The sequence below is a fragment of the Gordionus sp. m RMFG-2023 genome, chromosome 4, assembly GCF_954871325.1.
Source record: "Gordionus sp. m RMFG-2023 chromosome 4, tfGorSpeb1-WG-v2, whole genome shotgun sequence".
Taxonomy (NCBI): Eukaryota; Metazoa; Nematomorpha; class Gordioida; order Chordodea; family Parachordodidae; genus Gordionus; species Gordionus sp. m RMFG-2023.
In genome coordinates this window covers 16318147-16390235 of record NC_088778.1, presented here as the reverse complement: position 1 = coordinate 16390235, position 72089 = coordinate 16318147, and the positions used below count along the sequence as shown (strand labels likewise).

At 27.0% G+C, this 72089-nt stretch overlaps 2 protein-coding genes across 4 annotated transcripts; both read right to left on the bottom strand.

The window, feature by feature from the left end:
- Positions 1 to 12489: 12489 nt before the first annotated feature.
- On the bottom strand, positions 12490 to 14643 carry LOC135928672 (zinc finger MYM-type protein 1-like). Its single transcript, XM_065465128.1, has 5 exons — positions 14567 to 14643; positions 14445 to 14519; positions 14315 to 14398; positions 13127 to 13645; positions 12490 to 13064 (listed from the first exon to the last, which is right to left on the bottom strand). The coding sequence occupies exons 1-5, from the start codon at positions 14607 to 14609 to the stop codon at positions 12490 to 12492; spliced, it is 1296 nt and encodes a 431-aa protein (XP_065321200.1). The 5' UTR covers positions 14610 to 14643.
- An 11491-nt stretch (positions 14644 to 26134) lies between these two features.
- On the bottom strand, positions 26135 to 69742 carry LOC135929003 (presenilin-1-like). Of its 3 annotated transcripts, none has more exons than XM_065465491.1 (10): positions 69519 to 69742; positions 39209 to 39740; positions 29341 to 29482; positions 29176 to 29243; positions 28504 to 28724; positions 28232 to 28327; positions 27673 to 27774; positions 27359 to 27544; positions 26586 to 26698; positions 26135 to 26463 (listed from the first exon to the last, which is right to left on the bottom strand). In XM_065465491.1, the coding sequence occupies exons 2-10, from the start codon at positions 39709 to 39711 to the stop codon at positions 26308 to 26310; spliced, it is 1587 nt and encodes a 528-aa protein (XP_065321563.1). In that variant the 5' UTR covers positions 39712 to 39740; positions 69519 to 69742; the 3' UTR covers positions 26135 to 26307. The 3 variants fall into 3 exon arrangements, with proteins under 3 accessions (XP_065321563.1, XP_065321562.1, XP_065321561.1); XM_065465490.1 differs by lacking the exon at positions 69519 to 69742 and adding an exon at positions 51844 to 51872; XM_065465489.1 differs by lacking the exon at positions 69519 to 69742 and adding an exon at positions 50142 to 50214.
- Between the last annotated feature and the right edge of the window lie 2347 nt (positions 69743 to 72089).

Here is a 72089-nt window from a genome sequence, read left to right as displayed (position 1 = left end):
GCTTGTGCTCTTTAATCTCAGGAACTTAAACTTTCTTCTTACTTTCATTCCTAATTTTCGTTAAATTTATAACTATTTTTTTATTTTTCTCAAAATGTATGGCTATATAAAGAGAGAAATCGCTGGTAGGAAATTGTTTTGACTATGAATTATATAGGTTATTAGATTTTTAAAAAATAACCATTAAAGTTGAATACCTTATTCGTTAAAATAATACCTTTTTAAAATAATAATAACGATATTATTTGGAAATAAACGTTTTACTTAATATCACCAACACCAGGTTTTGGTTCTGGCTTGCAGGTCTGATTAAATTTAGAAAACTGTTTACCATTAAAATGGCTAAATATCTTATGAATCTCCAAGGAGCGGAAATTCAATTTTTATACCCCCCCCCCTCCCTTTGTCAATATATTTGATCTTTGGGCGGTGCAACTTTTTTAAAGTTTCATACAAATAAATGTGAATTCCCTTTTTAAAATAAAATTAAAAAATTTTTACCTGTCGAAGGTCTTTAACAGTAAAATCATAAATAACAATTTATAATATGAAAAAATAAAAACTTAAATGCCATAAATATTAGTTTGTGTGCCAAAATAAAATTTAAGGTTATATCGAATATAATAAATATAAAATAAAATAAAATAACAAAACTTAATTTTGACATATATAAAAGAAAAGTATAGGTTAATGTTAGTTAGGCAGTGTTAAACCAATCGGGATTTTATTTATACTTTATTAGGATTGAGACTAGAGATCTGCAAATCCCGACCCGTGCTTGGCCTATTTTTTTAAAAATAATTATACAGGCCTAATATTTTATTTAAAAATCGGAAGGGGCCTGATCGGGTATATATTTTTAAATATGATATCACTCAATTTTTTTGAACAAATTGATACATTTTTAAATTCTTGCAAGAAACAAGGCGCCAATATTTTTTATTTGTAGATTATTTTTTCACAAATTAAAATTAAATTTTTTTATATTTTATTAAATTCGAGCCGGGCCGAGCTGACAAATAATTTTTTTCAGGTCTGGCATATCGGGACAAATAAAAAAATATTGTTCAGGATCGAGCCGGGCAAACTTTAAAAAAAATTTTAAACCAGGTAGGATTTGAAAAAATTAGGCCCGATGCAGAGGCTGCCATGAAGCCAACTTGGTGGCTCCGTCTAATTATATATAGTAAGGCGACCGAATTCTATCACTTAATACATTAAAAGAAATGAAATTTATTGTATTTTAAAAATTGGTAGTATTTAGCATTAACCAAAAGTATACGCGAAACTATTGCTGTAAATATTTTCAAATACAATTTCAAAAGAAAAATTTCAGAAATTTCTAATCCTTTGTTTAGGTAGGAAATTAAAAAAATGGGCCACTACGCAATTTTGCAGCTGTTGAATGGAAATTAAATTATATAATTAAAAATATATTATAAGATATGTCAATCAATTTTGATTTGTGTGTATTTTTTTTATATCAAGCATTCATGATTATTTGTTTCTTGGGAATTGAAAAATAAAACTACTCATATTTGGGAAAGAAATTTTTTATATTTTTCTACACTCACATTTTGCAAAAACAATGTTTTTTTATTGATATGTGTCAGGCGCGTAAGCAGGAATTTGGTCTGGGGGGGGATAATAAATTTTTTTAAGAAATAATATTGTTATTTAAAAATATCAATCATAAATTTATTAGGATTTCTAATACACAATTTTAAATTATATGAATTATAAAAAAATTATATATATAAACCGGCACATAAAAAACTATAAAATAAATGTGAATTAAAAAATATAAAGTGAATATAACCACCATATGAATCACTAAATGACCCAAAATAGAAATTTGAATTTTTTGAGCCTTTAAAATTTATAAAAGTAAAAAAATTTAATGTTGGAAATATAAATATTAATACACAAAAAGTTTCTTAGGAATAATTGTATTTTGTATTATATTTACAATGTAAAATCCAATCTTCGTTGGGATTAGAGGTGGGCGCGGGCCGTGAAATTACGCGTGACCCATCGTGTAACGGTGGGTCATGGCGTGAGTGTGAATAAATTTTAAATTATTAGGCGTGACTGGGCTTGACGGGCCTTCCCAAAATTTTTCCCGGGCGTGATCGGGCGTGAACATAAATTTCCAGTGAATCACGGAAATTCTAATTTTTTAGTTTTTTTATAAATATAAATATAAATTTGCAATTTTATAATTATAATTCATATTTTCTAATTTAATTTAGTTCTTTTTTAAAAAAGAAAAAATTTTGAAAACAATATTCTGCATTTTATAAACAACATCTGGTGTCACGCTTCTAGTTCTTTTCTTTTTATGATTAGGTCGAGATTTTTTACTTAAACTTTAAAATTTTTTCTCAATAATACTAGATCCTAATTTCAAAAGCCCTAAGTTATTAATAGATGAAGAAAAGCAAGATATTTACAAAACAATCTTAAAAATGTGAAATGATATAAAATTAGATGATTTATATGCATAAATCAATGCCAACTGTCATTTATAACTTTCCTAATTCATCCTAAATTCATAAAAAACCTTATACTCTAAATGGAACATATTTTTAGATGATTCTGATGAAGCATCAACATCTACCGATGATAGCTGTGTGAATTTAAAAGATTCATCCCATAAAACAAATAACAATGGCAATATTTTGAAGTTTTGGAAGCTGGAAAATTTATTTCTTATTTTGAGAAAATTAGAGAATAAAATTTTGTCAGCCCTGGCAAATTCGGTTTCTAGTGAAAGGTTATTTTCTGTAGCCAATCGTCTATTAGAGGAAAGGCTTACACAATTGAAATAAAAAAAATCGACATTCTTCTTTTTCTAAGAAAAAATTTAGATCTATAATATGTATTTATTTTTCGTAATTATGGATTATGGAATTAAAGAAATAAATAGATTAAATTCAAAAAAATGTAAAAAATTATAACATTGAAGTTTTAAAAAATTTAAAAACACCGTGAATTTTCGGGCGTGACGGGCGTGAATCAAAATATTGCCTTTCGTGAGCGGGCGGGTCGGGTCTAAAATTTTTTAGTGGTAAAGCATGAATGGGCGTGAATATTTTTTATCGCCACCGTGAGTGGGCGGGCCGTGAATAAAATATTAGGCCCGCGCCCACCTCTAGTTGGGATTGAGCTAATTTTTCAATTACTCATCCTTGCTTGGCGTCAAATGCTTATAAATATTTAAAAGATCCAAACCATTCAATCCACTTTCAGAAGTTATACTTCTTAGGTATGTTTTCAGAAATCTGCAGGCGCGGTTCCCGGGTCGGATCGTATTTTAATTTTTTAAATACACACGGGCAGGGCCCGAAATTTTTAAAAAAAACGGCCGGGCCGGGCATGATTTTTTTTTAAAAAATTATCCGGGCTCGGCTATATATTTTAAAACCAAATATTTGAAATTAGCTATAAATATCAAAAATAAATATAATTTCTGTAAAAAAAAAACCCGGGCCGGGCCGAAAAAAAATTTTGACAAAAAATCTAGGCCGTGCCCTGCAAATTGTATCTCTGCAGGGCTCTGTTATTCTTCTTAAAAAAGAGAATGTTCTCTCATTAGTTTACTAATGGGAAGGGTTGCTAATATATAATATATATAATCATTTTAATACATTGGGAATAAAATCTAAAATGTTTTTGAAATTATACAAAGCCTCCATAGCATTTTTTGGGACTATATCTTATTTAATCTTTTTAACATAGATATTCAGTTAATAAAGGCATCAAACAAATATTATTTTTTTTCTATCACCATCTGAAAAAGAATTGGGAAGGCTTTTGTGGAAGTAATATCTGCAGATTGGTAAGTGCTGCATGATGAATTAAAAACCATTCTTTTATTTGGATTATAGTTTTATAATACTTTTCTACTGATCTTATACTAAAGTTTTGACGATGAGCTTGCCTTGCTGCAAATCGAGTGAGACAAATATTAAACACGTATAGCTCTCCTTTTGACTCAACGATAACATATAAAATTGAAATTCTTCATCAACATTAGCCCTAATTCCTTGAGTTCTAATAAAATGCTCTCCGCTATTCTCATCTTCTTAATCAAGTCAATGTCATTTTTTTGAAAAGTATTACATAAAATAGTTGTATAATTAAATAATACATTCTAATGAGAAAAAAAATTGAAATAATTTTCTTGCTTCTGAGGAAATATTTCTTTCAGGCCATTGTGATATTTCAGTAATAGCATTAATAATCGGTTCTTCTAACTCCATAAAAGCTGTTACTGCTTGATGGCGGAGACTCCATCTCGTTGGACAAGCTTGCACTTTTTTCTCCCTGTTGGACAAGGGGTTTCGGAAAAATTATTATTTGACTAGAAATATGAAAATGGTAGATAAATAATACGCCACTAGAAATTTGAAAATAATAGGTAAATATTACGCCAATGAAAACTTGAAATCGAAATTAATTGATAAATAACTTAATAGATGAATGTGATAAATAAATGTAATAAATATTTATTTATTATGAGATAGGAATAAATATCAAATATAAATTAATATAAACATTAATATTTTTGAAAATCCGGCATCTGCATTTTTTGGCTTGGGGGGGGGGGATTTGTCACCCCCCCCCCCGCTGCCTACGCTAATGATGCGTGTAGTAAAATGCTCGAATATTGTAAGACATTCACGTCTGTATATATTATTGTTTACAAAAATTCGTGAAAATAATGCTTTAATTACTCAAGAAGAGAAAGGCAAGTTAAAACATATAACCGTGAGAAGAATGTTACAGATCTCGAAAAGATGGGAAAATCTAAGGTTATAAATAAATCTTAAAAAAAATTTTTTTTCTTTGTAAAAGATCTTTTAGGAAAATTATAAAAGAAAAATTAAGGTTTTAAGATAGAAGAAATAACAAAGATAAATAAATATTTAAGTTTGAAACATAATCATGAAATGCATGAAAAAAAATCACTTAAAATTACTCAAGATTGAATAAGGAAATAAGAAAAAGATTTTGAAAATTTAGAAAGAAAGCATATTTTAAGGTGATTTAAAAATATAAAGATATTGATAAATGAGAAAAAAGAAAATGAAAGATCTAATACTATAAAGATATTTTTAGCGGTTATTGGGAAGAAAAATAATAAGCAAATCAATAAATGATGAGAATAAGATTTGGAAATTCTAGAAAGAAAACGTGCAAAAATAATTTCTAAAATCAGCATTCAAATTTTATAAGAATTTTGAAATGATGCTGATATAGTACCAGAAAAGAATTTTAAGATTTGATTAAAAATACGTAATTGAAAATATTTAGGAGAATAAGACTAGTGACTGAGACTAATATGCAATGATTTATAACAGATGTTGATGATGAAAATAAAATTTCATTAAAGATTTACGTTTAACTTTTGTTTTAAGGGCTGCATGAGAATAAAACATCCTCATTGATCCTGCATAGAAATTTTGATATAAGATTAAGATTAGAGTAGGGCATAAAATACGCCCAGGTTCATAATATTTAGTATAATATTAGGTTGTTGATCAAAATCACCAGAAAGTTGACCGGCATCTGTCATAGGAATAAAAGGCCGGGATCGATCTCAATTAAAGATTAAATTTTTTTTGTAGATAATCATTAATATTTGAAATCAAATATGCAACATAAATCTGGTAAAAGTCGAAGAGAAAGTTTTGAAATACTAAAAAAGAAAATGGCAGAGAAATTTCTTTTTATTTGTTTTAATGAGACTTTAGACATTATACAGTGGTGTATCTAACTAAGGAATAGGAGGATCTTTGGTATAAATAATGGATAATCTAAATAAATCGGTATTATCTATATCTAAACAGTTTAATTGCACCGACAAAAATTATTATACAATAGAAAAAGACGCATTAGCTGTTAAATTAGCTTAACTAGAATATTTATAGGGTTAGGACGTAAATTCGTGTTGCATACCCTATCACAAGCCTTTAGTATAATTGTTTAAAAAAGTCAATAAGGAATTAATGATTTCACCTAGAAATGGTTGATAGCTACGGATAAATAAGATTCAGAGCAGGTAAATAAAACTGTTTACCGGATAAATTATCAATTTGTTTTAAGGAAATAGGAAACAAAGAATTAGAGTATAGGATTAATAGTTTTGAACAGCTGAATATAAAAGAGGAAATAAATAATATTATAATAAGAGCTTTGAAAATAGATACAAGAGAAAAGTCCATTACCACAGAGTGTAGATTAAATATCCAAACAGAATGAAAATGATACTGAGAATGAGATACTAAAGATTTCTGAAGAGACAAAGAAAACATTGGCTTTGATTTTTATTAATGAAGATGATTTTTTAGTACAAGAGTTGTTAGATAAATTTTTTTAAAAAAGGTATGAGAATTGAAAAGTACGAAAAAGAAGAATTTTGATGTTTCAAATAGTGATAAAGAATTGAGGACAAAGAAAAGAAGGTGAGCTAGAGATATATTTCAGTTGTTTTTAAACAATGTGTGTGATCCCCGAAAGTTATGAATAAAAGAAATATATATTTCAGTTGTTAATGAACAACAGGTACGCTCAAAAAGGGTGGTAAAAGTGATAAATATTTTTGTTGTTTAAACAGAGAGTGTGATCCCCGAAGGGTGAGTAAGAAATATATTTCAGTTGTTTTTGAACAATGGCTTTGAACATGCGCTTATATTATAAAACGAATAATATATTGGTTTTTCTTGAGAATAGTTTTATGTCTAATGGTTCATAAATTTGATGAAATGAATGCGAAATGACATAATTAAAAATGAAGATATTTCTAAGTATAAATTTAGCATTAAGAAATTTATAAAAAGATTTTTAAGTAAAAACATATTTTTATATAGGGTTGACAAAAGATGATGATCAATAGCTAATTGTCGATTAGGCAAATAGTTCAATAAAGATAGGGGTCTTTGCTACATTGAGTGTAAAGAGATTGTAAAATTTGATATATTCATATAATCCATTTTGGTATATTTGGCCTATATAAATCTGATTTTATTTAGACATGAGGTTTAACATATTATTTTAGGTAGAAATTGATATAAGACCTTGAATATTAAGTCAAAACACAATGATTAATTTTAGAATAAAGAAGCAGTAAACAGCCATAGAAGAAACTAAAGAACAATTTTTAATGCTATCGTTAGAAACAACACATGATCGAAAAATTTGTTATCCTTGCAATAGATCGTAACGATTTCTTGTAACGATAACTACTTCTGATCAGGCGCGTACGCAGGAATTTGGTATGGTGGGGGGGATAATAAAATTTTTTAAGAAATATTATTGTTTTTTAAAAATATCAAGCATAAATTTATTAGGACTAATAACTATTTCTAATACACAATTTAAATTAATGTGAATTATAAAAAAATTATATGTAAAGAATCACTTAAATGACCCAAAATAGAAATTTGAATTTTTTGAGCCTTTACACAAAAATTTTAGGGAATAATTCCATTTTGTATGTTATACATTTACAATGTAAAATCCAATCTTCGTTGTGATTGAGCTAATTTTTCAATTATCTCATCCTTGCTTGTCGTCAAATGCCTATGAATATTCAAAAGATCCAAACCTTTCAATCTACTTTCAGATGTTGTACTTCTTGGTATGTTTTTCAGAGACCTGCAGGCCCGGCCCCCGGGCCGGTCAGTATTTTAATTTTTTAAATATACCCAAGCCGGGCCCAAATTTTTTTAAAAAAAACAACCAAGCCAGGCCTAAATTATTTTAAAAAAACACCCAATCCGGACTGTCTTTTTTAAAACAGCCTATATTTGAAATCGTCATTATTAGCTGTAAAAATCAAAAATAAATATAATTTATTTTAAAAAAATCCGGGCCGGGCCTAAAATTTTTTTAAAAAAAGCCGAGTCGGGCCTAAAATTTATTTTTAAAAAAGCCGGGCCGAGCCTGAAATTTTTTATAACCTAAATTATTTAAAAAAAACACCCAATCCGAACTGTATTTTTTAAAACAGCCTATATTTGAAATCGTTATTATTAGCTATAAAAATCAAAAATAAATATAATTTATTTTTAAAAAATCGGGGCCGGGCCTAAAATTTTTTTTAAAAAAAGCCGAGTTGGGCCTAAAAATTTTTTTTAAAAAAACAACCAAGCCAGGCCTAAATTATTTTAAAAAAACACCCAATCCGGACTGTCTTTTTTAAAACAGCCTATATTTGAAATCGTCATTATTAGCTGTAAAAATCAAAAATATAATTTATTTTAAAAAAATCCGGGCCGGGCCTAAAATTTTTTTAAAAAAAGCCGAGTCGGGCCTAAAATTTATTTTTAAAAAGCCTGAAATTTTTTATAACCTAAATTATTTTAAAAAAACACCCAATCCGGACTGTATTTTTTAAAACAGCCTATATTTGAAATCGTTATTATTAGCTATAAAAATCAAAAATAAATATAATTTATTTTTAAAAAATCGGGGCCGGGCCTAAAATTTTTTTTAAAAAAAGCCGAGTTGGGCCTAAAAATTTTTTTTAAAAAAGCCGGGCCGGGCCTGAAATTTTTGTTAAAAAAGCCGGGCCAGGCCTGAAATTTTTTTAAAAAAAACCTAGGCCGGGCTGTAAAAAATCTTTAAAAAAAATCCGGGCCTTGCCCTGCAAATGGTACTTCTCCAGGCCTCTGTTATTCTTCTTAAAAAAGAGAATACTCTCTCATTAGTTTACTAGTGGGAAGAGTTTATAAACCCTTTTAATACATTGGGAATTTAATCTAAAATGTGTTTAAAATAATGCAGAGCATCCATAACATTTCTTGGGACTATATTAACCATAGTTAATCTTATAAACATAGTTAGTAAGGCATCATAAGATACTTTAACATATACATAATAAAAATCTAACAAATTTTTTATTTCTAGCACCATCTGAAAAAGGTTGGGAAGGCTTTTGTGGAAGTTATTTGCAGATTAGTAGGTGCTGCATGATGAATTAAAAATTCATTTATTTGGGTTATAAATGTATCTGATTTAAGATATACTCTTCTACTGATCCTATATTAATGTAAGACAAATATTAAACATGTATAGCTCTGCTTTTGACTCAACAATAAAATATAAAATATGAAATTCTTCATCAACATTAGCCTTAATTTCCTTGAGTTCTGATAAAATGCTTTCCGCTATTCTCATTTTCTTAATCAAGTCAATATGTTTTTGAAAAGTAATACTTAAAATAGTAGTATAATTAAATAATACATTCTAATGAGAAATAAAATTTGGAATAAGCATTGATCCAATAATTTTCTTGCTTCTGAGGAAATATTTCTTTCAGGCCATTGTGATATTTCAGTAATAGCAAATAATTGGCTCTTCTAACTCCTTAAAAGCTGTTACTGCTTGATGGCAGAGACTCTATCTCGTTGGACTTGCAATTTCTTTTTCCCTGTTGGACAAGAAGTTTCAGAAATAATTATTATTTGACTAGAAATTTGAAAATGGTAGATAAATATTACGCCACTAAAAATTTGAAAATAATAAGTATAAATATTACGCCGGAAAACTTAAAATCGAATTTAATTGATAAAATAACTTGGTAGATAAATGTGATAATAAATGTAATTAAATATATATTTAATATGAGATACGAATAAATATTAACAAATATAAATTAATATAAACAATAATATTTTTGAAAAATATATCCGGCATCTGCATTTTTTGGCTTGGGGAGGGGATTTGTCCCCATGCCCCCCCCCCGCTGCGTACGCCAATGCTTCTGATACGATAACGATCTCTATAATCCCAAAAATACATCTAGCTGTCAACAATATATTTATACCCAAATTAACATTTATAGCTGTCCAGTGGAGGATGACTATTTTTATTTTTAATCTCTTTTCTTTTTTTGTTACTTTTTTTTTAAAAAAATTATTTTTTAATTTCTAGAACGTTAATTTATATTTCCTAATATATTTATATAAGGAATATATATCAATACTACTTATTTATTCAGATGAAGATGATTTAACTCTGCCCTGACCTCAGTTACGCTATATTTTAAATTAAAATTTGATTTTAGTAATAACCGATAAAGAAAAAATGATTTTAAAGTACTGTTTGGAAGGAGAAAAAGTTCTCTATTGCTCGATATTAAAATTTATTTTTAAAATTCTATTTAAGGAATTTATATTTATACTATATTTTTAACGGTCAATATTTGGAAAACGGTAATTGTACAAATCGAGTTTCAAACATTACACATCGATCCCATTTTAAAAGCTTAAAAAATGCAAATGTAACGCTACATATTAAAGTCTGATTCTAGCAAAGATAAAAATGAATTTACAGCATCATTTGGGAGGTAAAAAGGCTCTCTATTGCTTGCTAAAAAAAAATTTAGAATTTATTAAAAGATTTTTATGGCGCCAAAGCAGTGGCGTAGCCAGGATTGATCCATGGGGGGGGGTTTGAAAAAAGTTTTGGGGGCTTCGCCCCCAAACCCCCTTATCAACATTTGCCAATATTTTGTGTATTATACCCAGGCCAGCATAAATATTAAAAAATATTAGAATTAAAATTTTTGCCAAATTTATAATTAATAAGCGACTGAAAGCATTATTTTGAAAATGTTATCAATGTTTAGTAAATTGTATATTAATTCAATCTATTCGATGTAAAAAAAATTTGCCTCCCCCCAAACCTTCCAATTTTATGATCAACTCAATATATCTTATTCTATGTCAAAAATAATTATTTTAATTAAATTTTTGCATATAACAATATTTTGCAGAGATTTTATTTATGATTAACTTTATTTATTTAACTATGTATTTATTTTAATAATATATAAAAAAATAAATTTCAAAATATATAAATTTTATACAGATTATTATATTAAAAATTGAATGTAAATAACTATATTTTAAAAAAATAAAATTGCAATAAAATATGTAATTCTTGCTAAAAAAATACAATTTAACAATTTTATTTAGTATAAACCCTTTATTTAACTATGTGTTTATTTTATATACAAAAAATAAATTTCAAAATTAGAAATTTTATACAGATTACTATTTTAAAAATTGATTGTAAATATCTATATTTTAAAAAAATAAAATTACAATAAAATATAAGTAATTCTTGTATGCAATTTAAAAAAATATAATTTAACAGTTATATTTAATACAAATGAGTATATTATATAAATAATTCTTATTGTAGGTGCAATACTATTAATAAATATAGTATAAAAATATCATGACTAAAAATTCATTATAATTAAGTTTTACATATAAAAATTTTATGACTAAGAAAATATTACAATTATATGATTTGAATTTATAAAGAGAGGTCTACTTTTCTCTGAGATTTGGCTAATTCATCTAGAATAATCTCCTTATAAATATTTAATATGGCTAATCCATTTAAACGGTTTTCACCGGTGCTATTTCTTAAATAAGTTTTTAACCTTTTCAAAGTTGAAAAAGACCTTTCATTAGTGCAGGTACTAATCGGTAAAGTAGCTAAAATAAAAAACAATGTTTTGATATTGGGCAGGGAATCTAAAGTGCAATTACACATGGAAAGGGCCTGCAAAGCATTTTTTGGTCTCAAAGAGTACTCTATTCTGCCAAGATTTTTATACCAAAATTCGACATCACAAAGTAACTTATCATACGACCCTAATAAATCATCAGAATAAAACTCTGAGATGTTCTTAATATCCTCTCGCGTTTCAAGTGTAATCAACAATTCAGACTCAACCGGCAAAAGAAAATAAAAGCTTTTTAAAATAAAATTGTGACTTATAAATCTTTCCTTTAATTGAAATAAAAATGTATCAATAAGTGGAATAAAAATGTTAATTTTATAAGAATCCTCAATCGTAGATGCATCAATATTTGAGCGATTGGATTGTCTAGAAACTACTCTAGGTTTAAAAATTTCAATCCCAAACATATTAGCGATCTCCTTTACTTTCTCATATATTTCGTGAAATTTTTCATCCACATTATCTCTGATATTTGTTAATATTTCAACAATATCCTTTCCCCTATTCATAACCTCCCTTAAATCCAAATCAATTTTTTGTAACATTTTGCTAAAATCATATGTATAATTAAATAAAAAATAAACACATTGAATTGAAATTAAAAATTGAGGCTTCGTAATAGCCTGTAAAAGATTTTCCGCATCTGTGGAATCTTTTTTTTGCGTAATATGTATGATTCCAGTGCCGCAAAAATAACCTCATATAACTCGATGAAAACCTTCACCGATTGTTGTCTTTCAATGAATCTTGTGGGACAAAATCTTTTTAATTTTTTTTTTGAATTTTTGAATCAATTTCATCGAACGTTTGGGTAAAAATCTCCCTCTTCTTGGGTGGGGTAAAGAAGTCACAAACCGACGATATTATTTCTAAATTTTGAAAAATATATAAAAATTATATAAAGATATCTATAATACATAATAAAATCTAATAAATTTCAATTAAATCAAAATCTTTTTACGTAAACTGTTCCGGATGTCTCTAATTTCACATGCCTCAGTTATCATCAAATTCAGGCAATGTGAACTGCAGTGAACATAAAGAGCTGTGCTATAAAGCTCTCTAATTCTTGACTGGACCCCTTTAACATGGCCACTCATCGAGGGAGCTCCATCGTACCCTTGGCCTCTCAGTAGATTTAAATTTAAATCCAGGTTTTGAAGTGATTTAATAATTTGATTAGCAATCGTTTCTGACTTAGTGTCAGGTAATTCAATAAATTGAACAAATAGTTCCTTCATTTTATAATTACCTGATTCCATATCAATAAACCTTATTGCTATGGATAGTTGTTCAATATTACCAATATCGGAAGTTTCATCCGCCAAAACACTAAAAAATGGTGATGCTTTGACTTTTGAAGAAACTTCCTTTAATATAAACTGATTGCATATTGATATTATTTCATTTTGAATAGTGGGACTTAGGTAAGTAGCATTTTTAGAGGAGCTTTCAAAAAGCTTTAGGTAGTTGTCATTATTATTACATAAAAATTTCAATAATTCCTTGAAATTTCCTTCATTGTGAGAAGGGGATGTAAGTGTTAGGGGGCCAGGAGATATCCTATGAGCTCTTAACGCCAAGCCTGCCTCCCTAACCAAATGATAACATCAATAATTATAATTATTCTTGATCGATTTTTTGTAACAATATCAAAATTTTTTTTATTCAATACATTGGATATTGATATCTTTTGATTCATTGAGATTTCTTTTAAAGAATCCATTATCTCACAGGAATTAAGATGATATTTATTTTTTTGATGATAATTAAAATTTTCGAGCGCATCTTTCCATCTTGTGTACACTTGACTTACCAATGTTTTGAGTTTTTGTAACCCATTTCCAGCATATCTTGGGGAAAATATGACGCAAACTTTACAAAATGCGCCCTTTTCATCGGCTGAGTAAGCAAGCCACTTATATTTGTTAAGCCAGGATGCTTGAAAGGTTAAATTTCTTTTGCCCAAGGGCAATGGAAATTTATAACATTTGTCAGGTATCCAAATATTTTCAACAGCTAACAATTTTTCATTATCATTTTTAAAATGAAAATTTAAGTAAAGTGAAACATCTTTTTGAGAACGGTGTGGTGTTTCTATATTTTTTTTAGATTTTAAATGATATATTTCAATATGAATTTCAATGTTAAGAGCTGAGCAGCACAAGAAAAAAATCTGGATTATAAAAAATGTATCTCAGATAGATATCAAAGTTTCTTAATAAAAATTTAAAGACAGATACAAGTAGAAGGAAATTACTATAGAATATCATTACCAGTTTTAATTAATATTTTTATATTTGTAGGATGATTTACACTCATGGAAGTGAAGAAGGTAGTAATATTTAAATTATGAAAATAAGTTCCTAAATATTATAAGCTGCCCAAGATTGTATATACAAAAGATTTTAAGAAAATAATTATGTTCTTCACAAATAAATAATAAAAACTGTATTTTATAAACTATTCTAGTTTAATTGGTAATGATAAATCATCTGTATCTAAGATTCATTTTTCCATAACAAATCTGTATCTAGATTATTTTTCTGGAGGGCCTGCCCAACTCTGTTTGTATTGTAGATACAAGTTTTCAATACTGCTTAACTCTGTTTGACTTATAATGTACTACCTTTTGCAAAATAACACAAAAAAATGACTAACTTTAAAATTATAACTAAATATCGTGCATTGCAAAATTTTAATAACTCAAAATGAAAATAGTATAATTTACAAATAAAAAAAATGGAATTAAAATAAATACTATACCATCATTTGATGATTTTCCAGATGATTTTGTAGCTAACTCATCATTGGTTTTCCCATGGAGTGGTAATGGTATGTCTGGTCTTTCTAATTGCAAGATTTAAATAAAAGATATTATAAATAATACCATTACCTTCGTCATCTGAGGATACAACGAAAACCAACTCAACTGATGGCTGATTTTTACTAGCAAGAGCAACATCTATATCTATATATATTTCTAATTCAAATTACACAACTTAAATTTTTATATACCTTTTTCTTTTTGTTGTTGACGAAAAAACTTACAGATATCCATATTTAAAAATTATAAAAAATTAAAATTTACAAACTATCTATATAGTTTAAAAATATATATTTAATAATTAAATTTATAAATATCTAATTTAACTATGCCAAGCCAGAAAATATTTACAAAATATCTTTATTGTTATTTAATAAATTTAACTATGCCAGAAATTATTTACATACAATATATCTTTATTCTTTTATTGTTATTTAATATTTTAGTTCATATAATTTATATATATTTTTAAACGATGTGATCATTTAAAATTAAAACTCCTTTTTTTATAAATATATTTCATTGTGATATTCATATTGTATTATATATAATATATTATCTTATTTCTCTAAATTGAAACCCTTTTTAAATATAATTATTCGCAATAAAAAAATAATAATTTTTTATTTTATAAAAAAAAAAAAAAAAAAATTAAAAAAAAAAAACATTTTTTAAAAAAAACAAACATTTTTTAAAAAAAAAAAATTTTTTTTCCATGGGGGGGGTTTCGACCCCAAAACCCCCCCTTGTCTACGCCACTGCGCCAAAGTTTTAACGGTCAATATCTGAAAAACGGTAATGGTATAAATCAAACTGAAAATGGTATAAATAATTCTCTATAGACTTATTTACAATTTATTTGTAAATTCCGTGAAGTTGGTCATGCACATTTATTATTTTAATATCTCAAAAACGGTGATGGTACAAATTTAACTGAAAACGGTAGAAATGAGGCACAAATTCCTCCAATAGAAAAACCATCAAAAATCTAAAATGCGGGCCCAACTAGGACTTCAAAAAATCATATCTCATAAAGAATATAAAAAAATTCTTCGCCATAAAAATTGACTTGGTATTATAAGTTAAATAAATATGCAATTTTAATTTTGTTATTAACTTGATCACATGTTCTTTTCATCAGATTATTATAATATTTTTTTATTAAAATTAGATATTCATTAAAAAAAATTTAGAAAATTTCTCAATTCACCATATAAATTATTTTATAAGATTCAAAAAACGTCTAATTATTCGTATTCAATTGGTTAAGGCGAATTAAATAATTTACTATGAATTTTGAAAAAAAAAACTTCAGAATTTTTTTTTGAGTTTTTTTTTTAAAAAAAAATTTGTGATTTATCCATTAAAAATATAAAATATTTGGTGATTATAGGTAAAGTTTGATCAAAAATCTTTCTTCTTTAAAAACAATCTTCAAAAATTTACAATTTTTTTCCAATTCTGGGAATATTAAAAATTACTATTTTTATTCGATTCGAATAATTCTTTTTTAAAAATATTATAAAATAACTCGTAAAAAAATATATTGATAAAAATTGTTTTAAAATTTTTTTATTGCCACGTTCAATTTTAAACAAAAAAGATGATTATAATAATCTGATGATAAAAAGCATACAATCAAGTTATTAAAGAAATTAAAATGTAAATTAGGTTTTCTTATTGCTTCATCTTTATAAGACGCGCGATGTTTAATATCAAATTAGTTCCAACTTAGAAAAGTCATTCACAAGCAGTTGATGCATTTCCAGAATTTTAAAATATTTGTATCCTTATTTATTCTCTTAAATTCTGAGAACTTCTCTATTAAAGATGCAATAGGCTTTGATCCTCCTTTCTATCTGATGATAATTTGATTTTTTTTTCTCTATCTAAATGTAAAATTTCAAGATCATCAGTGTTGCTATCATTATTATGATTATCACTATAACCAGTAGGTATTGACGTAGCCTCAAATATTTTAATAATGAAGTTTTGCGTTGCCATAAATCCTTAAGATGGTCTTTAGCCATTTGTTTTTGCTCAATACTCAATAAAACTTGATATCGAGGGTCTAAATATATAGAAGTGTATACAACACTATTTTGCAAATATTGTTTCTCTCGAATTTTCATGTTTTCTAATATTTCGTATAAAAAGGACTTTAAATTTTTCTAAATCTAATTGGCATCTAATCCATATGCCTTAAAATCAAATAAACATAGTTCTGATTGTAATCTTAATATTGTTATTTTTAAAGGAACTAATACACTAGTAAGGTCCTCTATTTGACACCAATCATCTTCCGACAAAATGACTTCACATGCTCCTATAATAAAATCATTACAAAAATCTTTCAAACTTAATAATCGTTCTAGCATCATACAAATCGAAGACCAACGTGTTGTGCATTATCATTTAAATTAAAATATTATTACTTGCACTACAAAATAATTTATTTTCAAAATAATCAACGTATTTCATTAATAAATTTTTAATAAATTTACATAAAATATTATTATCTACACTAGAAAACAATTTATGACATCAATCTCTAAATAAAATGGAAGTCCAGGAAGAAAATTGAAACAAACGCGAAGATAAGATAAGATTCCAAAAAAGTTAATAAAATTAAAAAAAAATATATAATTATTTTTTAAAAAAATATTTTTATTTTTAAAATTTTTATGACACCTAGAACCCTTGGACCCTCCACTTTTAAAAAAGGATCTGGGACCGGGTACAGCCAAAATATGAGGGTTCAGGGTCCAGGTTCACATCCCTGTTTGAAAGTTTATTAAAATTGAGGTATTTTTGTCATATGCCTTTTTGCCCGCTGTCTCTTTGTTCAGTGTCTCTTGGTCCGGGGTTCTATGTTTTCCTTAAATTTATAAAATTAATATTTTATATATTTTCATTTGAGAATTGAAGAAACGAACATCAAACATTTTAAGGGTAATTAGCATGTGTACTAAATTATTATAAATAGGCTGCCCGGGATTGTAATATTCGATTGGGCAAAAAAGGAAGAATAAGAAAGAAATATAACATGGGCCAGGGTCGAGCCTATATTTTTTGGTTACCTCCAGCCCAACCCTGCAGGACTTTATTTTTTTTACACAATTCCCAGGATTTTTCTATTCCCCATTTAGCTATGCCTATGGTATAACGTATGAAAATTGTTAGACTAAATGCTTAGTTTCAAAAATGTGAATGATTTCCAAATTTAATTAAAAAAAATATAACTTTTATTTTACAAAAATGACAGGTTCATCTTATACAGTGTTAATTTGTAAAAACCACAAGACTTCGGTTATTTTATATTAAATTTGTGGTTTTAAAAATATATCACCGGAAACTCTTTCAGGCGCATGAATACTATTTGGAAACCACTTAGAAAATATTAATGTAAACTTAAAGTACAGAAGATCTATAATGGAAGCAGCGTCTTAATTCTGGAAAAAACAGCATGCCTAGATTTACCTTTCACCTTAAAAATATTTTTTATTCCTTACCCAACCAGCCTTAACTACCTAAATAAACTTAAATTTTTACATACTTTATTACATGAGTTATATCTTATTTTTGAAATAAAAATTTATTTTTATTAAGTTGATCAATAAAAATATATTTTTTTAGTGCTATAAATTAATTTAGATGATCAAAACAAATTAAATAAGATGGAGGAGCAATCAATACAATGTTCCACTTTATTTAATTTTTTCTAAATTACTATGCTTCCTGATCTTTTTTTAACTATGATAAAAATCATCAAATTTCTATGTACCTGAAATATAGGGAAATCTTGCAGGTAATAATATCATTCAAATTACTTCGACCCTATCACAACTAACTTCGTGCTGCTCAGTAGCGTCCCTAGGGGAGAACGCAGGGGCTAAAGCCCCCTGAAAAATTTGAATAGCCCCCTGAAGCAAAATTTTTTTTTTAAAATGGAATCTTAACCCCTTGAACTAAAAATAAAATTTTTTGATTGCCCCCTGAACGATTTCTTTTATAATTCTATTAAGTAATATATAGATTTAATTTTATTATTTAAAAATTAATAAGACTGTCATATTTAATAAATGAATACTATTTTACATATTAGATTAGATATATACATATAAATTATATTTTCACTATGTCAGCTTGCAATCAAATTTTGTGTTAAAAGAATATTAATATCACTCACTAAATATTAATTTAGCATTAACAGTTGAAGCTTTATTGACTATTATTATTTAAATTATTATATAATTCTAATTAAATAAAAATAATCATTTATTAATTGAAAACTAAAAAATTTAATATTGTAATTAGCCGAGTTCAAAATGACTAATCAACTGTATATTTATTTTTAAATTTTATTATCATACCTATTCCTAAAAATATTTCCAAGGTCCAAATAAGTATAAGAGATTTCTTTATAAAAAGTAAGTAATTAGGCATATAGTTTATAATCCTCTATTATATACAGTTGTTTATAAAATATTAGATAAAATGGCACTTTTATAGACGTATTTGTCAGTTATATAATATATTACAGTTAATATTATAATGAATTTTACTAATAAATGCTTTTTGATAATAAATATAGTTACAATTTGCATTTAAATATTTAACACCATCTATTTAGTTATAAATAATTTTAAAAATTAAACATTATATTATTCATCCCACAATAGATGTAATAAATTAAATATCATTTCTTCTTTTTTTTACGTGTTTTTAGGAAAGTTATTTTTTTTTCTTTTCGAAAAACAGTTTTGAGTTAAATTTTTAATACAAGTATATTTTTGATATTATTACAAACTAACTATTATTTTAAGATATAATATACCAACTAGAGGTGTTGCGACAATATATAAAATCTTAATTGTTTCATAATATCATTCTGGTCCTTATTTTATAGTTAGAAAATATTTTATCTCTAATATGGCATCCTTGCCTTGTAAATAACTCCAGGCTTCAATATATTTGCATAATTATTTCTTCCAAATATTTTTAGTGTTTCTATTTTATCAATTTATTCAGCATAATAAATTTAGATATTAATCGTGAGTGTCATGGCTATTACTGCAAATTAACCAGCATCTATTATTTGTGTTTCTATGTAATTTAAGATTATTACTACAGCTGATGAGAGCATATGATAGTATATTTTAGATAAACAATAATGGTTAATGTGTAGTCGTTTATATATCATTTAAAATGGAAGATAATCTTTTAGAAATTTAATATCTCACAATAATTTTCTCGATTACTTATCTAGCTTCCATCATGTCATTTAAAAGGAAGCTCTAACCACAATATTGTTTTATGATTTGGATTGGTCGTTTATACCCTCTTCTTCAAGAATTGTTGATTTGGTTTTGGCCTATAATTTTTTCCTTATTAGTCCATTCTATAAAACATTGTCTAAAATGGTAACAAAGAGTTATATTAGTTTGATAACCTTTTGCCAATGTAAGTTGCTAAGAATTATATTATTGCATTATGTGGTTTTTAAAAACTATTATCAATTGAGGCATATGTATGAATTAATAAATCTTTTTTATCACTTAATTCTTTAAACGCAAATTTTTTTTATATCAGCAATTGAAAATATTTTATTATGTAATAAATAGATTTTGTATTAAAAAATATTATTTTAAGTTGTGTATTGTTTTAAGTATTTATATGCCAATTTATTTTGTAAGCACATTGGCGTACGCAGCGAAGGGGAGCAGGGCGACAAATCCCCCCCCCTTCCCCCCAAAGCCAAAAAATGCAGATGCCGGATATATTTTTCAAAAATATTATTGTTTATATTAATTTATATTTGTTAATATTTATTCGTATCTCATATTAAATATATATTATATTACATTTATTATCACATTCATAAGTTATTTTATCAATTAATTTCGATTTCAAGTTTTCCGGCGTAATATTTACTTATTATTTTCAAATTTTTAGTGGCGTTATATTTATCTACCATTTTCAAATTTCTAGTCAAATAATAATTATTTCTGAAACTTCTGGTCCAACAGGGAAAAAGAAATTGCAACCTTGTCCAACGAGATAGAGCCTCTTCCATCAAGCACCAACAGCTATTAAGGAGTTAGAATAGCCAATTATCTATTACTGAAATATTACAATGGCCTGAAAGAAATATTTCCTCAGAAGCAAGAAAATTATTGGATTCAATGCTTATTCCAAATTTTATTTCTCATTAGAATGTATTATTTAATTATACAACTATTTTAAGTATTACTTTTCAAAAACATGACAATGATTTTATTAAGAAGATGAGAATAGCGGAGAGCATTTTATCAGAACTCAAGGAAATTAGGGCTAATGTTGATGAAGAATTTCATATTTTATTGTTGAGTCAAAAGCAGAGCTATACGTGTTAAATATTTGTCTCCCTCGACAGCAAGGCAAGCTCATCGTTAAATTATTAATATAGGATCAGTAGAAGAGTTTATCTTAGATGCAGATACATTTATAACCCAAATAAATGAATTTTTAATATATCATGCAGCACTTACATCTGCAAATATTACTTCCACAAAAGCCTTCAACCTTTTTCAGATGGTGATAGAAAAAAAAATATTTGTTTTTATTATGAAGATGTTAAAGTATCTTATGATGCCTTACTAGCTGAATAACTATGTTTATAAGATTAACTATAGTTGATATAGTCCCAAAAAATGCTATGGTAGCTCTGCATTATTTAAAACACATTTTAGATTAAATTCCCAATGTATTAAAAGGATTTATAAACTCTTCCCATTAGTAAACTAATGAGAGAACACTCTCTTTTTTAAGAAGAATAACAGAGGCCTGCAGAAGTACCATTTGCAGGGCACGGCCCAGATTTTTTTTAAAGATTTTTTACGCTATTTTTAAAAATTTTTTTAGGCCGCTCGGCTTTTTTTTAAAATTTACAGGCTCGGCCCGGCTTTTTTTAAAATAAAATTTTCAGGCCCGGCCTGGATTTTTTAAAAATAAATTATATTTATTTTTGATTTTTATAGCTAATAATAACGATTTCAAATATAGGCTGTTTTAAACAATACAGCCAAGCTTGGGTGTTTTTTTAAGAAAATTTAGGTTCGGCCCAAGTGTTTTTTAAAAAAAATTTTGGGCCCGGCCTTGGTATAATTAAAAAAATTAAAATATTGTCCGGCCCAGGAGCCGGGCCTGCAGGTCTCAAACATACCAAGAAGTACAACATGTGAAAGTAGATTGAAAGGTTTGGATTTTTTGAATTTTCATAGGCATTTGACGACAAGCAAGGATGAAATAATTGAAAAATTAACTCAATTCCAACGAAGATTGGATTTTACATTGTAAATATATAACATACAAAATACAATTATTCCTAAGAAACTTTTTGTGTAAAGGCTCAAAAAATTCAAATTTCTATTTTGGGTCATTTAAGTGATTCTTTACATATATTTTTTTATAATTCACATTAATTTAAAATTGTGTATTAGGAATAGTTATTAGTCCTAATAAATTTATGCTTGATATTTTTAAAAAACAATAATATTTCTCAAAAAAATTAATCCCCCCCCCCCCCCCCCCAGACCAAATTCCTGCGTACGCGCCTGTGTAAGCATAATATAATAAATGACAAAATATGAAAATAAAAATAATTGTTCAGAGTTAACAAATTTATAAAGTATAATATATTAATATAAAACCCGGCCAAAGCGGAACGTAGGCCCGCAAATTGGAGGGTATGGGGGGCGAAGTCCCCCATATTATTTTTTTAGTTGACCCTCCTGAGATTGTAAAGGTTAGCGACGCCCCTGGTGCTGCTCTGGAACATGACTGACCTCTCTTTATCAAAGTTCATAATGTGTTGTTTTTAGACCTGCTAACATTATAATTACTTGATATCCATTCCATCCTTTTTAAAAAATAGTATTATGGCAGACCTTAGGTACACGACTATACTATGCCCTTCAACTTGAATAGTGCAAACATGAATTATAACGGGTTGGATCGAGCAATGCGTACTTAAATAAATTACAATTCGGGTAGGGCAATTAGTTAAAAGAATTCGAGCTAGGCTTTCATAACATTTTCTATTATATAAGATGTCTTTATAATTAAAAAAGTAAAATAAACTATACCCAAAAGTAGGGGTGGGACCAATACCAATATAATATTGGTTTACAATACCAATACCAATATAAACCAATATATATTTAAATATTGGTATTGCTTTTACAACCAATACCAATACCAATTACCTAAATATATTGGTTTTGATATATTGTTTAAATACAATTTTAACCAATACCAATACCAATATTAAAAATAACATAATTATTTGGGTTTATCGTGGATAATTATATCGTGGTATTTTTTTTACTTTCATTATAAAAACTGATTACATCTGTTATTTCTTCCAAATACTACTGTGATATCAATATTTCTGTTATTTATAATTATAGTTTATTTTTATTATGGAAGTAAATTTTTTACATGATATCTCTCAATTTTATCTACTTATTTAGGATATTATAATAAATGAAGACCAAATAGAGTTAATAAATGAAGACCAAATAGAGTTAATAAATGAAGACCAAATAGAGTTAATAAATATAGATGCTGTTGGTACTAAATAGCGATAACGAACAAGAAGAATTATCAATATCTAATAAAAGACGAAATTCAGCAAAAATCTGGGAATTTTATACTACTTGTGATAATAAAGAAATAGGCAATTTGTAATAAATGTAAAAAAAAATATCACTTCCCAATTTTGGAACCTCAGGAATATGGACACATCTTAAATCCATCCACCCAACATTATATAAGAAATGTGAGCAAATAAATATCGGCAGTAAAAAAATTAAGACAATAAAATCAGTTTTACTTAATAATATAAATAATAAAGCTAATTTAAATAATTTAATAATAAACTTTTTCATTCAAAATAATTTAGCCTTTTCAATAGTTGAGGATATCACTTTTAAAAATTTAATAGCATATGTAACCCTTCACTAACATTAGATTCTATAAAAACACTAAAAATAGAAATTATGAAACATTATCATAGTTCTTTTATCAAAAATCTATACTTTCTAACATTACATCTAAATTTTCCTTAACGTCCTCTCCAAATAAAATACCCTTTATGGGCATAACAATTCATTATATTAATAATGATTTTAAATTAAATAATCATTTATTAGATTTTATTCCTTTTAAATCAGCACATAATTCTATTAATATTTTTAATTCTGTATTAAAAGTAAAATTTGAAATTGATTTTTTTTGCATTACATTAGAAAATGCAAGTAATAATTTAGCATTTCTAAAAATTTTAAAACATAAAGATAATTTTGATAATGTGTGCAAATGCTTTTGCCATATTATACATTTGGCGGTCATGACTGCATTGGAACCCTTAAATACAACTTTAAAAAAAATAAGAAATTTTTAAACTTTCTATATCAAAATTAATAAACTCGAAAAAATTTATCTTGAAAAAAATCCACACTTAAAATTTCCTCACCCAATTTTGGATATATCAACACGTTGGAATTCAACATACCAAATGCTTGAAAGAGCAATATTGCTCAAACCCTATTTGACAACATATACCAATCATTTACAAAATACCAATCAAGAAAATTATATTAGTGCCTTAGCCTGGAATAATATAGAAATATACCGAGAATTTCTGGAACCATTTAATTTTGCTACAGAGATGGCCTCATGTGCTACTCCATCAATTTCAACAATTATTCCTTTATATTCCAGTATTTTTGAGCATGTGGAGAGTTATAATAATAATCCACTATTTTAAAGACAGCTTCTTTAGCTGCCTTAACAAAACTTAATAAATACTATAATTTTGACCCAAGATTTAAACTATCAAGTCATTTATTAAAGCATTATAATATGGAAACTCTTATTGGATATCTTACTAATGAATACAATATTTATAAAATAAATGATAACAATTCAGCGGAACTTACAGATGAAGCACAAAATAACAAAAAATTATCCTTTTGTGACAAAATTTATCAGGTGAGACCTCATAATAATAACTTAGAAATAAGTAAATACATAGATGAAGCCACAATTTCCAATGATACAAATCCATTAGATTGGTGGAAATTAAATAAAAATAGATATCCAGTATTATCAAAATTTGCCAGAGATTATCTAGCAATTCCGGCCACCTCATCTAGCTCTGAAAGGGCTTTTTCAGAAGGACGGTATGTTATAACAGACCAACGTTGTTCACTAGATGAGCATACTATACAAGCTTGCCTGTGCCTAAAAAGCTGGATGCGCATGCAAGATTCTTCTTAAATATATTTCCTCTTATATTAAAATTATATCATTCTTTTGCATTATATTTTGTATAAATAGACAGTTATGTTACATTTTTAGTTTACTTATTTTGCTATGTTCTTTGTGATAAATAAAATGGTTCAAAATCAATACGTTTATTATTGTTGATACAAAAAATACATGATTAAATCAAAAATTTTTATATTCACATCACCTAATAAATTCCTAGTTTAAAAAAAGAATTTGAATAGTAAAATTTTGAGAGTTGGTTCTTAGCCCTGATTTTATGGTATCATGATTTTTTTCCCCATGTTTATTTAAAATTAGAAATTAAGGGTTTTATAATCACTATTTCTATTCTTTTAATTAGTAATTTGAATTTAAACCAATACCAATATAAACCAATACCAATACAAGAAACAGAAAATATTGTTTAAACCAATACCAATATTTTAGACCCAATACCAATACAATATTTTGTTAATATTGGGTTTTTACTATTGGTTCCCAGCCCTACCCAAAAGTTAATAATTATTTTTTTTAGTTATTCATTTTTCTTCAATTTTTATATATTCGGGTAACCACAATTTAATACGGACCAATATTTTAACGTTTATTATCCATTTTTTCCAGTTCAAGAAAGTGTTTTTTAAAATTTCACATGGAAAACGTAGATTATTTTTAAATATCATAATATTTAAGTAACTTATTATTGCTTAACCTAAATTAACTTTCTCAGAAAACTGATTTTTTAAACTTCATAAAAAGTGGACCAAAAAAAAATTAAATTTATCTTCAATAATTAAAGTATGTACCATATCCAATCCAAATATAAAAGCAACTTTTTATTAAAAGATAAAATAAATCTAAGTTTTATATTAATATAAAATATTTAAACTTATTATACATTTATAAAAATAAAAAATTAGAAATATTTTCTAAAAAAGTGAATAATTAAGCAATCTCATGAAACTATAAAAAAAGGCCTTCCGGATGGAATTTATAAAATTAATAAAAATAACACTCAAGGGCTTCGGGCAGATTTTTCAGAATATTTTGGGCTGAGCGTTGTGAAAGATACCCCATAAGCTTTTACCCCCAAGAAAAGAGGGACCTATTAAGAAATTTTAGTTAGTAATCAATATGGAGAAGGGAAAATCGATTATGGGAAAAGATATTATAGTTTATTTTTAAAATATTGGTTGGCCCATCATCAAATAAAGGAGGCATTTCTGATTCATCTGTCATTCTTGACGAGCAATCTGCTATAATATAATATATAAGAACATGAATATTATTTGTTATTAAATAAAATATAATTTATAAGAACATGAATATTATTTGTTATTAAATAACATATAAAATATAATAATAGTAAAACAATATAATATATTATATAAATAATAAATTATGTTTAAAACAAATATATAACCCTTTCATAAAAAGGTATAATAATAAGTATAAAATTTAGTGTATGTTTTTTTATGATTCATATTTATACGTTCAAAAAGTTTTTTAAAAACATAAAATAAATTAGTTTGAAGTTGATTCAGGAGTAACATTACATATAGAAAATTAAATATAAAATTATAACATTATTTCACATAAAAAATGATATAATAATTGGTCATATAAATAAGTTATCTTTAGATAATGCGTCGAGGAAAGGAGTGATTATAGTACTGGTTGAAAAATAAAAGATCAACCCGAAAAATATTGATATAGGAAGAGCTGGTAGGGGCATTTTAAAGATGGCTAAAAGTATGAGTGTCAAACAAAGTCCCTTGATTTGTTTTTTTAATTATATAAAAAAAATTAAAAAATATAATTATTTTTGCTTAGATTTCAATATATATTATCATGTTTCTAATCCAATTAATGATATAAAATTCAAGGCGGATTTACTATTAAAATGGCTATAAAGCATGTAATTGTTGTGTTCCAATCTCCATAAGAAGAAGCCTTTCCAACTAAGACACTATAAAAAACCAAATCACCTAATCCTATCTTTACTCCTCCTATTTTGATAACATAATAAAAGAACGATATATTATTTTTAAAAATGCTTAAGTGTAAAATTATATTAATGAAAAATTGTTATCGTTGAGTTCCAATCAAAGAAGGCGGGCTTGCCCCTAGATAATATTTTCTAGCATGCCTGGGTTTTTGAAGAAATTTTTTTTTAATGGGCCTGGGACTAAATTTTTTTTATAATTTAGCTTGTTAAAAATATTGCAATTTTTTTTTCCCAATATCAATAAATTTTAAAATTGAAACAAAATGTTTGCTTAAATACACTGAAATATTGTTTTCATTAAATACAATAATTAAATTTTGGCATATAGGTTGGGCCGGGTATTGGTAATTGAACTTATTATGGGCGTGGGAATTTTTCCACGGGCCTAAAATTTTTCTACTGAGGGTCTGGGCCGTAATCAAAAAAATTAAGGCTCATGGGCTTTTCATTTAATTTTTTTTTAAGATATGTATTTTTAGGCTTATTTTAAGGTGAAGACCTATTTACTTTTTTATGCCCTGAGTCTACCCACGGTCCAGTAAAAATATTATTTTTAGATCTATAACCAGTCCGTTTTTTTTAATGTTAGAAATTTCAAACTCAAAATAGTTATTTTTGTTTTTTAAATTCATTTTATAATTATAATTTAATAAATTTTTACTATCATCTTCGTTCTCTGGATTCCATTTGTTAACAACCTTTTTCTGGAGGGGTCTTCTGACTACTACCGTCTCAACGTTATCATAATTATGATCGACATTTATTAAGTCATTATTATTATCACTAACAGAAGCGACCAATATATCAACCGTAGTGTTTTCTTGGTTATTTAGGGCTGCCTCGACTTCTTCAAATAAGAAATATAATATTTTAACACCGAGTATGATGTATATAGTCAATTGACCAATATATCAACTTTACTAGAAATCTACATGCCATGTTTGCTAATTCCAACAATTAAATTATAATTTAAACCTCCGGTAAATAGCTGATAAGAATTACGAGAACCCGATGTAGATACAAGATTATTTTGAGACGTCTTTCCCTCTTTCGATGTCATCATCCATACCATAGTAGCTTTTCAATTTCAAATTTGGAGAATATATAAGCAATAATAAAAAAGAATTAAACGATAAAGCCATAATATTATTAGTGAGAGTCAGGCTCGGCCTGGGTTGGTTCATTTTAGCCGTGACCCAGATCGGCAGACCGAGGTTTTAAAAGTTGTCGGGATGATATAAGAAAAAAAAGCCCGAATCGAGACATTCTTGTCAAGTGTGGGAAAAACAAACCCAGATCGTGGCCTGCACATCTTTAAATTAAATTTTATATCTATGATGATGTGGATAATAACAAAAATTATTAAATTAAATGCATGTAATTTTCAATTTTAAAAAATCTGGCAATCGATCAGAGAATATATTTTATCTGAAACAAATTATTTAAAATTAATGATGGTAAATTTTTGACTAACACCAGCAAAATTAATAAAAAAAACCATATATTTGATTGTGGTGTAAAATATAATACATACACGAATATATGATTGAAGGAAAATAATCGTTTCTCTCTTGAGCTGTTTCAACTAATGCCCTTAAAGGTCCTTTGGGGCATAATACTGCTACCATATCTACGAATGACATGCCACAAATATATTTAAAAAAATAGAAAAAAAATATACTTTTTTAAAAATCTTCAAATATAATTTTATCAATTTTCTGGGCAAATTTATTTTTCAAACCCCCTGATGTTACAATAGCAAATAATTTTAAGAATGGCAATAAAGAAACAAAATAGATTATATACCCCAAATAGAAAGGAAAGCCAAAAGAACCCAAGTAGTCCAATCGGGTAAGTATTTTATGAGTGTGAGAGCGAATAGAGAGCTATTAATGATGAGATAGGCTTGGTGTAATCTAAGTGGGCCCTTCCAGTGCACTACTAATAGGCCCAGGATGGCGTAGTTGAAAATTACGAGAGACGCTGTCACGTAATCGAGAGGCAAGTTTAGGGTGGAAAATATTTGCCTGTTTTTAATATTAAACAAAATGCACGTGGAATGGTACACGGAAGGAGAAAATCGATAAAAATTTTTTTTAACAGGAGCGATAAAGCACCGCGAATTTCAGCCCGAATTTTTTTAATTTATTTTTAGACCCAGCATAAATTTATTTATTTTTAGACCTAAATCCGGCCAAGTAAAATATGATAAAAAATTATCGATTGCTTCCTATTCTCAGATAAATTCTAATTATCGTTTTACTTAAAATAAAAGGAGCAAATATTTTTTCTTTCTTATTTTTTTAAAAATTTGAGTCCGAGCCCGGCTTCGATTTGATTTGCAGAGCTATGGGATTAAGTGCTGAGTAACAGCTCTAGATTATTTGAATATTATAAATTAAGTTTCAATTAAATTTAAAAAAAAACATAATTAAGGTAAAAATTAGATATTATATATAATTGATATAAATATTATACTCCAAATGAATTCCAAAATAAACAAACATCAGGATTACGGATGCAAACAAAAGCCACCCTGTAATAATCTTTAATAATCATATAAATGAATGTTTAATAAAGCATAAATTATATAATGTCGACAATTCGTATTATTTATATTGAGAATCAATTGAAATATCTTACCTTCATGCATCGATACTTGTAAAGGAACACGAACAAACAAGTCACGGCTATGATAACACTGATAAAAATAGCTGAATTGGCAACCGATTGCCACACTTTGGTTCCTATATCATTCGTCTTTTCGTGAAAAGGTGTGTATATCCTTTGCAAAATATAAATAATTGATCAAAGTTTGTAATACTAATAATAGTTTAAGTAAAATAAATATAAATTTCAATAAGTGGCATGTTACAATCACTAGCTCGAAATCGCTAAAAATGAAAAAAAATATATGAAGGATTTCATATTTATCATCAAAAATCCATAATAAAGTAATATTAATAGATGCAAAAGGAAGTTAATATTTATATATGAATTGAGAAACCTCTAAAAATGGCGAGCCACACCCATTTTTTTGAGCGATTTTAAGCTTATCGTTACTTAATTATATAAAAAAGTTAACAAACTTAATATCATTTTAGCTGTTTTTTTGGGAATTTTATTTAAAAATAATAATTAATAGCAATTAGTAATCTGCATCGGGCCTAATTTTTCAAGCCCGGCCCGAAATTTTTTTTAAAAAAGTTTTGCCGGCCTAGCCCGAAATAGAAATTATTTTTTAAAAAATCGACCCGGCCCGGCCAGAATTTATTTAAATATAGAAATTAATTTTTATAATTACTCAAAATAAAAGACATATGTTATATGTCGTTTAGTTTCAAAAAATAAAATCAAATATTTTTATTTTGCATATAAAATCAAATATTTTTATTTTGCATATAAAATTCAATATAAATTAATAAATTTAGATATATTAAAAAAAATTCCAAGGTCCGATCAGATCTGGCCCGAATTATATTAAATATATTATTATTTAAAATAGAATTAGGCAGGAGTTCGGGTCGGACTCGGGCCTAACTTTGCAGATCTCTAATAGCAATCATAGATCTACAATGCTCGGCTTGATGTCCAGCACATGGGCCGGATAACGAATCTGAAAAAAATATTACTCGGGCCTGGCCGGGATATTTTTCTTCCCATGAATTCTGATATTTCATAGAATTGATCATCCACAAAGTACATGATTTTAATTTAACTACTATTTTATTTTGGTGTTAACAACAATTTTGGTTTAAGCGTTGTATTTAAAAAAAATTAAAAGGGGTCGAGCAAAGATTTGGACGGGGCTAAAAATTTTGCCATTTCCAGACCTCTGATAGCAATCACCGCTTAATCGATTATAAGTTAAAAATAAGACCAATATTATCATAAAAGAGTCATGATATTCATTTCAAATGAAGCTGAGAATGTGCTTGTGATATACTACGCTGGGTTTTGTTATGTTATTGTATATTTTAAGTAAAAGCATAATATTAAGTAGGGAATTTTCCTATTTCAAAAGAAATATATTTCCCATCTTTTCTACCATTTACATTAGTTGAGAGGTTAAATATAGATTTTTAAAATATTAAGCAAAATAGAGTATATGTGGTCTCAACTTTCTTATCTTTTTTGGGGCGAGTAAAGCAAAATTATATAAAATGTCACAAATGACAATATGAGATACATACCCAATCTTATATTCGATGAAGCTTGTGACTTAATATAAGAACTAACTATAGTCCATGTTATCTTTTTTCTTTCTATGTAATTATATTATATTAATAAATTTAATTAATGAATTTAAGAGGGTAATTGACCGTTACCACCTTATAAACAATAACAGATATAACAAAATATTACCTTATTACCATAAAATAAAACTAGGCAGCAAATTCAAGAATCATGACCATGAACTATATTGATAAAATAGGCTTGTAAATATCTATCCATGGGTAATTCCATGCCAAATCGATAACTTTTCGGCCCGACCTTTTTAATTTCGATAAAATTTTGTGCTGAGAGAATATCATTTGAAAGCATCGAATCCAAAATTTTAGCTTCCTAGTACTCATAGTTCCAGAGATATCAATGGTCAAAAGTGCCAAAAATGACTTTTTTCGAAAAATACGATTTTTTGAAACTGAGATAAGTTAAAAAATAATAGTTTTAAACATATATGTTATATGTCATTTTGTAACTTCTATTAAAGGCCTTTTATTAAATATTAAGGATTTTTTGAAATAATATTGTTGCGGTTTTTATTTACGTTATAAATTTTAAACATAAAAATTCCAGGTGTTTCGCTTTCCAAATTTTTTTGAATTTAATATTTTCTTATTCTCTAACCTTATATCTATTCATAAAAAAATTTAAACTTGGGACAGCCATGGGTTTTTTAGTTATTACAATTTAAAAAATCAAAAAATAAATATTTTTTTCAAAAATAGGCGCTCCTTTATAAAATAACGTGTTTTGTTATAATTATTATTTTTTTAAACTTTTTTTCACTTTTAAACATAAATAATAAGATTTTCCAGCATTAATATCATGAAATGAGATAATTTAGCTGCGGTTATCATTTTTTTTTTATAAAAAATTATTTTAATTTTCGAAAAATTATTTTATAAATTTTAAAGATATACATATAATAGATAAATTAAAATTCATGAAAGATATTACCTATTTTCGGTTTTTCATTAAATTTAGTTTTTTGACGCCATGAAAATTTCGTTTTGCGATAAATTATATGTACGCCCAGTAGCCGTTGATGGGCTAACTATTGTTAAAATTTATTTTTTGGTATGAAAAGAATATTTTGTGAAGCTGGATAAACAAAAGAATTTGTTGGTCCTTTAGGGGGAAGAAAATTAATTTTTACTTCATCTCTAATTACATTCACTTCTTGTACAAATCCTAACCACCAATCGTTTTCATATGCACATGTTACATATCCTCTAATCTCATCGATTATCAGATCCTCAATCAAAGGATCTTCACGTGGATATATTGACATTCGCTGCAGTCAAAATAACAGGTGGGTAACGGGGTATTGCAAATTATTCTGCCTATAACATCTGTATAAGTTGTTAATATATCCTCACCATTTTTAGTCAATGTTGCTAATTCACGGCCTAAAATCATAAAGTTTAATATTCTGGTGTATGCTACAAACGCATACACTATGTGTTCCGCTAGCCCCTGCGAATATTCAATTTTTTGGTCTTAAGCTAGCAAATTTCGAAAATCCAATTGTTATGTTTGAATTACTCTCCTTAAAATGATTATATAATTCTTTTAAATTATTAATAACTAACCTTTTTTGAGCGTTCACCGTTCACCCTTTTCAATGATAGATATGCAATCTTTTTTTCCTGGTGGTAATACCCTACTAACTTCATCACTGCAAAAATTTTTTTTAACAATATCAATTGTTTTTTGATTGAGATATTTTGCAGGCTTTCGATTTAGAGTTGAAAGAATCCCCTTTTCTTCTAAAATGATTATGGAATTATATGCCATATGATATGTAGCGTTGAATGTCGTTTTTATTTTATTTGTGCTCCAATTAGGAGGCAGAATGGTCAGCAATTGATATTTTTTATTTTAAGATAAATTGGGATATTGTAATTTCATGTTATTGAGTATATCATTATTATCATTCGTATCCGAATCTGGATTGTTAATTATTATACCTGTAATCGCTTTTGTTATTTTTGCTGCCTTTTTTTTGGATAATTTTTTTCGGTTAGTTTTTTTTATCTTAATAGGAGATATTCCTATTTCATTTAAAGTTATATTGATTTTATCTATTGATGTTGATGCTGTTATTTACATATTCACTATCAGAATTTATATTTTCGATATTTTTTTGTGATAACATTTTACGGCATTTATCACAAATATAATGTCCCGCCTCAATGTTTGGATATTGTGTCATCCATGTCATGACTTTGCGCAGGTTCTTTTTATAATTAAAGTGTTTAGATTCTTTAAAAGGATTTACGCATTTATATTTTTAAATTATAAATAATTTTAAGAAGAAAAATAATTAATATCAAAATATTTGCAAAAGAAAAATTAATTAATATTAGGGCAGGTACATGAAAACTAGCTTTTATCTTTCAACAATTAATTATTATATTTTCTTGTATGAGATATCGGAATCTTAACTATCTTTTTAGGTAATTTAATCATTTATTATAAAAACTAATTTTTACAAGTTATCAATATTGCAATAATAATAAGTAGTGATCTGCATCGAGCCTAATTTTTCAAACCTAGCCCGAAATCTTTTTTAAAAAAGTTTTGCCGGCTCAACCCGAACGCGAAAATTTTTTTAAAAAAATTTACCGACCTGGCCCGAATTTATTTAAATATAGGAATTAATTATTATAATTACTCAAAATAAAAGACATATGTTATATGTCGTTTAGTTTCAATAAATAAAATCAAATATTTTTATTTTACATAAAAAATTCAATATAAAATTGATAAATTTATATATATTTAAAGAAGTTTCCAAGGTCCGACCGGACCCGGCCCGAATTTTTTTTCAAAATATTAGGCCCGGCCAGAACCCGTTTATTTTAAATAGAATTAAGCCCTAAGCCCGTCCGGGCCGTGCCTAACTTTGCAGATCTCTAATAATAAGTAAGCCTATCAAACTATATAATATTTTTTCATAATAGTAATGCTGAAAATCTTTTTATTCATGTTTAAAAGTGAAAAAAAGTTTAAAAAAATAATTATTATAACAAAATACATTATTTTATAAAGGAGCGCCATCTATTTTTGAAAAAAATATTTATTTTTTGATTTTTTAAATCGTAATAACTAAAAAACCCATGGCTGTCCCAACTCCCAAGTTTAATTTTTTTTTATGAATAAATATAAGGTTAGAGAATTAGAAAATATTAAATTCAAAAAAATTTGAAAAGCGAAACACCTGGAATTTTTATGTTTAAAATTTATAACGTAAATAAAAACCGCAACAATATTATTTCAAAAAAATCCTTAATATTTAATAAAAGGCCTTTAATAGAGTTACAAAATGACATATAACTTATATTTATAAAATCTATATTTTTTAACTTATCTCAATTTCAAAAAATCGTATTTTTCGAAAAAAGGTCATTTTTTACACTTTTGACTATTGATATCTCTGGAACTATGAGTACTAGGAAGCTAAAATTTTGGATTCGATGCTCAGCATACAAAATTTTATCGGAATTAAAAAGGTCGGGCCGAAAAGTTATCGATTTGGTATGGAATTACCCCCATGTTGTTTTAATTTGACCAATTTTTTAAAAAATAATAATAAAATATCAATGATACTAAATGTTTAACATTTTTTATTTAAAATTTTAATTAAGATGTTGTAATCAATGTGTAACTTGTATAGACCTTAATTAAAAACAAGATTTAATTTTTATCCAGATATATTTCTTATTTTTTATAAACATAACAAATATTGAACAAAATAGAATTTTTTTGAGAACTATTGATTTTATAAAATATTGATAATAAATTGGCGTATTTGGTCTGACAATTTGATGATTGGTTATTTCAAGGTCATTCCATATCAAATCAATCACTTTACAACCCGACCATCTTAGATTTTTCTAAAATTTGGTATGTAAGTTAATGAAATGTTGTAATTAATGAATCCAAATATTAGCCCCTTAGCTCTACTAGAATCGGAATTATAGAGTCTCAAAGTGGCCTTAATTGGTCATTTTTCTAAAAAAATGAATTTTAAAAATAAGGATAACTTTAATATTAGATGCACTATATATATATCATGGCTCATTTTATAGCCCTAAGTAAACTCTTCCAAGTATTTTAAATAAAATTAATTTTTAATTTATAAATTTTTTTAAATTGCAGTCAAAAATTTGTAATTAATTTTTTTAAATGTTATTATAAATTTTTTTTTCCAAATTTCAGATATTTTGTAAAGAGTACCAAGAAAAAAATTTTCAAAGTGGTAAAAAAAAGGTTAAGTAGGAAAAATGCTTAAAATGAACATACCGCTAGATGGCGTTAATAATTTTAAAAAGCTTAGAACTTAATTTTTGAAAATAAGAGTCAATCTACCTTTTATTTATATAAAATAACATAATATAATTTTTTTTTCTCTTTAGCTTTCACTTTTTCTGGCGGTAAGCTCCTTCAACATCTCTCTCCACTTTATGTTATTCATACAATCTCTTTTATCTAATTTATACTTCTTTATATTGGCTCTAACTTTATGGCCCCATTGGAGTTTTAGCCTTCCTCTTTTACGTTTGCCCATCACTTCCAAACTCTCAACCTTATTTCCTATGTAGTTCATAGCATAATATAATATTGATTGAATAAAATAGCACCGTGGCACAGAAATAACCGCTAGATAGCGCAAATAATTTTAAAAATAGCTAATTATGATTTAAATTTGAATATCATGATATGTAAAAATCTTTCATATAAAAAAACATTTATCAAAGAAGAGATTAGAGTAAGTTGCTGGATGACAGAATTTGTCAAAATCAATGAAGGTGATCCTTTAGATTGCGGGTCTTACAGAGCTATTAAACTCTTTAAACATGCAATGAAAGTATTTGAGAGAGTGTTAGAGAAGCGGTTAAGGGAACAAATTAAAATTGATGAAATGCAGTTTGCTTTTACATCGGGAAAAGGCACGACAGATGCAATTTTTGTGGTGAGACAAATTCAGGAGAAGTATCTTGCGAAGGAAAAGAAACTCTATTATGCGTTTGTTGATTTGGAGAAAGCATTTGATAGGGTGCCGCGTGAGATTACTAGACGGGCCTTGAGAAAATCAGGTGTGGAGGAATGGTTGGTTACCGCAGTGATGGCAATGAATGTTGGAGCACAAACAGCAGTACGGACGGATTATGGTGATAGTGACAGCTTTGAGGTGAAGGTAGGACTTCATCAAGGATCCGTGCTGAGTCCATTATTATTTATCTTAGTAATGGATGTGGTGGCTAGAGAAATGCGTGAAGGACTTCCATGGGAGATATTATATGCAGATGACCTTGTATTAATGGCAAACAGCGAGGGAGAATTGAGGGATAAAGTTAGTAAATGGAAGATGACTATGGAAGCAAAGGGCCTGAAAATGAATGCATCAAAAACAAAGGTGATGATTGGTGGGGAAATCTAAAGATGGAGGAATCCGGTAAGTGGCCTTGTGGTGTATGTGGGAAAGGAGTTGCTAGAAATTCAATTCAATGCACCAGATGCCAGAAATGGGTACATAAAAGATGTAGCAGGGAAAAAGGCAGTTTGATGTTAGAAAGAATGACTTTTATTTGTAGAACATACATGAAAGGGATACATAATAATGATAACCTAAAAAATGGTGGTCTGGATATTGGCAATGGATTAACCCTAGAAAAAGTGGATAAGTTTTGTTATTTAGGTGATATGCTAAAAGCAGATGGTGGTGTAGATTCTGCCGTTGTTGCAAGGATCAGACAAGCTTGGAAGAAGTTCAGAGAGATGTCGTCTATTCTTACAAATAAAAAAGTTTCTCTGGAGTTAAAGGGGAAAGTTTACGTAAGCTGTGTGAGGATTTGTTTATTTATGGCGGTGAAACATGGGCAATGAAAGCGACTCACGAAGCCAAATTAGAAAGAACAGAGATGAGGATGGTTAGATGGATGTGTGGGGTATCTCTGAGAGAGAGAAAAACTAGCAAGGAATTGCGAGCAAGATTAGGTATAGAAATGATTGGTATGGTAATGTGACGAAATAGACTAAGATGGTTTGGGCATGTGGAACGTATGACAAGAGATGACTGGGTAAAGAGATGCACAATGATGGAAGTAGGAGGATCAAGACCTAGAGGAAGACCCAAGATGACGTGGACAAATGTGATAGCGGCGGATATGAGAAGCATAATCTTACAAGTATTGATGCTCAGGACCGTCAAAAATGGAAAAGAAAAATCAGAGGGAAAACTGGCCTACCCGGGTAAACCTGGAAATCGCCATAAAACGGAGAAGAAGAAGAATATTGGCGATTATATCTGTGTTGCATGCCTCTTAACTTTATATAAATATAAAAAGGAGGGCATTTCAATTTACCAGGAAAACAATACCGCTACAACTTCCAATGAATTCTTAAAATCCACCATAGAATAGAAAAATGATACTCCAATTAATAACGATAACGCACAACTCCCTATATCTTGCTTCAAATCCTTAAATTCAACGTTATTAGATATTGGAAATTAAAAAAAGAAATTAAAAGAAAAATATTATCCTAATCTAAAGCTTGCAAGAATTTCATAGGGTTTAAGCAAAATTCTTCAACCAGCGATGGAGATAAATAATAGCAACGCCAGCAATGGAGATAATAGCAACAATTTAATAATTCAAAATATGAAAAATAGTTATGTATGCTCCAATTCGGAGGATTATCAATTCTTATTTAAAACACACTATTATTAAAGACATTACTTCCAAATTGGAGCATACGTAACTATTTTGAATTATCAAATCGTTGCTATTATTTATCTCTATCGCTGGTTGAAGAATTCTCTATACCCTTTGAAATTCTTGTAGGTTTTTGATTAGTGCATTACTTTTCTTTTAATCTCTTTTAATTGGAGATTGTCCAATATCTAATGACGTTGAATTTAAGGATTCGAAGAAAGATATAGGGAGTTGTGCGTTATAGTTATTAATTGGAGTATCATTTTCTACTTCTATGGGGAAGTTGCAGCGGTATTGTTTTCCTAGTAAATTGGAATACCCTCCTTTTTATATTTATATAAAAAGCAGCATGTAACACAGATATAATCTCCAATATTGATTTTGGAAAATTCTGTCATCCAGCGACTTATTGTAATCTCTTCTTTGATAAATGTTTATTTATATTAGAAGGATTTTTACATATCATGATATTCAAATTTAAATAGTAATAATTAATTTTAAAAATCGATAAATTTATTGGGAAAATGAATCAAAAAATCGATAATTAATTTAAATCATAATTAGCTATTTTTTAAAATTACTTGCGCTTTCTAGCGGAAATTTTATTTTGTGCTAAAATGGATTTTATTCAACAAATATTATATTATGGTATATAAATAAAAGGTAGAATGACTTCTATTTTCAAAAATTAAGTTTTAGCTATTTAAAATATTAACGCCATCTAGCGGATTTTTTTCAAAGCATTTTTTCTACTTAATTTTTTTTTTTACTACTCTAAAAATTTTAATAACAAAATATCTGAAATTTGAAAAAAAAATTTATATTAACATTTAAAAATTAATTAACTATAAATTTTTGACCGCAATTTAAAAAAAATTCATAAATTAAAATTTTATTTTATTTTAAATACGTGGAAGAGTTTACTTAGGGCTATAAAATGAGCCATGATAGAGATCTGCAAAAGTAGGCCCGGCCAGAAGCCGGATCGGGCCTTGGAAATTTAATTAAATATATTTAGATTTATCAATTTTATATTGGATTTTTTATGTAAAATAAAAATATTTTATCTTATATGTCTTTTATTTTAAGTAATTATAAAAATTAATTTATGTATTTAAATAAAATCGAGCCGGGCCGGGAACTTTTTTAAAAAAAATTTCGGGCCAAGCCGGACTTGAAAAATTAGGCTCGATGCAGATCACTAATATATAGTGCATATAATATTAAAGTTATCCCTATTTTAAAAAATCATTTTTTTCGAAAAATGACCAAGCAAGGCCACTTTGAGACCCTATATCTCCGGTTTTAGTAAAGTTAATGGGCTAATATTTTGGATTCGTCAATTACAACACTTCATTAACTTACATACCAAATTTTAGCAAAATCTGAGATGGTCGGGTTGTAAAGTGATTGATTTGATATGGGAATGACCTAATTTTTACTTAAAGAGATAGGACAGTTTTTTTAAAAAAATAAAACTAATTTAACCCTGGCAAATGGAAATTGAATACCTGATGTTCTAGAATTAAATATAAAATAAAGGGATGCATTTAAAAAAAAACATGTAATTATCCTGGATTTTGTAATAAGGCAGCCAGGAGAGAGAAATAACGACCAGCAACATGCAATAAACGACGGGCTTAAAGGTTGATATAACGTGTTTCGCGCCGTATTTTAAGTTCAGCTCTTGTTCGTTATCGGCATCATCGATAGGTTCATTTCCATTTAGCGGACCATTTATTTGGTTGATTATGCCTTCAAATTCTTCCCCATTTTCATCTTGAAAATTGGGATTGTCCCCCGTTTGGCCTAGGTGGCCTGAAATGGTATTGCGATCATTGTTGTTGTTGGAATTGAAATTCAGTGAAGCATACGAATCAATTTTGGGTTTATATTTAACTTTCCCCTTAGCAATATTCGTTGTTTGATGTCCACCCGCATCTGTGGTAGACGAAGAATTTCCTGTTGTCATTTTGAGTTGAATTTTGCGTTTTTGGATTCGCGATGGCAGATTATATTCGGTCGTTATGTAAGAATGGATAAATTTGGAGTTGGAAGATGACATAATATGATACTGATTTATATAATATAGATCTAGAAAAGGGTATCCATTAAAAAAAAATTCATATCAAATGTAAATTAAATGTATTCTATTATTTTGTAGTAATATCGGATCGGATCGATGAAAAATTTATGGATCGGCACGGTCCTACCAAAAACTTAAGTCAAGACAAAATATTTAATAGTTCCTGATTTTTGTCCTTGTCCCAAATGAAGGTTTGGCAAGACTTTAAAAAAATCAGTCGGGTCCGATATCAGTTTTCGTTCCGGTATTTTATTTTAATATCGTTCATCGGTCTTGTCTTTGACCTTCACTAGGCTCTATCTAATATATCAAATACCGCCTTAAATTGGTAGTTTAATTTTTCAAAAGGGGGTACATCATTAAATTATTTTTCTGGCATCCTCTTCCTTTGTCTCCTAATATCTTTCCCATTTAAATTAAGAATAAAATAATATTTCATCTATCCTACTACTGATCTTCATACGAAACCTTTGTATTGATTTTTATTTCCAATTATTGAACCAATGTAATAAAAATTGAATATTTTATATGCACAAGAATAAAACTTTAAACTATAGGCAAGGCAAGAAGTATATTGAATTTTTCTGTATTTGATTGAAAATCTTATATCATTGATAATTCAGCAGGTAGTTCTTTTAAATGAAGGTAACAATTACTTGTTAATAAATATTTTTACTTTTAAAATAAAAAGATGCTAGGTGACAATAGATTTATGTCATTTTCCTTAACAAAAAAAGCGTTAAATTAACTTTACCGGCAAGGTTCCAAATCGACCTCAAACTCGTATTTTTTATCGAGTCTTAACCTTTAAATGATTTTTATCCTAATCTGAACCAAAGCTAAAAATGCTTTGAAATGGTTCGAACCTCGTGATTTTATGCTTTTAAAATAATGTGAAAGTTATTACTATTTTTAAAATTCCAATTTAAAGATTGTTTTAAAGATTATTTATTATCAATCAATGAGTCACAATTTTTATAAATTGTTTATATTATTACTAGCTAATAACCCGTCAAGAATGACGGGGTTGAGGGGTAATTAGTTAGTTTGTGTATATGGTACTAAATATGTTTTATATTAAAATTTAGGAGAAAAAGAGATAAAATTGTTGCAATACAACCCGTGAGCATTAAGGATATTAGAAATATCAAAATTTAAATTTGTGATAGAAATCATATTGGGTAAAATTAAAAATATTGATGCTTCACAAATTTTGAATTTTAAATATGGGCTAGACATTGGTCTCAAAATTTTGTTTTGCAGACACAGTTAGGCCTGATCAAAAAATCATGTCCCATGCAACTTTGCCAAAATTTTGACATTTATTTCTATTACAATTTAATAATAATGTCTTAAATTCAATTTTATATTTAGAATAAAATTTAAAATAGAGATGCTTGGAAATTTTTTAATTTTAAATATGGGGTAGACATTGGCCTGAATTTTTTGCAGACATAGCCAGGCCTGATCAAAAAATAAGTCCCATTATTGTAATTTAATAACAATATCTTAAATTTAATTTTATATTTAGAATAAAATTTAAATTTGTGATAGAAATCATATTGGGTAAAATTTAAAATAGATATGCTTGAAAATTTTTCAATTCTAAATATGGATTAGACATTGGCCTAAAAATTTTTTTCTCAAACCTGGCCAACCCATAATAATTTTGTAATTTTTTCCCAAGCCTGGAGATAGGTAAATCTCTAAAAACCATATTGTTGGGAAAATTTTCTCAAGCCCACCAAAGACCATAATAATTTTGTTAGTTGAGAACTGAAATAAAATATATAAAAGTCATAATTCATTTTAAAATAAAATCAGAATATGAAAGTTGCATGGGCTTGGTTTTTTAATCAGGCCTGGCGATTTCTGCAAAAAAAAATTTTCAGGCCAATGTCTAGCCCATATTTAAAATTAAAAAATTTTCAAGCATTTATATTTTATATTTTACCCAATATGATTTCTATCACAAATCTAAATTTTATTCTAAATATAAAATTAAATTTAAGACATTTTTATTAAATTACAATAAAAATAAATGGCAAAATTTAATGAAAGTTGCATGGGACTTGGTTTTTTGATCAGACCTGGCTATGTCTACAAAAAAAAATTTTCAGGCCAATGTATAACCCATATTTAAAATTCAAAAATCTTAAAGCATCTCTATTTTAAATATTATCCAATATGATTTCCATCACAAATTTAAATTTTGATATTTCTAATACAAGCTCACGGTATACATTCAATTTTACCTCTTTTTCTCCTAAATTTTAATATTTATATAAAATTTATTAATAAAGTATATTTAGTACCATACACACAAACTAAATAACTACCCTTCAACCCCGTCAGCTAGTATGGTAATAAACGGCAAAATTTTAAAAATATCAGCTATTAATTAATATAATATATAATTGATATTTTAAATTTAATTATATTCAAGTTGGTGCATGCTTAAAACATACGCCTTTGAAGCGGGGTTTTTGGTTCGACTCTCGTAGAGAGAGCAAAAAAATAATATTACACTATATAGTCTTCTTAAATTTTAAATACATTAGGAAGATACGAAAACGATCATGTTTTGATTATGGAGATTATATATATTAGATTTTGCAACATTTAAATATGTTTAACTTCCTTTTTATATTTAAATTTGAAAAACAATTATCTTAAGAAAGGAAGAAAGATTTAAATTATATGAGTGTGGATTTTTGTGAAAATGAATCAACAGCAGAGATCTTCACCTGAAGATGATTTATTCGACAATTTTTTAAAAAATAAGGATGGTATAAACAAAATCTATTATAACGATCAAATATTATAAATAATTTAGTTGATACTAATGGCAAAAATGGATTCCCGAATTATATAAATTAATTGACTAATGTTATACAGTGTCGGCTATTCAAGTTAGCGTAAAGAGATGTTTTCAACAGTAAAATTTATACTTTTTCTATAAAGATAATTTGACTGAGATGAATCTAAAAAATATTTTTAATGTACAGCTCAATTAGAGATCTGCAATGGGTGGGCATGGTAAATGATTATAAACATTGGGTGGATGAGTGGGCGGTTTAAAAAATTTTTCTAAAGAGGGTGAATATGAAATATTTATCGGTTGAAATAGCAGAACAGACTTTTATATATTTAATTCATTTTTTTATTTCATAATATAGCATATTTTTATAAGTTTAAGTGAAATAAAATAAAGATAATTTTTAAACATTGGGGGCGGGTTAAACAAAATTTTTAGATGAATGGAAGGGCGGGTGTGAATTTTTAAAAAATACTATGGGCAAGAGAGCTTAAACACTGCAAACTCAAAATTCAATACTATTCCTTTAATTAAATAATGTTCAATATTGCATTTAATTAGTGCTGTAAACGTTACTACAAAAAAGAAACGCGTTACCGTTACTCGTTACATCTGAAAAAAGGAATGCGTTATAGTTACCCTTTCAAAAAAGTAACGAGCTACTCTTTACTTAAAAAAATAATATTTATTTTTTTCCGACAATATATAATAAAATAAACCTATACAAAAAGAATATATAAGATCGTTTTATAAAAAAAAATATTAATATATTTAATTATAATAGAAATAAAATTATACAAAAATAATATATTATAAGATAACATCTTTATGTAACAATTTCTTTATTATTTTTAGCAACAATTAATTTCAAAATTTTGATCAGACAAACAAGAGCGCTTAGTGCTAAACACAGCTGCTTAAATAATGGGATCTTATATATAGTATTTTAATAATAAATAAAATCTATAATGAAATTCTCTGTAAAATTTTGTTATTGCCAACTTTTCTGGTGGTAAGCTCCTTCATTATCTCTCTACACTTTATGTTATTCATACAATCTCTTTTATCTAATTTATACTTCTTCATATAGGCTCTAACTTTATGGCCCCATTGATTTTGGCCTTCCTCTTTTACGTTTACCCATCACTTCCAAACTCTCAACTTTATTTCCTATGTAGTTCATAGGCCTTCTCATTGTATGCCCATACCACCTAAGTCTGTTTACCATTATCTTAGTCTTAATGGGCACTACCTTTAAACTTCCTAGCATTCTTGTACTTCGCATCTTATCCTTTCTTGTTACCCCAGCAATCATCCTCAGCATTCTCATCTCCATAGTTTGTAGACTTCTCTCGTCTGATTCTTTGGTTGGCCATGATTCCCGAATTATATAGAATAGTTGTTTGTACAATTTTTCCCTTCAATTTGTGTGGGATTCTTTTGTCAAAGAGCACTCCAGATAAAGATCTCCACTTTAACCACCCTTGATTAATGTTATTCTTTATCTCTTTCTGTATTGTGCCGTTTGTTTGTATAGTGGAGCCAAATATTTGCAGCTTTCAATTGCCGATATCTGCTATTCTTTTATACCAATGCTCTCTGTTTCATCTCCTCCTATCACCATATACTCTGCCTTTTCTCTATTTACTTTTAGTCCGGTCGGTATCAGTATCGGATCGGATTTTGTTATATATATATGAATAAGTATCCCCGGGATGGCCTAGTGGGTTATGATGTAGACTTGGAACAAAAGGTCCCAGGTTCGATCCTGGTAAGGAACGTAAAAATTTTCGGGTTTTTCTTAGATGACTGATGTGTAAAGACATATAGTAAGATGAATTTCGGAGCTTAGAAATGACACCGGTCACCGACAGGCTTGGACAGCCGGGTGCTAAGGATACTTGTCCAATAAACAAAAATGAAGGACACAAATGAAAATATGAATATGAAAGCTAGGACGTTCCCTCCAAGCGACGCGCAGGGTGTAGACCTCCATCCTGCGAAAATTAAATTAAAGGTCAAAGCAAAGAAGACAAGGTTAGCAAGTTTGAATATTGGTACACTTAAAGGTAAGACGAGAGAATTGGCATCAATGTTGAACAAGAGAAAAGTTAATATAGCGTGCATACAAGAGACGAAATGGAAAGGTCAGAAGACTTTAATGATTGGAGATGGGTATTGTACTATAACGGGATTGTTAGCAATAGGAACGGTGTCGGCATCATCCTCAGTCAAATCTAACCTCCTCAGTAGTAGAAGTCAACAGGATCTCTGATAGACTAATGAAGATAAAACTCTGCATTGGTCAATCAATACTACACATAATTTCAGTATATACTCCTCAAACGGGTTGCAAGGAAGATGAGAAAGATGACTTTAGAGCTATCCTTGATGAAGCTCTAATGGTAATCCCTAAGGATGACCTAGTTATAATAGGTGGTGACTTGAGTGCGCATGTGGGAAAAGCAAGAGATAGCTACAAAAGGCATCATGGTGGTTTTGGATATGGAGAAAGAAATGATGAAGGTGAGCATGTACTGAAATTTGCGCAAGCCTTTGACCTTGTCTAAACCAACACCTACTATAAGAAAAAAGGAAAGTCATTTAATAACATATGAAAGTGGTACAAGGAAACCCAAGATAGATTACATGCTTATCTCTCGCAGAGGATTAAAAGATGTAATAGACTGCAAAGTCATCACAGGAGAAGATATTGTCGCGCAACACAAGCTACTAGTCATGGATTTACACATCACAAATAAATCCACTCAAAACAAGATAAAACTTGAACAATGCATCAAATGGGGTAGATTAAAATCAATGACAGATGCCTTTGCAATCAATAACAATAGATTACTCAAAAGTCAGTGAAAAAATGTGGACAGACCTTTCATCCAGGCAGGCAACAAATCATACAAAGAACTATGGTGGTCCTATATAAAATATGGTACAAATCCAAAAACCCAGATGACAAGACAAATTATAAAAAACCCAGGAGAATAGCTAGAAAGGCGGTGGCTAGGGCCAAAGCTATGGCATACGATGACATGTATGAAGAACTACATACCAAAGAAGGGCAAAATAAAATATACAGATTAGCTAAACAGCGAGAAAAGAATTCTAGGGATATAAGCGGAGCTCCGAAAGTAATCAAAAATAAAGATGGAAATTGATAATAAAGGAAAAAGAAATAATGAATAGATGGAAAGAATATTTTCAGGAGCTTCTCAACTTTAATCCCCGCAATAACAGAACAAGAAATTATCACATGTCTCAAGCGTATGAAAAACAACAAAGCTAGGGGTCCAGATGATATTCCAATAGAAAGCCTTAAAGCATTGAGATGATGGAATACATCTCAAAAATTTGTGCAATAAAATACTGGGAAATGAAGAGATCCTCAAAAATGGAGGCAGAGCTATCTAGTTCCTACCTTCGAAAATAAAGGGGATCCACAATTGTCAAAATTACAGGGGCATAAAACTAATGTCACACTGTCTTAAACTCTACGAAAAAATAATAGGAAAAAGGTTAAGAGACATAATCGAAATAGGAGAGACTCAGTTTGGCTTTATGCCTGGAAGATCAACAACTGATGCTATCCACGCAATTAGGCAAATGAGTGAAAAATACAGGGAAAAGAACAAAAAGCTACACATGGTCTTTCTCGATCTAGAAAATGCTTTCGATAGAATCCTGTGAAAACTTATCTAGTGGGCGCTACGCAACAAAAAGGTTCCCAAAAAATATATAAGAATAATACAGGATATGTATTTGGGCCATTCAACAATGGTCCATAGCACAACTGGTACTTCAACAGGCTTCACAATAACCGAGGGAGTTCATCAAGGGTCGGCTCTTAGCCCACTTCTCTTCATAACAGTAATAGATGTATTAGCACAGTCTATACCACAAACAGTCCCATGGAATATGATATTTACAGATGATATTGTGATACTTGCCGAATCCAAGGATGGAATGAAAGAAAGATTAGTGAGCTGGATACTGTAAATAATAGAGGATTATAAACTATATGTCTACTTACTTACTTATTATTATACTTATTTGGACCTTGAAAATATTTTTAGGAATAGGTATGATAATAAAATTTAAAAATAAATATACAATTGATTAGTCATTTTGAACTCTGCTAAATACAATAATAAATTTTTTAGTTTTTAATTAATAAATGATTATATTTATTTAATTAGGGTTATAAAATTATTTAAATAATATAGTCAATTAAGCTTCAACTGTTAATGCTAAATTAATATTTAGTGAGTGATATTGATATTCTATTTTTAACATAAAATTTGATTACTAGCTGACATAGTGAAAATATAATTTATATGTATTAATTAATTAATTTAATCTAATATTTAAAATAGTATTCATTTAATAAATATTTAGATAGTCTTATTAATTTTTAAATAATATAATTAAATCCTTATTTTACTTAATAGAATTATAAAAGGAATCTTTCAGGGGGCAATCTAAAATTTTTAGTTCAAGGGGTTAAGATTCCATTTAAAAATTTTTTTTTGCTTCAGGGGGCTCGAGCTTCTGCGCCCCCCCTCTCCTAGCGACGCCACCGATAATTTTGTCATAAGATATTATATAAAACTAATATATAATCTACGAATCTACATAACATTATTTGATTGACATTGGATATTATATAGTTATATATTTAATGAAACATACACAATTACAACAGTATTATGGTCTCGCCGAAATTACCTCTTTGATTTTTATTTCATTCTAATTAATAATATAAAACATACATCAAACGAGGTTATAAATGGCGACGCATGAAACATAAAATATGAATGCGGTTTACAAACTAAATTATAACTCGTGCGTAATACATGATAGAGAAAATGGAAAAAGGGGGCCAATTTAGTTTAAGAGGATAGTAAATTTTTGATCCCGAATGTCTTATATAAGCACAGGACTTTATTTTAGCCACATCTACCGAAAATTTTCGATTGCACTTACCCGAGATCGGTATTATATAGACATAAGTTATAGCGACTAATAGAAAGTCTAGTGCTATTTTTATTAATTACAATATATAGGCTTTTTCATAGCCTGGATTTTGCTAGGGAGAAAGCATTATTATGTAAGGTTTTGCCCCATAAATTTGATTGGTAGCAGGCCCACCTATTGTAGGCCTTTGACATGTTATATTTTTATAAAAATAATTTTGGTTTTCACTATTTTTTCTAAAAATTTTGAAATATATTAGTTATTTTAAATGATTAATTTTCTTATTTTCCTTTCAAATTCTAGTTTAGTGATATATTAAATATATTATTTATTTATTTTTTAGGGGAGGGGGAGGGGATGCTGGTGTGTTGGGAAGAATGGAAAGCTTAAAATGATATTTAAGAGAATAGACAAATTTCTGAAAGGAAGGTTACCCTTGCTCCTTCTTGCTACGCCTATATACAGAATTTAATATGAATTCTGACTCTAACTTGTCATTTAATGAGGATACCATCCAAATGATTCAGAATGAAATAGAAATTATATCATCCCTTTCTACAAGTATTACCAAAACAACAGAATTAAATGTTAAAATACCTTGAAGCTTCAAAAAGTATTTTGGACTTCACATAGAGAAGGTTGGTAGTACTGGCAATATTAGTGTTGTTACACGACCGATTTGGGTCAATTTTTAAAAAGGGGTCGATTAAAATTTTATCCAAATAATAATATGTAAGCCTGGAGATTTTGCTCATACATGGCAGAAAAGTTTTGACCTCTATTTGATAAATCTCGAGGCTTATATAATATTATTTTGACTAAAATTTTAATACGACCGTTTAACAACACTGAATCTAGGAAAATAATTCTCGGGAAAAAATTTCCCCAGAAAGAAATTCCCCGTTAAATATATTATTTTTAGAAAATTAACAAAATAGGAAAAAAAAACCCCAAATAAAATATTTAAAATTTTTGAGAATTGTTTGATTAAAAATTATAATACCACCCAAATATATTTTATTTATTCTTGACCATAACTTTCCTTTCAACGTTATAAATAATAATAATAATGTCAAGGAACATTGGGAATAACATTTCCGGAGTTGGAAATTTTTAAAATAAAATAAGTTTCTATTTTGAGCTTATAGTCCCTCCTACGTTTTTTTTATGAATTAAATATAAATTATTATATTTATAAAAATAAAAATGAATATTTTTTGGTAGCGTTTAATTATTTGAAAGGTAGTCTGATTATGGTTTTTAACCATTTTTAAAATAAGCCTTTGTAATCAATGATTTGCATCAATACTTTTTGGAAAATTTATAATCAGATACAATTTTTAAAATAAATAATGTTATTTTTGTCCGGGATTCAGAATGATATATACGTACGACAGAATAGTATTCTAATTAGTGATCTGTATCGGGCCTAATTTTTCAAGCCCGCCCAGGCCCGAATTTTTTTAAAAAAAATTTACCGGCCAGGCCTGAGTTTATTAAAATATAGAAATTAATTTTTATAATTACTCAAAATAAAAGATATATGTTGTATGGCGTCTAGTTTCTATTAATAAAATCAAATATTTTATTTTACATAAAAAATTCAATCTAAAATTGATAAATTTAGTTATATATAAAAAAGTTTCCAAGGCCCAACCCGACACGGCCTATTTTTTTAAAAAAATCGGGTTCGGGCATATTTAATGTTGTACATCATTTAAACCTTAGTGGCGTATCGATTGAAAATATCCTCTCCCCATGGTAAATGTACATAAAATCTATTGACATCTAGATGAAAAGTGGATTATGAAAATAACCTCCCTTTTCTAGGAAAAAATTTGCTTTCATTTTTTTTTTCAATTTTAAATTGTAGAGCCTGTTCCATAATTTTCATCTATGATGTCACAAATCTATAATTTTTATGCTATCTACTAAATTATCAAGTATCAAAGCTACCAACCGATTTATCAATTCTCATATTTTAAGATCGCCCTATTTAATCGTTTAAAATTTAAATAGAAATGCTCAAAAAAATCCTCAAACGTAGAGAATAAATACTCAACGTTCAGAAAATACCGAATATAATTTTTTAGAAATATTTTCGTTATTTTAGCGACGGGGTTATTTTTAATAATTTTGAAAAAAATTTAATTTAAAAAATGGGGACTTTATTTCTAAGGATATTTTTCCCGGGTAATAATTTTACTAGGATTTTTTTTACCGGGATAAGTCATCCATAGCCAAGCTATGGGAACATATCTCAATAAGATTATTTTTACATAACTTGTCTTAAATAATTGTACTATATATTAGTTAGATATACATGTAACTAAGTTTTTATTTAGCTAAATATTATATAGAATTATTAATTTAATTAACTAACTTAATAATTAAAATGACTTTAACAACCTTCCCAGATACTGAATATGTTCTTGTCATATTTAAACTTAGTAGAAGCAAAAGATCCAATAAGATTCTTTTAGAGAATGATCATTATAAAAAAGCTTATAAATTTGCCATATCAAAATGACAACCTTTGTGGAATTTACAAAATAAATATGGGCTATCATCCAAACTAATTAAAAATAAATTAAATTATTACTTTATTAAAAATAATGTTGTCCTTACACCAAGTCTTCTCATAGAACGTTTGCTCAGTCTAGGGAGGCTTATTTCTGAAGAGAAACAAGTGCATTTTTTAGTTGAAAATAGTTTGTTAAAGGTAAATAAAAATTTAATAATTCCAAATTTTTATAAAAATTATTGCTAATATATATGATATTTTGATATTTTATTTTGGTGCAAATGTATTCTATTCTTCAGATCTTTTTCAGTTGTAATTATATTTTTATATAAATAAATTGAATATTTTCTTTTAAATACCTTTGATTAAGATTTGTAAATCGTAATTTTTTTATGTTAAATAAATAAATGATGTATTATAGAAATGATTTACAAAGTAACTTATAATGTAACAAGTTATTTTGAAATATAACTGTGACTAGTTATATTCAAAAAAATACAATTGTTACCTTTTTATAAATGTAAATAGATTTGTTTTAAAAGTAACTTTAAACAACACTATTAAACTGTTTTTTATATTTTTTTTGGTGCAAATATATATTATATAATAATTTTTTCAATAGAATTAGCTATAAGTATTTCCTTAATTAAACTCTATTTTCAATCCTTTGATTAAAATTTGTGAATATTTGCATAATAAAAAAATTATATTAAAAATAATGGATTGTTGGCAAGTAACTTCCTGTGTAATTAGTTACTTTTGAAAGCTACAAAAAAGACAGGGAAACTAGTACAATTTTTTTATCATATGGACCAAAGTATTTTTGGGTTAGGCAAACCATTTTAGAGATAAGTAAATACCTCTCTAAAGGCTAATTTGGACCAATATCTGATTTTTAGGTGGTTATATTATAAAATAGAACTTTTCAGAAGTTGCTTTTTAAAAAGGGTACAATTTATTTGATAAGTCATATAAAAAATTAGTTACCTATATTATTAAAATGTTAACATAATCAACATTAAAAAATCAGAATAAACAAAACATTTAAAGATATTAACAACTAAGGTAAATAAATTTTATTGTTATATATTTATCAGACCTGAAGGCCCAGCCTATAAATTAGTATGATTTTCAAAAATCTGGACTGGGTTTAAAAATTAAAAAAAATTTAGATTTTATCAGTTGGAAAATCATATAATGGAACATTTAATATTACTGCTCATATTTTTAGTTTAAACAATTTACACTATTCAAAATAAAAAATTTTAAATTCTGAACCAGTCTAAATAATGATCAAAAATAAAAATCCTACAAATTTTTTTTAAAGGAATCTTGGGCTTTAAAAAATTCTTAGCCAAGTTGAAATATAAGCTTTTTTTTCAAATCTAGACTGGGGTTAAAATTTGATTTTTGCAGTCTCTGATATTTAATGATTGAAAATCTTAACTAAATTATTTAGATAGCTTAAATTATATATCAGTAAACTAGGCCCCATTTACTTTATTTTAAAATATTATCATAATATATGCATAGCTTCAATCAGCATCTGTAGTAATTTAAAAAAATGATTTACAGCTAAGATTATAAACTTTTGGAGGTTCATATTAATTTTTTAAGGAAAAGGCCTAATTTTGCTTAAAAAATTGCAAAATTCTGGTTTGATCTGTGCAAATATTTTGCAAAGGTTATCTGGCAGAACAAACCATATTTTACTTACTTTTCAAGCAATAAGGAAATATTATATTTTAGATATAACAATTAAAAATTAAATGATCAAAACCTATCTTATGAATTTATGAGTAACGTTTGGTAATAAATGATGTACATGTCACACACATGTTTACATCTGGTTGACAGATATAATGAAAAAAAAGTGTAATTTAAAAAAACAGCCCTATTAATATATAAACAAAATAAACTCATGTAAGCCTAACGATTTTGCAAATAGCTGGCTGAAATGCTTGGACATATATTTGCCAAATCTTGATGCTATATTTTTAGTAAAAATCTTAATCGGGCTGTTTTGACAAATTGACCCAAATCTAGCATTTTAACAACCGTGGTGATTTAAAATGTCGATAGATATTTTACGAAAAATATATAAATAACAAAACCCACCTGAGAGAGAATCATTACTCTAAATATATGGATTTAAACTTCTTAGTCATCGGAAACAAGTATATAAATTATAATAAGATTAATTGAAAATATAATCAGCAAAGAAAAAAAATAAAACAAATTAGTAAAATATTATATTCTTTTTTTGTTTACTAAGTTGTGTTAGTTTAATTTTTCTTTGAATATTAATCAAGCGCATATGCCCTCTACTATTATGGATGCAACACCATTATCATCTAATTATATAGTCCGAAGACTATGTAAACGTCAGTGGTTTGACTAAAAGAGGATTGGGTATAAGCACAAATTCGAAAAGGACCAAATGAAGTCCTAGTGATAGGACAGGTGCGATTTTGTTAAATGTATAAAATTTAATGTATTAAATTAAACTAATTTTCATTGTGTAAAATACTATTATTTTTCTTTAAATGATATTAAAAAATATTTTTATAACTATAGTATTTGATAAAATCTAAATATTTATTTTACTAATCTGACAATTAAAAAATGAATATTATTTTACGTTGAAAAATTTATTGTTATCTTTACTACGTTAAAAATTTACTATTATTTTTACCTTAAAAAAATATACATGAGGGAACCAAATATAAAATAGCTTATTTTTTTAAATAAATAAGGGGAAAATTATCAAATGTATTGCATAATTTTAGGTTAATGATGCTTGGTACCTTAAGGTACCATCTATCAAATTTGAATTTTGTTCATTTTTCATTTGGATAGGCACTACCAAATATATTTATAATTGAAAAATCGTGATTTTTGGAAAGCCTCTATGGCCTAGTAGGCAAGAGCTTGGTTTACTTATCCCATGGTCCTTGGTTCGAATCCCGAGAATGATCATGTTTTTTTTCTTATTCTAACTTGGTGGTTCCATCCTTGGGGGGATAATATATAGGAGGCCGGACTCGACCACGTGATTCCGTATTAATATATTAAATAATAAGGATCTTATTACATTTTAATAAATTTTGGTCGGTATTTAGCAAATTAGGTTGGTATTTAGAATATTTCCATACATTCACTTGGTAGTAAGCATCATTAACCATAATTTTACGTTCAAAAAAAAGCGTTTTATTTATAAAATAAGAAAATTTTTATTTCTCTTTTTTTTAAATAAAAAATTCCATATTTTTTAAAAGATTTAATTAGTTTAAAATGTCTCATAACTGCAATTGTATCATTAAAAGTATCATTAAAAGTATCATGAAGCTCAAGCAATTTTGATGTAAAGAAATTAGTTATTGAAGGAAAACTAAAACCAATTTTCCAAAACTTAAAAAAAGAAATCAAAACTTTACATTCGTGATTTTTCTATCGATAACATGGAAAATAAGAGGGGCTCACTTGATGTGAATTTTATAATTCTCTATCTGTTGGCCATGTCTATTACGCTCAAATGAAAAATATGTCTGAAATGATAAAGGATTTTCAGATATGAATAATTTTTTGAAAGATGTTTAGTGGGATGAAGAATTAACAGCTTATTTGAATCGTTAATTCAATTAAAATCATTTGGCAAATATCGAATTGAAAATATGAGAGATTCTATGCTCAAAATAATAATCGAAATTTTACTCAAAAACAAAGATGAATTCAGCTTATTTATAAATATTAATTTATGGTCTGATTACTAAAAATATATTTCAATTGCTTCCCTAGTAGTAAACTTGACAGTTCGTTCACTGTCTTTTATAATTAAATTTATGATGATTATTATAAAATATCTGCATAATTTAATTTTTTATCATCATCATACAGTCAAACTCAAAATAGTATAACTGTGCGAAGTATTGGGACTGAAAAAATTAGAGAGTATTTCTTGTTTCACAATCTATAGCTCGTTTATTTTTTTTATGCATCATCTTTCTCTTTATTTGGATATGAGAGATACAACAATAATAGCAGAATCATAGGAGTTGTTAAGAAATGACCATTTTAAAAATAAATAAAATGCTTCCATTAGATATTGGGATCTAAAGAAGATATTATTATTGGGAAAGGGGGAAAATATAATGAATACATAAATATCAATAAATATTCTTATTTGATATAACTAGTTTTTATATAATAATAGTCACTAACTTTATTTTGTCCAATCATATAATTTTCTTGGTTACCAGTATGCCTGGAACAATAAATCCCTTTGTTGACTTGCCATTTCTCTCTTCGCTTCTCTTTAATATTAGAATAATGATTTAGAACAATATGAGGGAATAAGACAAGACTAGTTTTGAAAATAAAAGAAATAAAATTTTGATAAAATAATAAACTAAACTTGCAAAGGGGTTAGGCAACGCTCCTTATTAAATGTGTACCTATCATTACATATTAGCAAAGGATCTAAAATGATGTAATCTAAAATATAAGGGATTATATTATAAATAAAATTTGTTTAATCCATAGAAACATGTATAGATATTTCTTTAGTTAATATCTCACTAATGTTTAACTCTATTTTTTCGAAATGGGAGTATTTCTTGTTCATAATAATCGTAAGCTCGTTTATATAATTCACATATAACCTAGAACATATTCATTCATTTATACATCGTTGATCATTCTTATATATAAAGAATACCATAATAAGGCCAGATTTAAGAATATATATTAGGTAGTTAAAAATTACCATAGGGGCGTCGCTTGCCTTTACAATCTAAGGGGGCTCAACTAAAAAAAATTTTATGGGGGCTTCGCCCCCATGCCTCTTAATTTACGGGGGTTCGGCCGGATTTTATATTAATATATTATACTTTTTTTAATTTGCTAACTCTGAACAATTATTCTGAATTTCATATTTTGTCATTTACTATATTATGCATACAAAATAAACTCGCATATAAATAATTAAACAATATAAGACATTTCTAAAAAAAATAATTTTTAATACAAAATCTATATTTTCGATTGCTGATATAAAAAATTTTGCGTCTAAATAATTACAAGTGATAAAAAAAACATATGCCTCAATTGATAATGATTTTTAAAAACCACATAATATAATATTTAGCAACTTACATTGACAAAAGGTCATGAAACTAATATAACTCCTATTTTAGACAATGTTTTATAGAATAGACTGGACAAATTTATAAACCTAACCAAATCAACAATTCTTAAAGAATGGAATATAAACGACCAATCCAAATCATAAAATTATATGATGGTTAGAGCTTCCACTTAGATGACATGATGGAAGCTAGATAAATAATCGTGAAAATTATTGTGAGATATTAAATTTCCATAAGATTTTCTTCCATTTTTAATGATATATAAACGATTACACAGTTGACCATTTATCTAAAATATGCAATCATATGCTGTCAGCAGCTGCATTAATAACCTTAACTTACATAGCCACACACATATTATATGCTGGTTAATTTGAGTCATAGCTATGGCACTCACGATGTTAAGTCATATCAGAATTTATTATGTAAGATTATAGGCGTAGCCAGTGGGGTGGGGGCAAGGAAAAATTTCCCTCCCCTATCAGAAATTTATCACTTTTTGTGAATATCATTTTAAGCTAATAAAAAATATCCCCCTTAGTCCTCCTTCCACTCCCTAATCCACAAAAATGTATTCATATATCTTAAACAATAATTTGAAAGAAAGAATGTAAAAGTTTATATTTTTTTATTCATCATAATTTATACATTTTAGGAAAAAAGCATTTATATATAAAAAAAGTGAACCAAAAATGTTTTGTAAGAAATGGAATATAAGCCAAAGATAACTTAAGACAAAAGTGAAATGATTATAATCTATTATAATAATCCTCAAAAAACGTCAATCAAATTTAGCCAATAGTGTTCTTTTAAAAAAAATTTGTCCAATAAAAATGATTATAGTGTAATCGGTCCAATAGGAATCACCTTACACACGAAACATTTATACACTTACCATTTCATTCACTTCACATAGCAAAGCAGTGGTATCCAGATGGCAAGTAAATTTTTAATATTAATAAATAATCGGTGGGTCTATTTATCGCTCGGCTAAAAATATCGCTCGGCTAACCACATAATAAATCATTTTATTACTAAATATCGCTCGGCTGAGAAATGTCACTCGACTAATAACATAATAAATCATTTATTACTATATATCGCTCGGCTGAGAAATAAAGCTCGGCTATAAATAATCCTTTATTTATATATTATATTTACGATCATATTCTAAGTGAGCTTTCATTTTCTTAATATTAATTGAGAATTATTAATTTTATAAATAAAATAAGTGTTTGGACAGGTATAAAAAATTTTCTATTAGATATTTTATCTTCAATACTTTTATAAAATTAAATTTAATCATAACCCTTTTTTTTATAAAAGTAAAAAAATAATATTCTATCCGCAGATGGCGTCAATATTATTAATTTTTACCAAAAATATAAAAATAATGAATGTGTTTAATAAATTTTCTTAATGAGATAAATTCTAAATACTAATACAAATATTAAAATTTAATTGAAATTTTATAATATTTTCAAAATTCCATAATATTTTAAACAATTTAGTTCATTTACGCCATTTATAAAATTTTTTAAATTTATTCTCAAAGATTCCTATTCGAGTATTTATAAATTTTAAACAATTAAATTCATTTACGCCATTTATTTTTAATTTATTCTCAAATAATATAAAAAAAAGAAAAGTAAAAAGATCGAATCGGTTTTTCTAATCCGAAATTTTTGGAAAATGCTAAATATCTGTGCCGATCCTATCCGATATTTAATATCGGCACAACCCTATTAATGATTTATGTTTTCCCCATAATTTCGTTAAATGAGCTCTGGTAACCTGTTCTTAATTAATGGTTAATAGGATTTTATATCTGGGTTCGAGTATTCTTTAAATAAGTATCCACTTTAAATCTCATTTGCCCTAATATTTCATTGGAAATATCATGGTCATGAAATCTTTTAATAATGAATATTGTATTTTTTTTAAATTAAAAAAAAATTATTTTAAAAAAAGTTTGGATTCTGAACCTAAATTTTAAAATAGGTTTTTTCCGCAAAATATCGAGTTGTTTTTAAATAAAAAAAATAATAAAAATTAATTTCAGGAAATAAGGCTAATTCTCGGAATGAGATAAATAATTTCAGAAAAACTTAAAATAAAATATATCAATTGAAATAACAGTGACAGATGCCTCAAACAAGTTTATTTCAAAATAAATTCATTTATGACATATCACCAATTTTCCAAAAAATTTAAAACAAATTTATAATTTAAATTATAAGCTTAAAAAAGATACAAAAGTTCGTCTAAATTTCGCGGATAATATTTTACACATTACTAATGATCTACATATCACCATTTATCCAATCAATCAATCATTTATATCAAAGACAAAACACAATCGATAATTAGCTATACTCATTTTATTATTAAAACTATAAAGTTTTTGTCAAACCAAGCTGACTTCTGTATATTAGACGTTGATAAAACATTTAATTTGGGTGATCTATACCTTACTGCTATAGTATTTAAACATATAGCAGTTAAGAGATATAAAACAGACCAATCCCCAATATTTTTAGGACCAATATATTTGCATGGAGATTCTAATATGACCACATATACTTTTTTTTCTCATTTACATTCTGCATTTTTAAAAAATAAAATAAATATTAAAATATCATATTTGGTAGTGACCAAGAAAAGGCTATAGTAAAACCTATTCTGTAAATATTTAAATTTAATACTCATTTAATATGCACGCGTCATTTCAATATAAGAAAATATTTGTCGGAAAAACAAGGTGTAAATGCTGTTATGTCTAAAAAAATTATACAGGATATTTTTTCTTTTAATGGGCTTGTATTTTTTCGGAACGACCAAATATAGAATGAAAAATTAAATGATTTATATAATTATTGTAATAATCAAAATTTAAATATATTTTTAAATAACAACTGTAAATCTAAGAATCACGTTTTAAAATCATATATAAACTGGAAACAACGTCCTTTGAAAGAATTAATCGAAAAAATTAAAGATATAACAATGTTACAAGAAAAAGAATTTGAAAGATCCTTCTCAGGAACGGGAGAATATTTTTTAAATAATGAGTATCATAACTATTTAATTCCCGAATCGATAGTATGTCATGATACATTAAATAATTTACTTAATAGTAAAAACAAAGATAAATTACATTCATTAGATAAAACTTTATCTGTTTTAAAACCAAAAGGCTCAAAAAAACCACATCAGCGACGTAGAATTAAAGCAGAAAGGACTCGAAAAAATAATATCAACTAAATTATATTTTTCTAAGGGAATTATTGTTCTAGCTTTTTAGTTGTACAATATTAACGTTTTATCTTTACATGATTATTAAGTGAAGTATTATATCATAACAATCTACTGATTCGGGTATTAGAAATTAGGATAATAATTATTTAATAAATATTTTTTTCACTCTCTGAGATTTATCTTTCAAATTCATTCTCTTAGATCATTGTAATATCTTTAATTCTGTCGTTTAATATCTTTAAAGGGTTTTTAAGTTAATATATTATATATGGCGAAAAATTTTAATTCATTTTTACAATAGTTGCATAAATTATGTAAATTTTATAATATGGCCATCCATTAAAATAAAAATTATGTTGTGTAATTTTTTAGACATAATAGCATTTACAATTTTTTTATTGGAATATTTCGCGAATCGGGTTTACTCGCTTAGGGGTCCTACACTTATATTTTTCCAATGCTTTATTTCTTATCGTTAATTTATTTCATTATTTCAGTTCATTAATAGATTTAGAAATGCATTTATGAACTCACTACTTAATATTTTTTAAATTTCGTAATTATGAAAATATTTATTATAAATTTTAATTCCCTATTTTTTCCTGCGCCCATTAAAGTAACAGATATATTTCATCAACATACATAATTAGGTTTATAATATAGTAAAGTGAACTTGTTGTTTATTTTTCCCGACCTTCGCCTGCCCCTTTCTTATATTTCTAGAATAACGAATATTTTTTATTTCGTCAATATATATAATTATATTATCTTAAAATTATATTTTAATCCTCTCTTCACCGATGCCGAACAAATTAAATTTTATGTAAATAATCACTTATATTATAACAGCATTATTATAATATATATATCGTGAAATTATGATTTATAATTATGCATCAATAAAAAAATTTACTCTCGTTATTAATTACTCTGATCAATGGAAATGGTAAAATTTAAAAAAGACTACTAATTAATTTACTAAAATATAGAAAAGAATACAATAAAAAAACACCGTTAGACATTTTAGTGCATCTTGGTAGAATAAGTTAAAATAGACCAGTCCAAAATTTTTGTTTTCTAAATTTGAATGATAAAAAATATTAAAAACATCATCTAGAGGATAGAAAAATATTTTTTTTACTGTCATGAATGTGAAAAAATAAGTAAATTTTATTTTATAAAGGTATTAAAGCTATAATATCTGAAACAGAATCCGATTATACTTACTATTTCACTTTTGTAGGGAGGAACAGTCTCAAACTTAGTACAATGGAAGAAGGTTGCGTACATGATGTGGATTGGGTCATGTTACTAAGTGGGTGTATTGATTTAGGAGGCCAACGTGGTAGTATTTAGAATTTATCTCATTTAGAAAAATTTATTAAACACATTCATTATTTTTATATTTTTGGTAAAAATTAATATTATTAACGCCATCTAGCGGATAGAATATTATTTTTATAACTTTATAAAAAAAAAGGATTTGATTAAATTTAAATTTATAAAAGTATTGAAGCTAAAATATCTAATAGAAAATTTTATACCTGTGCAAACACTTATTTTATTTATAAAAATTAATAATTCTCAATTAATATAAGAAAATGAACACTTAGAATATGATCGTAAATATATTATATATAAATAAAGGATTATATATGCTATAATTCTCAGCCGATATTGTGTGGTTAGCCGAGCAACATTTTTCAGCCGAGCGATATTTAGTAGTAAATAATTTATTATTTGGTTAACCGAGCGACATTTTTCAGCCGAGCGATATTTAGTAATAAAATGATTTATAGTGTGGTTAGCCGAGCGACATTTCTCAGCCTAGCGATATTTAGTAATAAAATGATTTATTATGTGGTTAGCCGAGCGATAAATAGACCCACCCATAAATAATTATACATTTTTTATTCCTCCTCCTAAATCTATGCATAAAAATATCAGTTCAGAAGAACAACAATGTGCATTGAATGCACTGAATTTCCTCCTCCTAAATCTATGCATAAAAATCAGAGATCTGCAGGCCCGGCCCTAAACCCGGCCCGGGCAGGGCCGGGTTGTATTTTAAATTTTTTAAATATACCCGGGCCGGGCCTATTTTAAACATATCCGGGCCGGGCCTATTTTAAACATATCCGGGCCGGGCCTAAAAAATTTTTTTTTAAATATATCCGGGCCGGGCCGGGCTTAAGATTGTTAAACCCGGGCCGGGCCTTAATATTTTTTATAAAAATTTTTACATTATGAGTCAATGGTTATAAGATTATATTATAGTTATGATTAATATAATATTGGGTGATGGTTAACACTACCTAACAACCCACAGATCGATCTAATTATTAATTTCCTGCAAATTTTTTCAAAGTATTAATATATTTTTTTATAATTCATATCTAAATTTTTACAACATATTTTACCAAAACAATCAAATAAAGGAATATCTTAAATAGGCCCCAATATTCAAGTATTATTAATATATTTTTTTATAATTTATATCTAAATTTTTAGAATATATTTTACCAAAACAATCAAATAAAGGATTATCACTTCTTAAAGTTTGTAATTGATTTTACTTAATATAAAGCATTTTTTAATTGAAAAATTTGTTTTACACAAGTATCATTTTATTTCTCTTTTTCTCTGTCCCAAATTCAAGCAATTACGTATGTAGTCAGGGACAGATCGCAAAATGACGGAAAACTATATAAAAGATTATATTAAATTACAAGAGGCTCAGGAAGTTAATGAAATACCATCGACCAGTCAAATTACGACTGTTGTTAAGCAAACTGAATCGTTTTATGACAAATGGGGCGATGGTAATTCTGGTAATATGTCAATACCCGATGATGAATATTATAATTACATAAATAATAGATAAAACATTTAAGGTGGATAATTTGTTAGAGTGGTGGGCGGCTCATCAAAGCGAATTTCCAATTTTAGCAAAATTGGCAATTCCTGCTTTAAGTGCAAGCTATGAGCGGAATTTTTCCACTATTGGGAGAATTCTTGAAGAAAGAAGAAGTAATCTTCAACCTGAAAAGGTAGATATGCTTCTCTTTCTTCATGATAATTTGTGAATTTTTAATATCTTTCTTGAGTATAGGGTTTTGTCAATCATGCTGGTTTTTTACTTTGCAAACTGTCAAATATTTATTGCATTTATTATATTTACCTTGAGTCATGAAAGTTTTTAATTCAACATTTTTCATTATTTTTTTTTACAATATTATATAATACAATTATCTTCTTTTGTTAAAAATTTATATTATAAAATAAATTATATTAATATTGTGCAATTAGATTATATTTTCAAAATACTATTTATTATACATGCATTTTTTTAAATAGCGATTTATTTTTATTTTATAAATTAAATAGTAAATTAAATACAATATATTATATTCTCAAAATATTTTCCATTTTTATAAATTAAATATTAGTTTTATTTTTTTTAAATGTAATATAAAATATAGTATATGACAAATATTATTACCATTTTTATGTTAGTTTTATTTTTATAAATGCAATATAAAATATAGTATATGCTCAAAATATCCATTTTTATAAATAACAGTTTTATAATTTTTATAAATTCAATATAATATTCTCAAAATATTAGCTTTTTACATGCATTTTTTAAATAATAAGCGATAATACTCGCTGAAAAATATGGTAAAATACCTCACAGGTGAATTTTTGTATATACCAGGTCGAATATAATTTTAAAAATATCCGGGCCGGGCCTTAAATTTTTAAATCCGGGCCGGGCCGTAAAATTTTTTTTTTATAAATATCCGGGCAGGGCCTAAAAAATTTAAAACCGGGCCGGGCCGTGCAAATGGTACCTCTGCAGGTCTCTGATAAAAATATCAGTTCAGAAGAACAACAATGTACATTGAATGCACTGAATAAATGCCTAATATTATACATATTCTCAAGTAATTTTTTCTTTATATCCAAAAAATTTATTGAATATAATAAATAGTTGGAAAACTAATAACTTTTATTTTGAAAGATAATTTTTCCATAAAATATATATAAATTATTATATTAGGAATATTTTTATTAATACTATAGGGTTGATCTAGCTATTATTCAATAATAAATAACAAATAATAGTAACATAATGTACAGCATTAGACATAGGGATAGCAATTTCATTAAGGTATGATGCAGTTAATTTTATACACATATATAAAATAATACTGTTCCCTGATGTCAATTTTTAGATTCCTAAAATAAAAAACTATTTTATATTCTGCGTCCAAAATGTTTTAAAAAAATCCTTAAAATTTTCACAAATTAATAACAACATTTTGGACACATTTAAGTTTTAAAAAAATTAAAATATTCAAAATGTTTGATATTGGTTATTTATTAAAAGATATGTAAATATTTAATTTTATTTATTATTATATAATACCTTTCAGTTATTAAACTTTGTATGAACTTATTATTTGATAATGGTTATATTTACATTTTATTTATATACTTAATAAATAAATATTTGTTGTAAATGATTGTATCAATATTTAATAAACAGTTGGAAAACTAATAATAACTTTTATTTTGAAAGATAATTTTTCCATAAAATATATATAAATTATTATATTTGAGTTTAATAAAATTATAATAGAAATGATATAGGAATAGGAATATTTTTATTAATAACTATAGGGTTGATCTAGCAATAACAAATAATAGTAACATAATGTACAGCATTAGACATAGGGATAGCAATTTCATTAAGGTATGATGCAGAACTATTTTATATTTTTGCCTTTTAATATTTTACATTTGTCTGTGTCAATTTTAAAATTGACTCAGAATATTTTTTCTTTTAACCATATATATTGTTTGACATATATTAGATCCTTATTTTCCAGCACCTTTTAATGTTACGATCTTTAATATGTATTCATGAATTTCTTATAATGATAGGTAAATCAGATATTTCCCCTTCATTTGATGATAATTTTGAAAAATTCTCCAAATTAATATATACATATATTAGACAGATTTAATTCTTATAAACCCCTTACTATTTTTCAGGATCCAAAGAAAAAATTAATTATTCTGAGTTTTCCTGGGCATGGTAAATATTTTTCACAATTAATTTGGACTTGGACATAGCTTGCTAAACATTTTTCAAATAATTTTTAATTTTAAATATGGGGTAGAAATTGGCCTAAAAATTTTTGAAGACATGGCCAGGCCTGATCACAAACCAAGGCCCATGCAACTTTCATATTCTGATTGTATTTTTAAATGCATTGTGACTTTTTATATATTTTACTTCAGTTCTCAACTACCAAAATTATAATGGTCTTTGGCAGGTTTGAGAAAATTTTCCCAAGTGCGTGGATCTGGCTTGGGAATTTTTTTAATATTAGGCATAGGTGTAATATTTAACACAATTATGGCCCTCATGTTTTAAAAAAATCTTTAAAATTTTCACAAATTAATAATAACATTTTCCATCAATATTTTCTTTTAACCATATATATTGTTTGACATATAGTAGATCCTTATTTTCCACCACCTTTTAATGTTACGATCTGAGTTATTGTAATATATTTATTGTATGGTTTAAGAGAAAATTGTTAGATATTCCAAGAGAAATTGCAGAGATTATTAGCATAATATTTTGAAGGAAAAAATAAAAATTAAATAATTTTGTATAAATTGTAAAAATTGTCCACTTAATAATACTTCAATTACCATTAAATAATTCAATCTATTATAATATAGTGTTGTATATTTTCTCATAACTTCATAATTGTAGAATGTATGTTATTCATAACTTATAATTGATGAAATGTATAATATTTTTGTTTTACTTATATATAATTTGACTATGATTTGTAGTTAATCCTCTATTATTTGATAACTTAAAATATCTTTTTATTTTTTCTATTGTAATTTACTATCAATTTCTTAAATTTAATTTTATAATTTGTAACTAAATAATAAATCATTTGGAAAGGTGATGGTTTGTTTAAAATTTAAATTAGGATGAACATATTTTAAGCATGGTACTTTAATATGTATTCATGAATTTTATATAATGATAGGTAAATCAGATATTTTCCCTTCATTTGATGATAATTTTGAAAAATTTTCCCAATTAATATATACATATATTAGACAGATTTAATTTTTATAAACCCCTTACTATTTTTCAGGATCCAAGGAAAAAATTAATTATTCTGAGTTTTCCTGGGCATGGTAAATATTTTTCACAATTAATTTGGACTTGGACATAGCTTGCTAAACATTTTTCAAATAATTTTTAATTTTAAATATGGGGTAAAAATTGGCCTGAAAATTTTTGAAGACATAGCCAGGCCTGATCACAAACCAAGGCCCATGCAACTTTCATATTCTGATTGTATTTTTAAATGCATTGTGACTTTTTATATATTTTATTTCAGTTCTCAACAAAATTATTAAGGTCTTTGGCAGGTTTGAGAAAATTTTCCCAAGTGTGTGGATCTGGCTTGGGAATTTTTTTAATATTAGGCATAGGTGTAATATTTAACACAATTTATATGGCCCTCATGTTTTAAAAAAATCCCTAAAATTTTCACAAATTAATAATAACATTTTGCATCAATATATTCTTTTAACAATATTTTTTGACATATAGTAGATCCTTATTTTCCAGCACCTTTTAATGTTACGATCTGAGTTATTGTAATATATTTATTGTATGGTTTAAGAGAAAATTGTTAGATATTCCAAAAGAAATTGCAGAAAAAATATTACTTTTTTGGAAGTAAGATGTTATTGTCTTTTTTTGCAACTGGGTTTCAACTCCATTTGTGATATTATATGGAATATCACAATTTAAGGATACCCAATTATTATTATCTCTTTTGATGGCTACCTTTGTAAATTTCATATCAGCTGGCTTGACATGAGGATGTTTATGTTTATAATGTTCATGTATCTTGTCACTTCTTATTTTAGAAGTTTTACAATTAATGTAATCGCACTTCACCTTAAATAAGGTTCTGTTACTTGGCATCTAGAAAGAAATAATTATTATAATATAATTTTTTACATATTATGTTTTTTATTATTCTTTGCTTGCTGATATATATTTTTGAGCATGACTCAAAAAATTACCTAAATTAATCTATAAATTTATTAAAAAACATAATATAAATATATAAACCTCTAAGAAAAGTACCAAATAGGAAAGGTGTAAATATTAACTTGATAAAATGGTAAATGAAAATGGTTGACAAATAAAGTTTATATTATTTATTAATTGACAAATATCTTTACTTTAATTGACATTTGTCAGAAAATCAACGGTAACCATCATAATCGTATCAATTAATGGATTTAAAAAGATTATAATTCAAATCAAAAATTACTTCCCAAAAATCAATACTTACTACCAAAAAAATAATGCCTACCCTCCAAAAATCAATATGAACCCCCATAAAATGCCAATATATTTTAGAGGCATTTGTCTCCTACCCCCCCCTCCCCCCCTTCGGTCATGTAGACGCTGAATCAAATTATAGAAATAAATTTAAAAAAATTCAATTTTATATATTAACCTGCCATATATAATCATAATTAGTAACAAAAAAAAATATGTAATTACACAGGTGGGGAATATTTTACCCCAAGTTCGACAAATAACATATATCTCAAAAACTGTCAAATCAATAATCATGAAATTTGGAAGTTGTATTCCTTGTTACAAATATTAAACTACTGTAAAAACCAGGTCAGAATATCTACTAGGTTTTGTATTACAAAGATTGTTGTATTTACCCCACCTGTGTAGTGAAGGGTTAAAAAAATTACTATTGTTCTGAAGGTTTAATTGATTTATGTTTCTTAAGTTGTTTTAAATATTTTTTCTTTCAGCTGCTAATGTATCATTGATCTGGAATTTCAGGAAGGATGGTAAACTTAGATTTTATATAATTTTAAATATATTCAAAGATTAATTTGAAAATCTTGATGGAGAAGGAGGTGGTGATGGACAAAGCCAATCCTCAACTAGTTCTAGATCTACATCTATCCAATCAATATCTGATCAAGCTGAACCCGTTAATGCAAGGCGGAAAAATTCCTTAATATGGAATCATCATCTTTATGATTCCAAAGCAGAAACTGTTAAATGTAAAATCTGCAAAGTAGAAATAATGTGTAAGAAAAAAACCACCTCTGCACTAATTAATCATAATAAAAGATTTCATCAAAAGATTCAAAATAATAATACAATAGTGTTGAATATGTTGATCGATGTTATTTTATTATTTATTTTGGCAATTGATTTATTTTATATTATATCAATTTGTATTTAAATTTAATCGGTGAAAATTTTATATTAACATTTTTTTTATACATCAATTTATATTAGTTATTTTTTTTTATTATTGTTTAAAAAAAAGATATATAAAGAGATAAAAAAAAATGTAATTTATTTTGGAAAATAAAAATGTAATTTATCATATAATAAAATTTAAATTATGATTAAAAATAAAATGATAATCAATGAAATATGTGATATAATTATCTAACTATAATAAAACGTGGAAATAATAATCTTGAATATGTTGATCGATGTTATTTTTTTATTTATTTTGGCAATTGATTTATTTTATATCGTATCAATTTGTATTTAAATTTAATCGGCCAAAATTTTATATTAACATTTTTAAAATAAATAATAAAATAACATCGATCAACATATTCAACAATAGAAAACTATAAAAATGATTTAACCAAAACAAATATTGATGACATTAAACATTATTTATTAAAATTTTGCTCAAGTCGAATATATCATTTAAAATTCTTGCCACAAATGTTAAATCATTTGTTAGAGCTTTAAATCCTAACGTAAAAATTTGTTCAACACCCACAATTAAAATGTATATGAGTGAAATTTATAATGAAGAATTCAATAAAGTTAAAATAATTATAAATAATTTAAAGTGCCAAATCAACTTTACCACCGACATATGGTCAAGCCCTACTAATGTACCATTTTTAGGGCCACTTTATAGATGAAAAATGGGAGATGAAGTCATTGTTATTAGATATAGTACCATTTACTAATTCACATTCTGGTGAAAATATATATGGAGAATTTTCTCAAATTATAAAAAATTATAATATAGATAGTAGTAACATGGCAATTACTTGTGATAATGCAAGCTCGAATTCAACCTTTATAAAATTTCTTCGTATAAAACACCCAACTTGTAAAATTTTACATATACGATGTTTTGCACATGTACTTAATTTGGTAGTACAAGAAATACTTAAGAAAGTAGACAGTCAATTAACAAAATTAAGAAAACTCATTAAAGCTATACGTAATTCTTTTATAAAAACAAATATTCTGAAAAATGTATGCGCTTCCTTACTTCCCCCGATGAATTATCTTCAATTAAAATTAGACACATCCATCATATGGAATAGCTCCGTCGAAAGAGCTATCAAAATGAGAAGGGCCATTGATGAAGTTGTGACTCAGATATATGATGATATATCTGATATAGAAGAAAGACAACTGAGTGAAATATTTTAATTATTTACTAATTTTTATTTTTTACCAGGATGATTGGATGTCTTTGATAAATATACAAGAAAAATTAAAGAATTTTTTTGATTTTACTGAAGATATCTGTGGTGACACATATCCCACTTTAAATATTGTGATCCCATTTTATGTTTCGTTAATCGAACATTTAAACTCATTTGACCACACTTTTATAAACACCTTCAATGCGATTGAGAAAATAGAAAACTATTACAACTTAACATATATTGAAACAATAATATCAACGATATTAGATGCAAGACTAAAATTAAAATTTTCAATTACCAACATTATATAAAATAGATACAATAAATCTATTACAAAAATTCAAGGATGGATACAATGAATACAAAGTGAAATACAATATAAATACAACATCAGATAACGCAATAATACAGTCAAATATGGATAGAATCTTTAAACAAAATATCATCTTACCAATATGCGAGGTTGAAATTTATCTTAATGAATTATGAATTACTTCTAATAAGATCCCCCTAGAATGGTGGAGATTGCATGGGGATCGTTTTCCCGTGTTATCGAAAATGGCAATTGATATATTGTCCATTCAAGGATCTTCAGCTTCATGTGAGCGGTTATTTTCAGTGGGGACAAATATGATAACGAAAAATAGAATGTCTTTGAAGGAAGAAACCATAAGAAAGACTTTATGCTTAAAACTGGTTATTATCAAATTCAGATCTATCATAATTGTATTTTTTATGTATTATATTTTGATGTTTATAAAAGAAAATTTTAATATTTGGAATATTAGATTGAAGCGAATCGAATATTTGTGCTATTCGTATTCGTACGAATCGAATAATTTATTATTCGTATTTGTACGAATAATAAAATCATTATTCAATTCGATTCGAAAATTATTCTAAAGCTTATAAAAAATAGATTATATTTTGCAAAAAGTAATTATAAACAGATGTGGATGTTTTGAAATGACACTTTAACTAAAAAAAAAACTAAACTAATTGTCATTAGCTTATCAAAATTTACAGAAAATAAGCGAAATAAAACCTAATAATTTTATAAACGTTTTCCAAACAAGTTAGCCAAAATCACCTAATTTTTAGGATTCGAATTGCTTATAAAAATATCTAAATTCTTTTAGAGAAAAAAAATTAAGTAAAATGAAATGAAATTCACTAGGAAAATTTAATTTTATTTATTATTTACTTACGATTTACGAATATTAACGAAAAAATAAAATATTTACGAAAAATTAATGAATACTAACGAATATTTATAAATAATTTTGAATAATACGAATAATTTCGAATAATACTAATATTTACGAATAATATGAATAATTACGAATAACACGAATAATTTCGAATCGAATAATAAAGATTCTAAATATTCATATTCGATTCGAATTTTCGAATCGAATAGAATCGAATCAAATCGAATTTCGAATAACAAATAATTCATTTTAGGCGTATATCTGACCTTAGAAGTCTCTGTATAGTTTTCCATAAATCCTTATCTTTATGGCTTTTGGTTTTTTAGTTCCGCTATTTAGGATTCTGTAGCCAGGGATATCCATTCCTTAGGAGGAGGGCCTCTAACTTTGGTAAAATCTTTACAGTTGAGTAATAAGATGTGTTTGAAATCACTCCAGAAATTTTCCAAAGTTGAATTCCGACTAGTTTGCAAGAAACGATTTATCACTAAAGAAAGCTTAGTCGAAATTACATCTTTGACTATCGGACATTTTAAATTATTATTTTTCTTGAAAACTTAGTTGGCAAGGAACTTCCCTTCTAGATGCAAATAGAGTATTTTTGTTTCTCCACAATTCACTATTAATCATTAAATGTCTTACACCCATTTTGTGGTCAGAAATATTGACTGTGGTAATCACTTTCACATCAAAAAACAAGTTGTGAATGTTTGACAAAATGAAATCAATTTGTGAAGTATATTTTTATCTATAAAAAGAAAAAATATGAAATATTTTCTACTTTAAAGCTCTTACTTTTACATAGTTCTAATAAAGAAAGGCTGTCACAGCCATTTTGGCTTGATAATGTAGCATTACCGATAGTATTGTTTGTTAAAATTCTATTCTGCCGATTTTAGTATTGAAATCACCAAGGATAATCAGGTTGTATCTCTTGGGTAGAGAATCGATAGTGTTTATTAACTCATTAAAAAAAAGAATTATTTCTCTTAGGGTTGGGGGCGCATAAATATTTAGGCTAATAGTAGGTTTGAAGGCTGTATTAATGTATAGGGCGGCCATTCTTTCCGAGATAGGGATAAATTTTCTGATATATTGGTAAAGATTATTTTTAATTAAAAATGCAACGCTGGACCATTTATTATAGTAGTTCCAGAGCTCAGCAATGTAAAATCTTTGAAGACAGCTTTTAAATCGTTAAACATCATTTTTTTATTGATTGGCCTTTTTAATCCAATTTCTCATTATGATTATACCATCCTTTCAACCTGTTTATTAGAGCTAGGATAATATGCAAAAATGTTTAAAGTTTTTACTTATAAAAGCTTATCTCTATTCGAATGGTTTTTGGAATCCAAATTTGGCCCACAATTTTTTTAATATTTTGATGACAATCTAACCCATTCACATGAATAAGTTAAATATATAAAAATTAATTAAATGAATGCGCGTTACATAAAATTTAAACATAATACTATTTAATAACCAAAATATATAATATTTTAATTTATTAATTCCATTATATAACATTTATAAAAATTAATAAATTTTACTTTGATTGAATATAAATACTTACGCTAAAATTAATACGAGATAAATGTTTATTTTTCAATTAACTAAATATAATTTAATTTGCTATTTTAAATTTAATAATATTCATTCTAAAAAAAAACTATTTAATATTTGTTGATTTCTGCAATATATTAATTATTATACTTTATAGAAATCAATTTACAAATAAAAAGCGATTATTTAAAATATAAATATTATTCATTATAATAATAAGATATTATTACATTATTAGTAAAATAATTTAATAAAATAAAATAACATAGATTAATTATACATTAATATAAATTTAGCGCTAACATTATAATAATATGCAACAAAATGGCCAAAGTCTATGCTATGCATAGGATGTTCAATTACGGCGTTTCGGATATTGAAAAAATAAAGCTGAGATAATTGTATTTTACTATGTTTATGGTTAATCGTTGGCGTAGGTAGAATCCCTCTAATGAATCTGCCTTTACAGCGCTTGCAGTGTAGAGAGTGACGGCCTTTGGAGTTGACCGACGTTTGACAGAGGATACAGTTATAAGGTATTACCATATCGCAATTCAGTCTAAGACCGATGGCGTGACGTAACTCATCATTGCTTAGGAGCTGGTCAAGGTTTCGGGATGGGAAGGCTTCAATAAATTTGTATCCACTACCTTCGGAAATGGAGAAGAGTAGAGAATGGTCCTTTGGTTGGCTCCTCGATTTAAGGAATGCAACGGAGTTGCCAACTAGAGGTTTATCCCAATCCTTCTGTAATGCCGACGATGGAGGATCGACTAATGAGAGGGACTTCCATAGATAAATTGCCTGTTGGAGTAAGTGGTCAGGATGTTGTGTTAGCGTTTGAATGAGCGAGAGGATATGAACGCACTAACAGAAAGTAGGGAAGGTGACCTGATACCAATACCGCCGGATTTGGTTGGTAAGGTAGCCTGTAGCCATGATAACTCCCCAAATTTAAGATTGAGTATATCTTCTGTTAGGCGTTTAATCTCCAGTTCATGTGAAGTGAGGTTGACATCATATTGAAAGATCCGAGACGCTCGAAGTGTATATAAAATTCTTGGAATTAAAAGGTAGTTCTTTAATAAGAAGAAAGCTTGGTCAGCTGGGAGGCGAGATAGTGTATCTCGCATAAGGGATATCTCTCGTAGGATATCGGCAAAGAACTTGGTAAAGGACTCGTCTTTACCTACTGGAAATCCAAGATGTGTTAAAACGTTCAATGGTGTATGATTGAACATAGTATCGTGGTTAAGGTCAATGATTCCAAG

Bases quoted from the DNA above. Each gene is read 5' to 3' on its own strand.
- LOC135929003 (XM_065465491.1), bottom strand. From the start codon at position 39,711: ATGTCATCTTCCAACTCCAAATTTATCCATTCTTACATAACGACCGAA. The intron at 27,775-28,231 runs GTATGTATTATA...GAAATTGAAAAG, and splicing joins TCCTTCAATCATATATTCGT to CTACTATGGTATGGATGATG. The intron at 26,699-27,358 runs GTAAAAATTTAT...TTATCAAAATAG, and splicing joins TCCAGAGAACGAAGATGATA to GAGGAGTAAAGATAGGATTA.
- LOC135928672 (XM_065465128.1), bottom strand. From the start codon at position 14,609: ATGGATATCTGTAAGTTTTTTCGTCAACAACAAAAAGAAAAAG. The intron at 14,520-14,566 runs GTATATAAAAAT...AAATATATATAG, and splicing joins TCAACAACAAAAAGAAAAAG to ATATAGATGTTGCTCTTGCT. The intron at 14,399-14,444 runs GTAATGGTATTA...TCTTGCAATTAG, and splicing joins TGTATCCTCAGATGACGAAG to AAAGACCAGACATACCATTA.